Source organism: Euphorbia lathyris, chromosome 8 (assembly GCF_963576675.1).
Source record: "Euphorbia lathyris chromosome 8, ddEupLath1.1, whole genome shotgun sequence".
In the NCBI taxonomy this organism is placed as follows: Eukaryota; Viridiplantae; Streptophyta; class Magnoliopsida; order Malpighiales; family Euphorbiaceae; genus Euphorbia; species Euphorbia lathyris.
In genome coordinates, this window is record NC_088917.1 from 85,202,943 (window position 1) to 85,275,031 (window position 72,089).

Sequence of the window (72,089 nt, forward strand, 5' to 3'; positions counted from 1 at the left end):
GCCTGGGCTGCCGCTGGGCGAGCTGGGCCTGCTGTTGGGCCCTGCGTGCAGCCCAACGGCCAGCAGCAAAAGCCCAGCCGCACCAGCGGATTACCAACGACATTTCCGTCGGTAATCCATCCCAGCATTTGTTTTATATGAAAAATGATCTTATCGATCTCTAATTTTGACGATTCTTGTTCCGTTGGACTCGTTTTGACGAGACGGACATTTTTGTGTCTAATGGGCTAAGGCTAAAAAAGACCCAAACTAAGGTTATTGTCCATTTTACCCCGATTTTCACTTAAAAACTTCAACTAGTCACAGATTCTTCGTTAGACCTCTGAATTGATCCTAGAAAGGTGCGTTATGACACTCTCGGGGGACATGACTAACTAAGATATCCTACAATTCAATTTGGTTCTCTGAAAACTTTGGTTTTGGATGGAAAAGGGTTGACTTTGACTTTCTAACGAGCGATTTTTCCGTGATCCATTTCTGATCATATTTCCAATCATCTTTAAAAGGTTTTCATCATAGGGCTACGACTGCAGTGTCTACAAGTACTAGAAAACTGAAATGTCCGCCACCCGCGAAGCCGAAAAACATGACAACAACATTATACAATGTAGCAACCGCATAAAAGTCATCATAAACGAGCATCCAATGCTCCTCCGAACAACCTCCACCGTCCCAACCTATCCTACTAATCGCGGCATCAACACCATCAATTAACACATTTTCATACAGGAAACAGTTAGCAATTACTTCATTTCTAAGGTTATGCCTAACTGCTTGCCACAAATATTCGGTGCCAAAAATATAGGTAGAAACAACACGGAAGCCATAATTTCCATCACCGATGATGTCGTAATATGATTCGATGTAGGGCTTAATGATCCTGACTATTTTGTCAAAATGTGTGAAATCACAAACGTCAAACATATTTCCATCTGCATTGAGTGAAATAAGATATTGTAACCCTCGCAGAACTTATGTTAAGTGTAAATGAGTTAGATATTGCAAATTTGTATTACAAAAACAAGTTGTGTTGATCAAATACACATTACCTGATGATGCAACATTATGGACAGATGATGATGAGCTTCTTCTACCACTTCTACCACGACTCATAGACGAACTACTAGAACGAGCACGTCCACTACGAGTATCATTGTATTCCCAAGCACTCGGTGTACGTTTTGTGGATTTACTCGCCTTAGGTCGTCCTGGAACATAAATTTTTACATCGGGTTCGTTTTAATGTGCTTCATCAGGGTGCAGTTGATTATGGATAAGTATTGGAATGTTCCGCAGTAAGGCTGGGTCACCTTTAGAGACCTGGTCGACTAAGGATTGAAAATATCTCTAATCCTCCGTCTGATCATTACACCCTGCATTTTCATCAGCTTGACGATAATTAATTAAAAGTGTTCTCCAGGACACATGAACCCTCTCAATACTGATCATACGGTTAAGAGCATAAGCTTGTTTGAGCTCGCATGTACATGGTATCTGATGAGAGGTTCTCAATACACAACCACAAAGCACGTTCACTTCATGGCTCAAACTTCTCATGCGCTCTAACTCTTCACTAAGCAACTACATGCAGTGGTGGGAGACATTGCATACAAAAAGTTAAGTGGGAATCCGGAGTACATGAGTCCTTTACGAAGCCTGGACTGCTCAAGTATGTACCTGATAAGAAGATAAACATACTATCAGTTGCATGAGATTACAAAAACCTGATAAGAAGATAAACATACCGCATTAGAACATATTGCAAATACCTGGTATTAGTTGCTTGAGATTCTATCTGCTTGTGGACCTTATGCCATACAGTATCGAGGGAGCCAGTGGCTGTATTGAGACATTGCTTTAGACTCGCATGTTCGCTATCCACACAACAAGAAGTTGTGTTGCTAAAATGTAGGAAATCTTTTGTCCAAGCAACAACAAACTTCTCCTTATGCACAAACCACGTCTCCTCAACGTACGAGATAAGAGTTTTGTACATATTCATCGAATCCTTGATCTTGCTCGGATTTTGCTCATAATCCGCAATGATTAAGGATTGTATTATTGTTCTCCATTTTCTATTCTTGAATTTAGCGGCAAATGATTTATCTCCTATAATTCTATACACCCGATCTTCTACATCCTTATTTATATGCCAGGTGCATAGCAAATGTGCTGAATGTGGGAAAACCTCTAGGATCGGCTTCAACAAGCCTAACTCCCTATCACTAACGATAATAGTCGGGTTGAGATCAAACCCCATCAAAACCCTCAGCCGCTGCAGGACCCAACGATAGCTCCCTTCAGTCTCATCTTTAATGATGGCATACGCGATCTTAAAGTTGTTATTGCATGGCGTCATCCCAACAATTTCAACAAATGGCATTTTATACTTGTTGGTTTTGTACGTTGAATCAATGCTGATGTACCAGTAATAGGTCTTGAATAAATCTACTGATTCTGGATATGCCATAAACACATGTGTTATCATGTCAGAATGAGGACCAGCTTGCGTATAATGAACATACTTGTTCTCGAGAGCAATATGATAGAACTGACTAACCAAGTCTCTACCTTCGAACCCATCCTTCCTCACCTTATCCCTATAATTGTAGACGTGTTTAATTGTTGGGTTGTCTTCGGGATGCTTTTCTTTAACGGCTGCTAAAATAGCACAGGGCTTTGCTTGAGCCAAACTCATATCACACACAATTATTTTAGATACGGTACTAAGTCCGCTTATCTGCCGACTTCCTTCTAGATACACACGTAACGTATGATTGTGCTGACCAGTTAATCCAGCCTTAGTCTGTATCCCCCAACTAGAAAGGTTTGAATGTTGATAGGCTTTAATCTGAAATTTACATCTGCACGCTTTAGTTTTACTTTTTCTTATTAACCCTGCGTCATCCGTTCTCCCTCTATAGCATTCACCCCATGAACATCTCAACAAATTCCGCTTTCCCCCATGTTTATGTGAAGATATTATAATCTCAAACCCATTTTGAATAGCTATCTGTTTTGCCCAATCAACAACATCTTCACACGAAGGGAAAACGGTGTCCGTTACGAAACGGGAACTATAATCAATGCTGTCAGGTTGCCAATCTTCTAACAGTACCTGAATATACAAACAATGCATAATATGTATTAACAATACGTGCAAAAATTAAAATCCGGGGCTTGTTCGGGTAACCTGTCCATTAAAAATTAAAATTCGGTGATTGTTCAGCCCTTTTTTAGGCTAAGCAGGCAGCCTGCCCGTTAAAAATTAAAAATCGGGCATTTTTTTAGCCTAAACGGGCAGCCTGGTCATTCCACCATAGGTAGGAACGGGCAGCTCACACTGTCCGTCCTACGGCTAGAATGGGCACCGCGCGCTGCATGTTCCGTAGGAGGAACGAGCAGCGCATCCTTCCCATTTCGCAGGTGGAACGGGCGGCGCATGCTGCTCGTTCCGTAGGCTGAACGGATGGTTCATCCGTTCTGCCTACGGAACAGGCAGTATGCACCACCCGTTCAGGCCATATTTAAAAAAAAAAATTCAAAACCGTAAATTTAAATTAAATTTGGATCGTAATAATGCCTCGTGTTTGAAATCATGGTCTTCGGGAATGCTCGGGTCTATTTTCGTCAAAGTCGGGTTTTTTTTTGGCTTGGGAGAGAGAGAGAGAGAAATGATTTTGAGTTTTAGTAGGAAAAAAATGAGAAGGGCGAAAGGGTAAAAGAGGGACGGTGAAAAGTAAATTAGGGGCGGTATTTAATAATATCATTTATTTACCATTCCCTACCATTCATCCAATCAAGCCCTAAAGTTCACAAGTTGGATCAATTGCAGACATTATTATAAAACACATATATTTTATTCGTTATTCTGCACCAATAGTATATCAGTTGGTTCTGAAAAAATATTTCATGTTTTCTGTGATTTAATAATAGAATTGGAGATCAATATTTATAAATTTGGCGAAATATTTGAATTTTTTTATCTAACCCGTACAAAAAAACAGTATATTTTTTATTTTTTAAATAATAATTCACGTCTAATCATATGTTTGTGATCTGTTATTAATGATTGATAAAATGACACACATGTGAAGCGGAGATGACAAGATTCATGACCGAGAAGACAATTTGATGAATAATTTCTCAAATTGACCCAACTTGTCAATGTTAGGGGTAAAATTGCTATTAGCTGCCAATGTTAGGGATAAAATTGCATCATTTTAGACGTTAGAGATAAAATTACTCCTGACTGTAAACATTAGGGGTATTTTTACACCTTATGTTTTTTTAACTATACGAGTGTTATTTATAATTTACCCTAAAAAATTTTGAGTTACCCTAAAAATCATTGTTATTTGTAATTTAACTATATAACATAATTTTTTTTGTTCGAAACAATTATATTGTTAGCTTTTTTTTGAATCAAAAAATTAAAATTTATTACTGTAAATCAAATAAAAGAATGTTGGTTAGGAAAGGTGGTGGACAATCCCACTCACCCGAAAAGACACGGAACTGATCGCCTTTGCAATAACATCAGCTGCCGAATTCACTAAACGATTTATGAACGAGAGTGAGCATAGCTCAACATCTCTTAATAAAAGAATGCAATCTAAAATAATATCTACTAAATAAGATGGTCCTGATAGACCGTTCCGGATGGCAATAACTGCAGTTAAACAGTTTGATTGGATTTGAATCTTTGTTTTGGGCTTGTGTGCTTTGATCCAGCTTAGTGATTCCTTTATAGCCAGAACTTCCGCCATTTCTGGATTATGAATACCAGGAATTGCACCCATTTTGGCTGAGATACACCGACCCGAGGAATCCCGGAACAGGAACCCAAAAGAGCTGTACTCGGCAGATGGGAAATTTTCGGCATCAACGTTGCAGAAAAGGGTTCCCTCCGAGGGGCTTGTCCACTTCGAATTTTGCGGGTTTGGGGAAGGATGCGTCCCGAATTTCTGTTTCCTGGCTTCTCTTAATGCAATTACTTCAGACAGGGCGTTAATCAAGATAGATCGGGGATGAGCGAGAGAATTGTCCCATACCTTGCCATTTCTGTGTCTCCATATACCCAAAAGGATATAAGAAATTTCACTTGTTAAGTCTTTGTTTTCAGCCGTGGCCGCCGTCTGAAACCACTGCTCGAAGTTACTGATATTCTGCATTCTGTCATCCCTGAAGAAGAGCTTCCATACCTGCAAGGCTCTCGTGCATTGAATAAGAGCATGAAGTATGTCTTCATTATATACCTGACAAATAGGACAAATGTTAGGAAGAGAGCTGTGTCTGCTGACTAAATTTGATAAAGTTGGTAAACACTGGGTTGCTATCCTCCATAGGAAGTTTTTAATCTTCGGTGCAACAGGAAGATTCCATATGTGTAACCATTGAGGGTCAGTCTGAGCCACCGCAAAGGAATTTGAAGCTTGGTGGTAGCCGCTTTTTACAGAGTAGGAGCCCGATCTCTCCGAAGACCAGTAGTACGAATCCTCAGTTGTCATATTATGTCGAGGAATATAGTAGATAAGAGCCCGATCACGGCGTTGAAGATTGGATAGATCAGCTCCTTTATCTAGCGACCGTCAGTATCAAGAAGGTTGCAAACCAAGTTGTTAGTACATATTTGGAGGGGGGGGGGCTGCTTGGAGTTGGGGATGAGATGTCTGGCAACCACGAGCAACTCCAAATGTGTGTTGAACAGCCGTTTCCGATCTTCCTAATTAAACCTTTCTTTAATACTTCTCTGCCCGCCAAAATGCTGCGCCAGGTGAAATAGGGGTTATGCCCAGCGGTATCTTGAAGGAACTGACCGTTGGGGAAGTAACGAGCCTTTACTACTTGTGACGCTAGTGACTCTAGATTTGTTAGAATTCTCCAACTCTGTTTAGCCAGAAGTGCTAGGTTGAAGAGACGGAGATTCCTGAAGCCAAGTCCACCTTTAGATTTTGGTAGGCATAAATCCTCCCATCTCCTCTAGTGAATACATGAATCAGAACCGGATATTGATGTTGACCACCAAAATCTGTTGAGTGATTTATGCAATTCATCACATAGAGAAATTGGTATCTCAAAGATACCCATGACAAATGTAGGAATTTCTTGAAGAATGGCTTTTATCAGAACTTCTTTGCCGGCCCGAGAGAGGAACCTTTCCTTCCAGTTATTTATCCGAGACCAAATGCGGTCTTTGATAAAGTTGAATGTGCGCATCTTGCTCCTTCCTATGGAAAATGGGGCTCCGAGGTAGCTTCCAAGATCCTCAACTTCCCCGATTTGGAGGGTCTGACATATTTCCGATTTGTTGTCATCAAGGGTATTCTTACTAAATAGGATTGCTGATTTCTGAACATTGATGCGCTGTCCCGAGGCTTTTTCATAGCTGTCTAAACAGTTTTGGATCACCCTTGCCTCTTGTAGGGTAGCTCGGAAGAAGAGTAGAGAGTCATCGGTGAAGAAGAGATGAGAAATAGTAGGTGCATTACTGGCTAAACTTATCTCATGGATATGAACCGACCATTCCTGTGTGGAGATTACTGAAGACAATCCTTCAGCACAAATCAGGAAAAGGAATGGTGATAGAGGGTCGCCTTGTTTGAGCCCCCTGGATGGGATGATAGGACCTAGTTCCTTACCATCATGTGAGATATCATAAGAGACTGTTGTTACGCACATCAATATCCATTTTACCCATGTCGGATGTAAGTTGAGAACAATTAACATATTCTTGAGAAAGCCCCATTCCACTAGGTCGTAGGCTTTACTCATATCTAATTTTAGTGCCCCAACTCCATGTGAACCTTGTCTCATGCCTCGGAGCTTATGTATCGCCTCATATGCCACAATAATATTGTTAGTAATAAGCCGATCGGGTAAGAATGCACTCTGACAATTTGAGATAACAGACGAAAGTGCCTGCTTGAGTCTGTTTGCTAGCATTTTTGATATTATTTTGAACAGAATGTTGCAGAGTGCAATAGGACGGAGATCGATTACCAATTCAACATTTGCTTTCTTCGGAATCAACACTATTATTGTTTCATTCAACCGTGGGGGTAACGAACCTGATTCAAGGATGCTGAGGCAAGAAGCGCTGATGTCAGACCCAATGATAGCCCAAAACCGCTAATAGAAGGTCGGCTTTAGTCCGTCAGGTCCCAGACTCTTATCCGGATGCATAGAGAAACAAGCGGCTTTGACATCGTCTTCTGTAAAGGGTTGTATGAGGAACTCATTTTGATCTAGTTGGAATCTGCCTCTGACAGTTGACATGATATCACTATCATCATTACCTTGGCTAGTAAAAATATCAGAGAAGTAGTTCACTAGGATCTCGTCAAGGCCTGAATCCCAATCGCACCAGTTTCCTTGTGTATTCTTGAGTTCCCTGAAACTGTTGAATTTTTTCTTGCTAAAGCGTGTTCGTGAAAGTACTTGGTGTTGCTGTCCCCGTCTTGTAACCAAAAGAGTTTAGCGCGCTGGCGCCAGAATGCCGCATGTTGCTAAAGAAGTTTGACATAGTGTTCAGAGGCTTTCTAGAATTGGTTCGAACCAAATATATCGGTGATGTTCCTATAAAATTTCATATGTCTTCTTGCTTCTGTGATGGATCTTTTGAAATTACTATCCAGTTGGGAACTCCATTGCTGGACTGCACTAGTATAGTTTTGTAATTTTTCACTCACCATTGGAGCGAATGGCTGATTCCATGCATTCTGTATTACCGCTGAGCATTCAGATTCCCGGAGCCATGAGTTTTAAAAGTGAAATCTCTTAATGCATGGTGCTTGTTGCCAGATCTTGAGTTCCAGTAGCAATGCTGTCTGATCAGATGTTGCTGTGATAATGTTTCGCAGAATTGAACTGTTGAAAGATGACCTCCAGAGGTTGTTAACTAAGGCGTGATCAAGCCTTTCCTGAATCCACCTGCTCGAACCTCTACTGACCTCCCATGTGAAGGAAAAACCCTGCATAGCTAACAAAGACAGATTACAGTCGGAGGCCACTTTCTCTGAACCCGTTGATCAACCAATTTGGGTGCGACCGCCCGCCTCTTTTCTCATCATGGTTCAAGAGGTCATTGAAGTCCCCGATGCAACACCAAGTAGAATTAATACCTATTGAAAGTGACCGGAGATAATCCCAGGACTCCCTTCTTCGATGCCTTTCCGGACACCCATAAAATCCAGTAAGTTGCCATGCTGGAAGCTCGGGCATAGAAACTAGACCATTGATAAACTGATAAGAGGATGAAATAATATTGATGATGATAGGGGGGTTTCCAAAACAGGTCTAGTCCTCCCCCATGACCTTGCCCTTCTACTACAAAGCATGCAGATAAACCAAGACGTTTGTTAACTTCAGTGACTTTATTCTTGTTGATCATTACTTCCATCAGAAATATGATCAGGGGCCTGTGGACCTAGATGAGGTCCTTTAACACACTAAATGTCCGCTGGTTGCCCGCAATTCCAGCTTAGGAGACTCATTGTAGCCCGCGGGTCTGGATCCCAGAGCCCGCTTCAGATCCGTTTAAAGACTGGTTGGTCATATCGCTGAACATATTGGTACTCTCCTCAAGCCTAGGTCGTTTTGGGTCGATGGTGAATCCAGAATTGTCATTCTTCCCTCTTCCCTTTCCATCCTGATCTCTGAATGAACCGCTGCTACCTACTTGACTTTGCTGTCTTGTTTTCTTAACCACTCTGCTCTCAGGCTGATGTTTTGGGTGTGAGCTCGGCTGATATGGATTAGAGAATGATTCCGGCTGGTCTTGATGGTTTCTTGTCGTGTCTTCCTCATGATTGCGTAACCATTGTAACCGATATTCTGTCCTGGACGACGTATTGAGGCTCGCAGAAAGCTTCCATATTGCCTTTCCGTGGGATTGTTGGGGTTGTCGAATAGAGAGATACATAACTTGTCAGCATGTCCAATGATACCATAATAGAAACAAAAGCTGGGAAGTCGTTCCTATTTGAAGTTAATCCATAGCCAATCTCTGTCGCTGCGTCTGATCTTCTTACCTCTGATTAATGGGAGACGAATATCTATACTCACCTTGAGCCTCAGGTAATTCCTTCTCATCCCTGTGAAGTTTTTAGGATCAGAACATATGAAGGTGCCGATGAAATCACCTAGTATCTTGCACACTGATTCAGTTTGGAAGCCCACTGGAAGATCAGATCAATTGATGGAGCTCGCAAGTAGCCGCCTGTTCTTGAAATCCCAATCTTTTCACAATTAGCACATTTTGATTGAAGGTCCATGAACCATCATTTAGAACTCTAAGAACATCTAATTCATGGTAAAATTGAAACAGGAATCGACCCTCAACGCCTGATTCTATAGATGTCACCCCTTTAACAGGTTTCCAAATAGATGCAAGGGTGTTACACATACTGTCAAAGTGTATTACCTTATTAGTCTGAAACTTCCCGATAATAAACAGAGAAGGTTGTGCAGTTGCCGGATGGAAATCTTCCTCACCAAGAGTAATTCCAATGATACTGTCGTCGTTGATACAAAGCTTAGCATAATCCTCTATTATGCTTTTACCTTTATCCATGTTGATCGAAGCCGGTTTGATTGAAGGGACTCTGCTGCGTGTCCGGTGAATTTCTGAGAGAGGGTTTTCCGAATTGCGTTTGGGTAGGGGATGGTTGCAGAACAACTAGGTTTTATCTGAGAAGGGGAAGCGAGAATGAGGGTTGTGGGGGAGGCAGCGAGGTATGGCGGCAGCACTATAAGGAACCCTAGAATGGGTTTGCTGTGGCGGCGGTGTTAACTTCAGGAGAAGAGACAATATTAACTTCAGGAGAACAAAAATTTTTAAATATTTTTTACATTTAATTAAGAGAGTAACATTAACAAAACCAACCAATTTTAGATATCATTATTATATTGTTAGCTTAATACATCATTCCCTCCCGAATGTTCAAAAAAACTTGATTCGCTGCTTGAACTTTCAAAATATCTTGATAATCCTTTAAATTTGTATAAAATGTTCAGTTAACTTTTTAAATTTGCGTAAAATATAATCAATTAATCACTGAGTTGTAAAAAAGTAAGTTAAATGTGGTAGATGTGTTGTACATGTCTTAGAATATTACTACATAATTCACAAAATTAATTAAAACATATTAAAAAAAAAAGAAGTTTTTACTTGTTCAAACAGTGAACTTTTTTCTTCTCTAATATTAGAATCAAATACTCAGACCTTTAGTCGTTTTAAAAGATGCCTTGAACATAACTCCTAACTTGTAAAAATATAGGGTTAAGGTATAAAAATACCCTTAATGTTTTGGGTCAGGAGTAATTATATCCCTAACGTTGGAAGCCAAAAAACAATTTTACAAATAATGTTGATGAATTGGGTCAATTTGAGAAATACTAATCAAATTGTATTCTTGATCATGAATTTTGTCATCTACACTTCACACGTGAATTATTTTATTAGTAGCAAATCATAACCATATGCTGGGATGTGAAAAAAAAATATACTGTCTTTTTTACGAATTAGACAAAAAAATTCAAAAAATTTACCGAATTTATAATTATTAATCTCCAATCCTATTATTAAATTATAAAAAACATGAAATCATTTTTTTAGAATGAATTATTACGCAATTGGTGCAGAATACGGAACAAAAAATATTTGTGATTGATAATAGTGTCTGAAATTGACCCCATTTATCAACGTTATGAGTAAAATTGTTCTTGGCTTACAACGTTAGGAGGTAAAATTGTACAATTTTAAACATTAGGGTAAAATTACTTTTAACCCAAAACGTTAGGGATATTTTTGCACATTAACCCCAAAAATACAAACTGGCCTTCCTATTAAGCCAGTTTTGTAAATATCGCTTTTATTTGTAATTTACCCTTAAAATTTCATTGGTGTTTAAACTTTTTTGGGTAAAAAGTATTATTAGACCCATGATCTTTTATTTTTTTGGTTCATTAAGCCCTTAATCTTGTATTTAGATGCATTGAGCCCTTGATCATTTATTTTTTTTCCTTTTAAGCCCTTGATGACCTAAAAAATATTTTGAACATAAAATTTGGTTAACAGAATGTTATTCATTACACCTGCATTCAAAATTTTTATTTTTTCACTGTTTGAAAGCAGTTTTGGATGTGTAATGTGGCTATTGGAAAACTGTAAAACCGTTAATTCAAACTGTAAAAAACATTTTTTTTAATAATTTCAAATACAGACAAAGTTAATAACGTATTTTTAACTGAATTAGATGTTCAAAACTTACTAATTTGGTCATCAGGGGCTTAATGAGACAAAAAAATAAATGATCAGGATGTAATTTATCCAAATAAAAGATCAAGGGTTTAATGAACCAAAAACTGAAAGATAAGGGCCTAATAATGCTTTTTGCCTTTGTTTTGTTTGAAACAATTATATTTTTATTTTTGTTTAAAACTGATATAAAATTCCCTCCAAAAAAAAAAGAAGGATATGAAATCATCTGCAAATTGCCTGGGATTGTTTTGAATATGAATGCTTAAATAAACTACGATTCCCTTTGCTTTTGATTTCAGTTTGTCAAGCTGAAAGAAAACGAGGCAGTTTATCCAATCGCGGTATCAGATAGATTCAGGTACGCATGTTCATGAATCTAATGGTTGATTTCTTGGATTTTGGATATATTTTTTCTATTATTTTGCTGGTTTTCTTAAAAAGAAAAAACGAAAAGAAATTTTTCTTCGAACATGTGCATATCCATGGATTGGGTAAGGAAATATCTTTCCGAAAGAGAGAGGAGAGTGAAAAGGGGAAGAAGAGAACGCGGGAAGCAAAATTGAGGCAAAGAAGAAGATCGACGCCTTAATTGAGGGGAAGAGTAGAAACTGTTGAATATGAATTTCATCAAAATCAATTCATTATCGCAATAGATTTCAAAAATCAAGATCGACGCCTTACTTCATTACATCACTGTCATTATAATTTAGTGCAATGTTGAAGTTTAAAGTCGTATAGAATTTTTCTTATTGTCTTTCATCTACATTAGATCAATTTGAGATGTGCCTTGCATTGATTGAGGGGAAGATAACTGGATAGAAAACTCAGAAATCTTCCATTATGGCATTCGATTTCATCAAAATCAAGATTGCCTTATTTCATTAGATCATTGTCATGAATTTTGCTTATTGTCTTTTCTTCTACATTAAATCAATTTTTTCTATGCTTTGGTAAAGATAATTTCAGATGTGCCTTGCATTGATTCAGTACAGTTGTTTTGAGTTATTACAATTTCTCTTTAGCAGCTTTAAGTCTTACTTTGTGGGATTCTGATGGATACCAATAATTGGAGAACTACTGCTGCCCAAAGTGTCGATCCTTCTGCGGAGACTGGAGATGATTGGAGAACTCATTTGCCACCTCATTTACGCCCAAAACTTATCATTTACTTGTTAGTATTTCATTTCTTTTAACATAAATAAACTGTCAATTCTTGTTTTTTACTAATTTATTTTTCTAATTTACCTGAATGTCAGATTTTGGAAATGGTTATGTAGTTTGTTTGTATTAGAAATGAGTTTAAGTTTCTGTTGTTGGAATGTTTAATTAAGTTTCTTAAGCATTAGTTTCCAATGATGTATAATATAGTCATGCAGAAATTTTGTAACTTATAGAGAAAAGGAAAACTACAAAGTTCATAAATTACCATAGTTAATGACACGCGGCACAAGGTTCCTTGCTTAGCACCTCAATTACAGGCACAGTCACCCTGGCCCTCGCCAGGCGCGCCTCTATGACACATGTACGGTTTTAGGCCTTCCTAAAGTACTTAATGTAGGTTTAACATTAACCCTTGGATTAGACACATCTTAGGGTCCAAAATAAGCAAAATTAAAAAGGAAGATACACTTTTGAATTAGAAGAGGAAGAGACAAAGTCGCTAAGTTACTGAACGAGAAAGAAGCAGAGAAAAATAGAAGAGAAAGAAACAAAACATACGTGAAAATTACATTTGCAATTCAAAACGGATTTGAGTTTTTCAATTTCTAATTATAATTTATGTTTGCTTGGTACCATTTTTGCCTAACATGAGGATGAGTAGAGGTTTGGCTTGATGAAAAGTAGCTTATGGGTTTTGCTTCAATTTGTATGAGATTGCTGCATTATAAATTTCTAATGATTATCAAGTCTTCAATGTTGTATGTTAGTGTTAAAGGTGATTTCATTTACAGAGTCACATTCTGATATGTTAGTCATACCAGAATGTGACACGGTAAATCCATTCCTATGCTATTGGCATGTTATCAATTGAGGATTTCTACAGTTGCAGGCTACTAATTTTCTATGCTTGTAACCTAATTGTTAATCGTTTTGCACGCATAGAATGCGGAGTCTGCGCAGAATTTTTCCATTTTTTGTCCAAGAGGGTCAAGAAGAGCTGAATAAAATTGCTATGCTATTTGAGGAAAAGATTTGTATTGCTGCCATGAGCCGGGTATGTTCTAGTATTTTTGTTATTCTCTGATACTCAGAGGGATAGGAGATGTTCCATGAACTGCGAGTAAGTTCACAAATAAAAAACTAAAACAAGAGAAGAAAGTTCTATATGACTTTAGGAGAGAAATGCAGGAAAAAGCTGTGCAGATTTAGAAATACATTACTGTTATGTCTAACTTTTTATTTTTACTTTTTTCATCTGCTTTCAGTCTGATTATCTGGAGAAAGTATTGTTGATGAGGGTTATCTTGGACGTTACGCCTGAAAATACATTTCCCGATTCTGGCAACAACAATTGGCTCCCTGATACTGGAGGTAATTCCTGGATAAGAATTATAGGAAATGATATTCAAACTTTTAACTTCTTCATTCTTTCCTTCTTTTCCCTGCATCAGTATACTCTCTGTTAGGGAGATAAATTTATGTATTGTTGGTACAGCGTTTTGAATTCAGGTTGATGGTCACAATCCACCGCAAAACATTAAAACAATTGTTGTCTGTAACTTTTATGTTACTGGAGAATCTAAAGTCACTACATATCTCCTATCTTGCTATCTCTTGCTGATGAAATTTGAAAGATTAAATCTTGAGCAGAAAGGTACAATATAAGTCGAAGACAGAGATACTTAGTTCTTTTCCTCTAGTGGGATCTATAGTTTCTGATTTTTGAATTCATTGTCTGTCTATTATAATTTTCTTACATAGTTTCTGTTTTTGTCTATCGTGAACAGAATCTCATAATATGCAGCCTCAAGTTCACAATCAAGGGCAGCGTCGTCCTATGCCAATGTCAGCTAATCAGTCTCAAGCACATGAGCAAATTTTATCACAGAATATCCGGAGTAATATGGGTTCCTCAGGGGTTCAAAGTTTTGCCAGTTTGACATCTGCACTGCCTCCTGTTTCTGGTCTATCGCGAACTTTTATCCTTGATTTTGTTGCACGGAATCCTACTATGCAGAATATTTCTGAAGCTCTACAGAGCTCAGAAGTGAATTCAATGGGACAGGGGGTGCATTCCAATATAAACAGTCGTCAAAGACAAATGGCAGGAAGGTCACAGGTTGCTCTACAACATCTGAAACAAGTTCGTAATTTTCTGCAATATCTGTATCAACAACTTTCAAACCACAAGTATTTTCATCAAGAGGCCATTCATCAACAGAAAGTAATAATGATGCAGCAGCTAATGGCCCAAGAACCAAATGCTACAAATATGATGAATTCCCTTCCGATGTTGCAACAACAGCAGTTCAACCGGCAAGCAAAGCAGCAGTTACCTGCACAGATGCAGGCACATCAAATGCCACAGGTGGATCAGAGGGATGATGTCGATGAGCCAGATGTCTTTCAGCAACATATCTCAAGAGGTCAGCACGCTCTTAACACCCATCAACAGATGAAATCAGGAGCATCCTTTCCTATATGTTCACCTCAATCATCTCAATCGCTTCAGGCTGCCTCTCCACATTTGGCTGAACACTCTTCTCCAAATATTGATCAACAAAATCTACTAACGTTTTTCAGCAAAGACGAAACTCCATTGCAGTCTGGAACTGCAAACTCTCCTTTCATTTTCTCATCTCCTTCATCTGAACACTCTTCTCGAACTGCAAACTCTCCTTTCATTTTCTCATCTCCTTCGTCTGAACACTCTTCTCGAACTGCAAACTCTCCTTTCATTTTCTCATCTCCTTCAACTCCGTTAGCTCCATCCCCCGTGCCAGGAGATTCTGAGATAGTTCCATACGAGCTTTTCCCAAATACTCAACAGCTCAATCAGCCTGAGATGCAGCAAAAGTTAATGAAGCAGAAGATGTTGCAACAGCAGCAAGAGAAGATGGTGCATTCTCCTTTCCACGCCTCATCTCCTTCAACTCCGTTAGCTCCATCCCCCGTGCCAGGAGATTTTGAGATAGTTCCATACGAGCTTTTCCCAAATTCTCTACAGCTCAATCCGCCTGAGATGCAGCAAAAGTTAATGAAGCAGAAGATGTTGCAACAGCAGCAAGAGCAGATGGTGCATTCTCCTTTCCACGCCTCATCTCCTTCAACTCCGTTAGCTCCATCCCCCGTGCCAGGAGATTTTGAGATAGTTCCATACGAGCTTTTCCCAAATTCTCTACAGCTCAATCCGCCTGAGATGCAGCAAAAGTTAATGAAGCAGAAGATGTTGCAACAGCAGCAAGAGCAGATGGTGCATTCTCCTTTCCACGTCTCATCTCCTTCAGCTCCGCTAGCTCCATCCCCCGTGCCAGGAGATTCTGAGATAGTTCCATACGAGCTTTTCCCAAATATTCTACAGCTCAATCCGCTTGAGATGCAGCAAAAGTTATTGAAGCAGAAGATGTTGCAACAACAGCAAGAGCAGATGGTGCATTCTCCTTTCCACGTCTCATCTCCTTCAACTCCGCTAGCTCCATCCCCCATGCCAGGAGATTCTGAGATAGTTCCATACGAGCTTTTCCCAAATACTCAACAGCTCAATCAGCCTGAGATGCAGAAAAAGTTAATGAAGCAGAAGATGTTGCAAAAACAGCAAGAGGAGATGGTGCATTCTCCTTTCCACGTCTCATCTCCTTCAACTCCGTTAGCTCCATCCCCCGTGCCAGGAGATTCTGAGATAGTTCCATACGAGCTTTTCCCAAATACTCAACAGCTCAATCAGCCTGAGATGCAGCAAAAGTTAATGAAGCAGAAGATGTTGCAACAGCAGCAAGAGCAGATGGTGCATTCTCCTTTCCACGCCTCATCTCCTTCAACTCCGTTAGCTCCATCCTCTGTGCCAGGAGATTCTGAGATAGCTCTATACGAGCTTTTCCCAAATTCTCAACAGCTTAATCAGCCTGAGATGCAGAAAAAGTTAATGAAGCAGAAGATGTTGCAACCACAGCAAGAGGAGATGGTGCATTCTCCTTTCCACTTCTCATCTCCTTCAACTCCGTTAGCTCCATCCCCCGTGCCAGGAGATTCCGAGATAGCTCTATATGAGCTTTTACCAAATTCTCAACAGCTCAATCCACCCCAGATGCAGCAAAAGTTAACGAAGCAGAAGATGTTGCAACAACAGCAAGAGGAGATGGTGCATTCTCCTTTCCATGTCTCATCTCCTTCAACTCCGTTAGCTCCATCCCGCGTGCCAGGAGATTCTGAGATAGCTCTATATGAGCTTTTCCCAAATTCTCTACAGCTCAATCAGCCTGAGATGCCGCAAAAGTTAATGAAGCAGAAGATGTTGCAACAAGAGCAAGAGCAGATGGTGCATTCTCCTTTCCAAGTCTCATCTCCTTCAACTCCGTTAGCTCCAGCACCCGTGCCAGGAGATTCCGAGACAGCATTATATGAGCTTTTCCCACTTTCTAATGCTAAACCAGATTAAAACACAGTACACACCAGATATAGTTTTAATTTTTTTTTCAGGTGTATACACATAGGTTCGATACTAATGAGTGCTAATAGGGCGTATAAATGGAGTAGAGATAAAGAGATCAAGAATATGTAGAATATAATTGTAGTTGAGTGTAAAATTAGTTCAACGTGTAAATGTTAGGGGGTATAATTGTACCATTACGACACTTCAATTGTGTAGACATGACACATCAAACTTTTCTTGAATGCTTTGTCCATATAATGTGAAGGAAAAGGACGTTGTGGATTTTTGACACTATGTAACTACTGTTGAACTCGAATATGCACTTTTTTTCTCAACCAAAAGAATAGATAGGATTTTTTATTTTTATTTATGTATATAGACCAATAAATGAGAGAACATGTTTGATTTTTATTAGGTGCAACTTGTGTGTGTGGTGTCTGTGAATTATTATATCAGTGTGACTCAGTTTGTCTATTTCAGGCAATACCTAATAACTGTCAGTTTGTTTATTGCAGACAATAGCTAACAACTGATATACTTCTTATTGAAACACACAGTTTGTTTATTGCTAATAACTGATATACTTCTTACTGAAACACAGTTTATCCATTTTAGTCAATTGCTAATAACTGGTATGCTTCAATAGCTAATAACGGGTATACTTATTACTGAAACACATAGTTTATCTATTTCAGTGTCCCTTTCTAGCTTCAACTCCTTGAAAGGCGGGTACCAAGAGGATAGGATCCAATCGACAGGAACATAGACTTTCCTGCTTTCTGAATAGACAGGAATTAAAGAGTCAACAATCAACTCTGCTAGTCAGTCCTTGGTAAGCAAGTAGAGATATCTTAAGGAATAGGATAAAGAAAGTAAGCCAAATAACTAATAACTGGTAGTGTTTCTTATTGAAACACGGAGACAAGAAATCTCTGAAAACACTATTAAACTTCTTACTGAAATAAAGAGATCAACACAAAGGTAAAGAATCTATGAAACATAGTTAAACTTGGGGCAGTATTTCTTACTGAAACACAGAGACAATGAATCTTTGAAAATAGAGTTGAACTTCTTACTGAAACACAAAGACAATGAATCTCTGAAAATAGAGTTAAACTTCTCACTGAAATACAAAGATAAGAAATTTCTAAAAACATAGTTAAGTATTGTTTGATAAGAAAATTTAGCCTTTAAAATTGACAAACAAGTTTAGTTTAACCTAAGTCGAAGGTATTATCAATTCAACTCTCACGTTGACAATATTTGACAAATAAACTTGGACTTGATAATTTTTTAAATATTAAAATTGATTATATTTGAACTAAGTCGTCAAATGTCAATTTGACAGCCCTTAATTGTTTTTGAAAGTAACTTTTTGAGAATAGCTTAATCAGATTTTTTTTTTTTGAAGTAAATCAAATTAATTTCGGATTTTTGTTGTTGTGAGTTTCACTCACAAAAATGAAACTTGATATTTTGATGCGATTCGTTTTTCAATATTCACTTGATAACTTTATAAAAAAAAAATTGGGTAAATGATTATAAGATTTTATGCTTTTACTTAACACACTAGCAAGTCCATCATATTATTATAAGGTTCTTAAGTTTTATCTTTATCAATTCTTTATTCCATTTGTTTCTGTAAATGAAAGTCCAAAATTATCCCTAGTTATATACATAAAAAATTTATCTTTTAATTTCAAATTTAATTTAATTAATTTTAATGAAGTTTTTGAACTACATATACACCGAAATTAATATACTTGAAAAAATATATTATTAATTTTCTTAAAACTGTAATGATTTTTTTAATATAATATCTTTAAACTAACATTAAATATTATTATAATTTTTTTATAATTTTTTAAAAATCATATATTTTTTTCTTCATTCATAAAATTTATTAGAATTGTAAAAACTTTTTACAATGATAGTCTTACTCCTATTTTAATAATTTTTAAAATATTTTTTATTCATTTTTTAGGCAATAAATTTTACGCTATTAAATTAAAGTTCTATAATTATATAAAATTAATAAATCAATTACTTCATATTGGAGAGATTGTGATTATGTAGGAAAAAGGAAAAAAAATATAAAATAGGAAAAATAGATGTTTTATTATTAAAATATAAAGTAAAGGGTAATTTTGGTATTTTAAATTTTATTTAGTATAGTTTGACCATCGACCCAAACATAAAGACTAAGGAGTTAACAAAAACAAAAACTGGAGAACTATATAATTATTTCTAAAAACACAAGGACTAAATAATGTATTAGGTAAAAATATAGGGACCTCATAATTATTTACCCAAAAAAAAAAACGTTAGGGTAGATTTCAAGTGACTGTCGAACTGAATGTCCATATTATGTAATGATGTAATACAGTCCTTGTTTTGCAACGAAAAATCATCTGAGATAGCAATTCGAGAATTTTTTTAACTACATGGGTGTTATTTGTAATTTACTGTAAAAATTTCATTTTCATTTTATGTAATTTACCCTAAAAAGTTATTGTTATTTGTAATTTACCTATATGAATGTAATTTTTTTTGTTCCAAACAATTATATTGCTAGCTTAATAGGAGTACATCATTTTCTCCTCCAAAAAGCTTGATTGACTCCTGAACTTTCAAAGTATTTTAATAACCCCTTGAACTTGTATAAAATATTCAGTTAGCTTCTTAAACTTGTGTAAAATGTAATCAATTAATCACGTAATTGTAAAAAAATAAATTAAATACGGAAGATGTGTTGCACATGCCTTATAATGTTCACTGGGTGAGACCTCCTGTGGGGTGACTTAAACTTAATATCGAGGGCTCGAGGATGAGTGACGGATCCATTTCGGCTGGCGGAGTCATTCGTGACAGTCATGGGGATTGGGTGGCTAGATTCGGTTATAATATTGGTAAAGGGTCCTCCTATGATACGGAGCTTTGGAGGCTCTTCTCTGGTATCGCTCTTGCTTCAAATAAAGGCTACCGTTTGATTGAGATTGAGTCGGATAATTCCGAGATTGTGGAAACTCTTAATGGAGATGGTGTTGCTGGTTTTATTGGTCAGAATCTATTTAAAGGTATTAAGCATTTTATCAGGAACTTGAGTGTGTTTACGTTCGTCATCTTTTCCGGAAGTAGAATCGGGTTGCTGATAGTTTGGCTGGTATGACTCATGATTTTGACTTCGGAGTCTCTGTTCTTTCTTTCCTGCCACAGGAGGTTCGAAAACTGCTGTTTGATGACCTTTTGGGTGTTAGCTTTCCGATGATGATTCTGCCTTATTCTTTTTATGTTTTTCCTTTTTCATGTTTACAAAAAAAAAAAAAAAAAATTAAAACATATTAAAAAAAATTCTTACTTACTCCACTATAAACTTTTTTCTTCTCTAATATTAAAATTACATACTCCGACCTTACTGGTTTTAAAACATGCCTGAAATATAACTATTATCTCGTAAAAATATAAACTGGCATTCCTATTAAGTCAGTTTTATAAATATCCCTTTTATTTGTAATTTACCCTTAAAATTTCGTTGGTATTTGATTTTTAAATCCGACATCGACGAAATTAATAGCAGGCAAAACTGAATTTGGACATAACATTTTTACATAAAAGCCCAAACGAGCCTGGTCCAACCCGACCTATAGACACAGATGTACGTATACATGGGCCTTCCTATTAAGACAGTTTTGTAAATATCCCTTTTATTTGTAATTTACCCTCAAAATTTCATTGGTGTTTAATTTTTGTTTGTTTGAAACAATTATATTTTTATTTTTGTTTAAAGGATAAATAATTTATTAGTTCCCAACATTTTACTTAATACACTGTTTAGTCCTTTATTTTGAAAAACACATTATAAGTTCCATAATTTTTTTTATCAATATTAACCTTTTGATCATGTTGTCTATTTTTTTCGACTTTTAACCGTTATATTTAGCATAAAAAGACAGACGTAACATAATAGAGTAACATGAACATTTTGTATTGTACTATGGTTGTACTAAAGATTAAGATATATTCGGTTAAAAATCTAAAAAAAAAAGACAAAAGGATCAAATGATTAATATTAGCAAAAGATAGAGACCTTATAATATATTTTTTAAAATAGGGGCTAAACAATATGTTAAGTAAAAAGTAAGGGACTAATGAATTATTTACCGTTCTTTAAAAATCATATAAAATTCCCTCCAAAAAAACGAAGGATATGAAATCTGGGATTGTTTTGAATATGAATGCTTAAATCTGGGATTCACTTTGTAAGACATTTGGGCAATTCAATCTGCTTTTGATTTCAGTTTGTCAAGCGGAAAGAAAACGAGCTAGATTATCCAATCGCGGTAGCAGATAGATGCAGGTATGAACGATTTTTTTTGTGCATACCTAACATGAATCTAATGGTTGATTTCTTGGATTTTGGATTTATTTCTTCTATTCTTTTGCTGTTTTTCATAAAAAGAAAGAACGAAAAAGATATTTTTCTTTGAATATGTGCATATCCATGGATTGGGTGAGGAAATATCTTTCCGAAAGAGAGAGAGCGGAGAGTGAAAGGGGAAGAAGAGAATGCGGGAAGCAAAAGAGAGGCAAAGAAGAAGAAGTCTCAGATAATTAATTGAGGGGAAGAGTATAAAACTGAATAGAGAGAAAACTCAGAAATCAGCCATTATCGCAATCGATTTCATCAAAAATCAAGATCGACGCCTTATTTTTCATTATACTTTAGTGCAATGTAGAAGTTTGAAGTCGTATATAGTTTTAATTACTGTCTTTATTCTACATTAAATCAATTTGAGATGTGCCTTTCATTGATTGAGGGAAAGAAAACAGAATAGAGAGAAAACTCAGAAATCTGCCATTATCGCAATGGTTTTCATAAAAAATCAAGATCATTCTCATGAATTTTGCTTATTGTCTTTTCTTCTAGAAACTGTTGAATATGAATTTCATCAAAATCAATTCATTATCGCAATCGATTTTATCAAAATCAAGATCGACGCCTTATTTCATTACATCATTACAATTTAGTGCAATGTTGAAGTTTAAAGTCGTATAGGATTTTGCTTATTGTCTTTCTTCTACATTAAATCAATTTGAGATGTGCCTTGCATTGATTGAGGGGAAGATAACTGGATAGAAAACTCAGAAATCTTCCATTAGATAATTCTCATGAATTTTCCTTATTGTCTTTCTTCTACATTAAATCAATTTTTTCTATGCTTTGGTAAAGATAATTTGAGCTGTGCCTTGCATTGATTCTGTACAGTTGTTTTGAGTTATTACAATTTCTCTTTAGCAGCTTTAAGTCTGTGGGATTCTGATGGATACCAATAATCCGAGACCTTCTGCGGAGACAGGAGATGATTGGAGAGCTCAGTTACCACCTCATTCACGACCAGAAATTGTCATTTACTTGTTAGTATTTTATTTCCTTTAATATAAATAAACTGTCAATTATTGTTTTATTGCATCAAAAACTTTCATTAGTAGTAAATCTGTTGAACTTTACTAATTTTTTTTTTCTAATTTACCTGAATGTCAGACTTTGGAAATGTTTATGCAGTTTGTTTGTGTTTGAAATGAGTTTAAGTTTCTGTTATTGGAATCTTTAATTGAGTTTCCTAAGCATTAGTTTCTAATGATGAATTTATGACGATGTATAATATAATTGCAGGAATATCGTGCTGAAATTTTTAACGTATAGAGATAGGAAAACTACAAAGTTCATAAATTACTATAGTTGTTAATGACACGCTTAAGGTGCCTGGCACACAAGGCTATATACTTAGCGCCCTCAATTGCAGGCGCACTCACCTTGGCGCTCGCCAGGCACGCCATTGTGCGCCAAGAAACAGTGTTCATGGCGCGCCTCTGTGACATATATACAGTTTTAGGCCTTTTTAAAGTATTCAATGTAGGTTTAATATTCACCCTTGGATTAGACACATCTAAGGGTCCAAAATAAGCAAAAAAGGAAGATACACGTTTGAATTAGAAGAGGTTTGTCTTGATTAAAAGTAGCTTATAGTTTTTGCTTCAATTTGTATGAGATGGCTGCATTATAAAGTTCTAATTGGAAGACAATTTTTTTTGTTATGTTTACATTACAGAATAGTTCTCAACTCAAGTCTCTTATGTACGACTTAATTCATAATATTATATTTAATCAAATATCTTCATTGTTGCAATTAAGGCTGCAGGAATTTTGTTATGTTAGTGTTAAAAGTGATTTCATTTTTGTTAAAGGTGATTTCATTTATAGAGTCACATTCTGATATGTTAGAGTCATATCAGAATGTGACTCTGTAAATCCATTTCTATGCTTGTAACCTGATTGTTAATCGTTTTGCATGCATAGAATGAAGCATCTGAACAGACTTTTTCCATTTTCTGGCCAAGAGGGTCAAGAAGAGCTGAAGGAAATCGCTATGCAATTTGAGGAAAAGCTTTGTACTGCTGCCATGAACTCGGTATGTGCGCAATATTTTTGTTAATTCTCTGGTACTCAGAGGGATAGGCGATGTTCCCTGAACTGCGGGTAAGTTCACAAATAATAATAAACACAAGAGAAAAATGTTCTATTGGAATTTAGGAGAGAGACACAGGAAAAAGTTCTGAAGATTTAGAAGTAGATCACTGTGATGTCTAACTTTTTTTTTTTTTTTTCATCTGCTTTCAGTCTGAGTATCGGGATAAATTAGCGTTGATGATGATTATCTTGGACTTTATGACTGGAGTTACAACCATAGGCCCCCTTAGCAACAACCATAGGCCCCCTTATTCTGGAGGTAATTCCTGGATTGAGCATGAAAATTATATGAAATGCTATTCAAACTTTTAACTTCTTCATCTGTTAGGGAGATAAATTTATGTATTGGTTTGGTACAGCTTTTTGAATTCAGGTTGATGGTCAAAATCCACTGCAAAACATTAAAACAATTGTAGTCTGTAACTTTTATGTTACTGGAGAATCTAAATTGACTACATATGTCCTATCTTGCTATCTCTCGCTGATGAAATTTGACAGATTAAATCTTGGAGCAGAAAGGTATAATAGAACTAGATGACTGATACACTTACTTCTTTTCCTCTAGAGGGATCAATAGTTTCTGATTTTTGAATTCATTTTCTGTCTGTAATATCCGGAGTAATATGGGTTCTACAGGGGTTCGAAGTTCTGCCAGTTTGACATCTGCACTGCCTCCTGTTTCTGGTCCATCAAGAACTTCTATCCTTAGTGTTGTTGCGCAGAATCCTACTTCGCAGCATATTTCTGAAGTTCGACAGAGCTCAGAAGGGCATTCATCTGCAGTTCTACAGAGCTCAGAAGGGAATTCAATGGGACGGGGGGTGCCTTCCAATATAAACAATCCTCAAAGACAAATGCCAGGAAGGCAACCGGTTACTCTACAACAGCTAAAACAACAAGCACAGAATTTTCTGCAATATCTGTATCAAGAACTTTCAGACCAGAACTTTGTTCGTCAACAGCTGCAACTGGCTGCTAGCATTCATCAACACAAAGTACTAATAGTGCAGCACTGGCGTTTTCCTACTCAGCAGCAGCAGCTAATGGCCCAACAACCAAATGCTACAAATATGCAGCAAAATCATTTATCTCGACAAAAGAACAATGTCAGAGAAATGCAACAACAACATCAAAGGTCGGTGAGACAGAAAAATAACCTTCAAAATTTGCAGCAACAACGGGATCAGAAGAATTTAATAGCTCAGAACAATATGCAGCATTTTTATCTGTCTTCTTTTTCTGGTTTTTCGACATCACACCTGAACATTTTGAAGTCAATTCGGCCAGCTTCCAGTTTAGATTCAGGCCAAGGAAATGCAGTGGATTCATTGCAGCAAACATCAGTAGAACCTCCTCAACAGAATACTGTTAGTGCTCCTCTACAAGTCGACCAAACCAATTTCTTCTCGCAGAGTTGGCTGAATATGCATCAAACAAATATTCCTCTTCAGTCAAATCCTAATATGCATCTGAAACAACAGCAAGAACAGATGCAGCAGCAGGTGTTGCTACAACATCATTTCAACTGGCAAGCAAAGCAGCCGTTACCTGCACAGATGGTGCATTCTCAACAGCTCAATCAGCCCGAGATGCAGCAAAAGTTAACGAAGCAGCAGATGTTGCAACTACAGCAAGACCATATGGTGCATTCTCAACAGCTCAACGAGCACCAGATGCAGCAACCGTTAATGAAGCAGCAGATGTTTCAACAACAGCAGTTCAACCCGCAAGTAAAGCAGCCGTTACCTACACAGATGGTGCATTCTCAACAGCTCAGTCAGCCCGAGATGCAGCAACAGCAAATGAAGCAGCAGATGTTGCAACAACAGCAGTTCAACCGGCAAGCAAAGCAGCAGTTACCTGCTCAGATGGTGAGAAATCAGGAGCATCCTTTCCTAAATCAAATGGCACAGGTTGATCAGAGGGATGATGTGGACGAGCTTAAGATCGGACAAGGGACGGGGGTTGATCCAAACATCTTTCAGCAACATAGCTCAGGAGGTCAAAACACTCTTTACACCCATCAACTGATGGAATCAGGACCATCCTTTCCTATATCTTCACCTCAATCGCTTCAGGCTGCCTCTCCGCATTTGTCTCAACCCTCTTCTCCTGAGGTTGATCAACAAAATCTACTATCGTCAACAACCATAGCCGAAACTCAATTGCAGTCTGCAAACCCTCCTTTAACTCCGCTAGATCTATTCCCCGTGGCAGGAGATTCTGAGAAACCTGAATACGAGTTTTTCCCACTTTCTAATGCTAAACCAGATTAAAAACACAGTACACACGAGATATAGTCTTAATTTTTGGTCACGTGTATACACATATCTTTGATTAGTTACTGATTAGTGCTAATGTGTAGTGATAACAAATTCAAAAATGTGTAGAATATAATTGTAGTTGAGGGTAAATGTTAGAGGTATAATTGCACAATTATGATACTAAAATTGATCTTGATTGTTGATAATATTTTTACACTTTTTTTTGAGAATTAAGGGTCAATTTTGATATTGAAATAGATTGTATTTAGCTATTTTGTTAAATATTACTAAGTTGAGACTGAGTTGAAATCTAATTTTCCATTGGAGTTAAACAGGAATTTTGAAGGCCAAATTGATTCTTAATTGTTTTTTAAAAGCAACTTCTATAAGATCATAATCTGATTTTTTTTTATCAAATTAATTTCAAAATAAGGTCTTTGTTTTGCAACGAGAAACCATAGATACAAAATAAGGTCTTATTTTTATTTTATTTTTTTGGCTGAAAAATGGTTTCACAATTCGTCAGATATTTATATTTACCTATTTGTGAAGTTCTTTGTTGAAAAATTGGCTCCGCAGATAGGTAAATGTCTTCTCATTTACTTATTTGTGAAGTTTTAGATGAGAGTTTAGGATTTGTTGCTTTGCAATTTGATAATTGCGAAACAAGCTCATAAAATAAGATTTCGACTTCTAAACCAATATATCAATCAAATACATTGCAAAGGAGTTCGAAAATCATATTTATATCATTAATACCAACCCTAACCAAACATAACACATTAAATTAATGCTCAATCTTAACAAAATCAAAATCTTAAAACCTACCCGACATATCTAATAAAAAACCAAAATAGATGGAGGAAACTTACATTTGATTTGGTGTTATCAGACTTTTGTCAATTTTTTTCAGATTTCATGATTCCTAATCGTTCGCAAATTGACAAGGGTTTTGAAAGTATTGTGCCCGCGCGTTGCGCGAGTGGATAAATTGTTTGTATAAAAATTTAACATTTTATTATTTTTAAAATTTTATATCATTTACCTATACTGATATTAATATTTTATTTTAAAATAATTTAAATTTAAAAATTATTAATAAATTAACAAATATACCTTTATAATTGTTTGATAATAGTCTTTGGAAGTTATTGAAGTCATAATATATTATCTCTGTTGACATGTTTGCAAGGGTCCTTTACTTTGTGTTCTTGTATAATATTTTTTGTGAACTGCTATATACCGCAACTATTATACTTTCCACCGCACCCTTTTGACATTTATGCTCTCCTCACAATTTCAAACCAAAAACCAAAAACTCTCAAATCCTCTCTAGCTTTTTTAGCTTTTCAAAAAACCCGACCTAAAACTACATGCTACCAAAGGAAGGAAAGGGAAAAGGTTTCATGAAGGTTTCGGTAAGTTTTAATTTTAAAAAATTGACCGAAATCACGGGTTCCGCCTCCGAAATCGGAGGCAGAACCCCTTTTTTTTGTACTAAACGGGCCGCCGATGCCGTTGCCACCACGGGCGGAACGGACTAACTGTCCGTTTCCCGTGGTGGCAACGACATCGGCCTTGCTTTCCACTGTAAGGTGGAAAGTATGGCGCACTCGTTCCACCATTAGGTGGAACGAGTGGCGCACCAGTTCCACCGTAAGGTGGAACTTGGTGCCGCATTCGTTCCACCTAATGGTGGAACGAACGGCGCTTCCGTTTGGCCCTACGACCAAACGGAACGCGATGTCTGTTTGGCCGCTGGGCCAAACGATTGCGGCGCACAGGTCGGCCCTAGGGGCGACCCGCGCGCCGCAACCGTTCGGCCCAGCGGCCAAACAGACAGTTCGTTTTGTTTAGGCCAAACAGGGCCCGAAATAATTTTTTTTCAAAAATAAATTAATTCGGACCGCCCGTTGGCAGGCCCGAATTATTAAAAAAATTGAAAAAAATGAGAAATTGAGTATATTAAAAAAATACGTTATTTGCCTATATATTTAATTTTTTTTTGTTTTACAGGCTGATATTGGTGAGGTCCGTTCTGGACACAGGCATACAAGGTCACGTGTTGTGACTGCCTCTGCCCGGAGGCAACGGACGGAGCAGATGATGATGGGGGACGCCCAGAGGGCACAAATATGAGCACAACGAGCGTGTTAGACGTGAGGAGATGGCGGATGCTGTTGAGATGGACGGAGATGAGTCTATGCCTCCTCAGAGTACTTCTTCTGTGTGAGTACCTCCTCAGACAGTGACGAGGGGTCGAGATGGATGTTTTGCTTCTACAGCAGGGTCGTCTTCGGGTGAGAATTTTAAATTTAGTTATTATTATGTGATTTATTCATGATTAGTAGAAAATATACGAATATTCTGAAATGAGTTTACTGTAATTTCAGGTAGCAGCAAGCGCTCGAGGAGTGCTGGAGAGGATGACTGGATCGTGAAGACCCCGGTTCCTGGGGGTTCATCTGATGGTCTTGTGATCCCGAGCTTTCAAGGACATATTGCCCATGCTATCTGGAGCGGGCAGGATATGGGCCTCCTCAGGTGTCAGACACGCTCAGTCTATTGTGGGAAGCTGTGCTATGGTACGGCGGTGCTTCTAGGGAGATCCAGTCGCGTATAGCGTCATCTGGGTTGTCCCATTTACTAGGTATCATGTATGCCCACATTGATGCGCCCCTGATTGCGGCTTTTGTGGAGTGGTGGCAGCCAGACACGTCATCATTCCACATGCCGTTTGGTGAGATGAGCATTATGTTGCATGATGTGTGGCAGATTTTACGCATCCCCATCGATGGGGCTGTGGTGACTGCTTAGGCGAGTATTGAGGAGCTTCAGTCTTGTGTGATGGAGTTGTTTGGTATGACTCGGACTGAGTTGCTGAACGGTCACTACTTTAAAGGCGGTATACGATCGGCTTTTGTCCTGGAGTATTGTCAAGGAGATCGGATTCCTGATGCACAGGCTACAGCTTGGATGTTTCTTATGCTCGGTTGCACATTGTTCGTGGATAAGAGTGGTAACCACATTCGACCTTCCTGTCTGTTGGAGGTACATGACTCGGTAGCTGGAGCCATTGGACTCTCGTGGGGCTCAACTGCACTAGCATATCTATACCGTCATCTAGGTATTGCTAGCAGAGGAGACTGCGGGCAGATCACGGGTTGTCTGACACTGGTCAAGTAAGGATTTATGAGTACTTCCTATGCTTTAGGCTTCAGCAGGAGGGAGTTACATTGGATCCGGAGCTTTTGAGGGCTTGCATGTGGCCATCTATAGCGTTGGAGAAGAGTGATGATCAGTTGAGATCATATCGCGCCCGGCTTGATAGATTGACTGCTGATGAGGTACAATTTCCATTTCATTAAATAAACCAAATTCATTACTTGTATTAGTTGTATGTTAATGTTGTTGTATACGTCTGTAGGTGATGTGGGTGCCATATAGTCCTGATGCCATTACGGGTACCCGTAGGACGACATACGCCGGATGGATACGTTATCGAGATGTGATCGAGCCGTACATGCCGGGGAGATGCCTTTGCCAGCTAGGTTACGTGCAGACCATACCCAGACCGATCTTGAGGCTATTGAAGTCCGTACGTCCCTAGTCCATCTTAAAGTATCGGGTAGAAGTGCCCGGCGATATGGCGGAGGATATTTGGACCTCGTTTCCCGAGGCGCCCGTGCTTGTATTGTCTCGATTCACTCTAGCAGGGACTCCTTCGGACTGTGAGGAGAAGTACATGCCATGGTACTACCTGCATTCACACCCTCAGCTACTGCGGGAGATGCCTGCACCCGGACCGACTATTCATACTCGCTCGAACAGCGAAGTGGTAAGTGATTTAAATTTTAATCAACTGATTTACAAATATCAAATTATATTTAATGAAATGATATTTATTCATTTTGGGGTTTTTCTTTTTCTAGTGGGTTACCCGTTTCGCTAACTGGGGAGAAGGTGCATTGGAGGCGATGAACCTTCTTGATGAGGATGTTGCGACTGAGTGGAGACAGTCGTACGGCCAGATTTTGGATGCTTGGCATTCGGCCAAGTGATTTGTGATTGTGTTTTAGTACTTTTTATTATAGTTGTACGGATTATATTTGTATTATGTACTTGATATTTTAGTACTTTAATTATATAAGTACGTTGTTTATAAAACTGTAACTGAAAACATCCAGAACAGTACAGAATTCCTACAGAATCAACCTATAACATATATACAACTAACACAAACATAACTGAAACCATCCAGAACTATTTAGAAACCATTCAAAATCAACCTGTAACTCGACTGAACAAAACTGTATCAAAATTGTAACTAAAAACATCCAGAACAGTACAGAATCAACCTGTAACATATACACAACTAACTGAAACATAACTGAAACCATCTAGAACTATTCAGAAACCATTCTGAATCAACATGTAACTCGACTGAATAAAACTGTATCAAAACTGTAACTTAAAACATCCAGAACAGTACAGAATTCCTACAGAATCAACATGTAACATATATACAACTAACTGAAACATAACTGCAACCATCTAGAACTATTAAGAAACCATCCAGAATCAACCTGTAACTCGACTGAATAAAACTGTATCAAACCTGTAACTGAAAACATCCATAACAGTATAAAATTCCTACAGAATCAACCTGTAACATATATACAACTAACTGAAACATAACTGAAACCATCCAGAACTATTCAGAAACCATTCAGAATCAACCTATAACTCGACTGAACAAAACTGTTTCAAAACTGTAGCTAAAAACATCCAGAACAGTAAAAAATTCCTACAGAATCAACCTGTAACATATATACAACTAACACAAACATAACTGAAACCATCCAGAACTATTCAGAAACCATTTAGAATCAACCTGTAACTCGACTGAACAAAAATATATCAAAATTATAACTGAAAACATCTAGAACAGTACAGAATTCCTACAGAATCAACATGTAACATATATACAATTAACATAAACATAACTGAAACCATCTAGAACTATTCAGAAACCATTCTGAATCAACATGTAACTCGACTGAATAAAACTGTATCAAAACTGTAGCTTAAAACATCCAAAACAGTACAGAATTCCTACAGAATCAACATGTAACATATATACAACTAACTGAAACATAACTGAAACCATCTAGGACTATTAAGAAACCATCCAGAATCAACCTGTAACTCGACTGAATAAAACTGTATCAAACCTGTAACTGAAAACATCCATAACAGTATAAAATTCCTACAGAATCAACCTGTAACATATATACAACTAACTGAAACATAACTGAAACCATCCAGAACTATTCAGAAACCATTCAGAATCAACCTATAACTCGACTGAACAAAACTGTTTCAAAACTGTAACTGAAAACATCCAGAACAGTAAAAAATTCCTACAGAATCAACCTGTAACATATATACAACTAACACAAACATAACTGAAACCATCCAGAACTATTTAGAAACCATTCAAAATCAACCTCTAACTGAAACATAACTGAAACCATAACATATAATACTCAAAGTTTGAAATATACACAATAACAGCTAATTGCATCTAAGGTTAACCAATCTTGTCCATTGTGCTCTCCTATCAGCATAAAAGTGATCCCACCCTTCAACGCTACGATCATGGTGTTGAGACCACCATGTCAGTATAGGGGGACTGGAAAATTATGAGATAAATTTAAATGAATATAGTGGCAGTATTGATTACCCAAATGAGCTATGCATATCTCTCGTTCTGTTCTTGTAGCAGTGGATGCAGGATAAAATGGTAACACAGTACCATAAAACTGTGATGTAAGTCACCCATGAAACCGAAAAACATGACAACAACGTTATACAATGTAGCAATCGGAAACAAGTCATCATAAACGAGCATCCAATGCTCCTGAGAACAACCTCCACCGTCCCAACTTATCCTATTAATTACTGCATCAACACCGTCAAGTAACACATTTTCATACAGAAAACGGTTAACAATTACTTCATTTCTAAGGTTATGCCTAAATAATTGCCACGAATCTTCGGTGCCAAAAATGTAGGTAGAAACAACATGTAAGCCACAATTTCCATCACCGATTACGTCGTAATATGTTTCGACGTAGGGCTTAATGATCCCGATTATTTTGTTAGAATGTACGAAATCATTAACTTCAAATGTATTTCCATCTATATTGAGAGAAATAAGATATTGTAACCCGCACATAACTTATGTTAAGTGTAAATGAATTAGATATTGCAAATTTGTATTACAAAAACAAGTTGTGTTGGTCAAATAAACATTACCTGAGGATGAAAAATTATGGACAGATGATGAAGAGCTTCTCCTACCACTTCTACCACGGCTCATAGATGAACTACTAGAACGAGCATGTCCACGCTGAGTTTCATTGTACTCCCAGGCACTCGGCGTACGATTTGTGGATTTACTCGCCTTAGGTCGTCCTCGAACGTTAATTTTTACATCAGGTTCGGTGTAATGTGCTTCATCAGGGTGTAGTTGATCATGTATAAGTATTGAAATGTTCCGCAGCAAGGCTGGGTCACCTTTAGAGACCTGGTCGACTAAGGATTTAAAATATCTCTGATCCTCCGTCTGATCATTACACCCTTTAGTTTCATGAGTCTGACCAAAATTTATCAAAAATGTTCTCCAGAACTCATGAACCCTCTCAATACTGATCATCTTGTTAAGATCATAAGCTTGTTTGAGCTCGCATGCACATGGTATCTGATGAGAGGTTCTCAATACACAACCACAAAATTCATTCACTTAATGGCTCAAACTTCTCATGCGATCTAACTCAACATTGAGCAGTTACATGCAGTGGTGGGAGACTTTGCATACCAGGTAGTTAAGGGGGAATTCGGAGTAAAAGACTCCTTTACGAAGCCTGGGCTGCTCAAGCATGTACCTGATAAGAAGATAAACATACTACCAGTTGACTCAGATTACAAATACCTGATAAGAAGATAAACATCTTCCAGTAGAACGTATTGAAAATACCTGATTATTAGTTGCCTGGGATTCTATCTTCTTGTGAACCTTCTGCCATACCTTATCCAGGGATCATGTGGCTGTATTGAGCCATTGCTTTAGACTCGTATGTTCACTCTCCACACGAGAAGAAGTTGTGTTGCCAAAATGTAGGAAATCTTTCGTCTAAGTAACAATAAACTTCTCGTTATGCACCAACCACGTCTCCTCAACGTACGAGATAAAAGTTTGGCACCTACTCATCGAATCCTTCATCTTGCTCAGATTTTGCTCGTACTCCGTAATGGATAAGGATTGAATTATTATTCTCCATTTTCCATTCTTGAATTTAGCGGCAAATGATTTTTGTCCCGTAATTCTGTACACCCGATCTTCTACATCCTTGTTTATATGCCAGGTGCATAGCAAGTGTGCTGTACGTGTGAAAATCTCTAGGATTGACTTCAACAACCCCAACTCCCTATCACTAATGATAACAGTCGGGTTGAGATCAAACCCAATCAAAACCCTCAGTCGTTGCAGGACCCAACGATAGCTCCCTTCAGTCTCATCTTTAATGATGGCACACGCAATCTTAAAGTTGTTATTGCAAGGTGTCATCCCAACAATTTCAACAAATGGTATTTTGTACTTGTTAGTTCTGTACGTTGAATCAATACTGATGTACCAGTAATAGGTCCTGAATAAATCTACTGATTCTGGATGTGCCATAAACATATGTGTAATCACGCTAGAATGAGGATCAACTTGAGTATAATGAGCATACTTGTTCTCGAGAGAAATATGATAGAACTGACTAGCCAGGTCTCTACCTTCGAACCCATCCTTCCTCATCTTATCCCTATAATTGTAGACGTGTTTAATTGTTGGGTTGTCTTTGGGATGCTTTTCTTTAACGGCTGCTAAAATAGCACAAGGTTTTGCTTGAGCCGAACTCATATCATGGACAATTAATTTAGATGCGGTACTGAGTCCTCTCATCTGCCGACTTCCCTCTAGATACACACGTAACGTATGATTATGCTAACCAGTTAATCCAGCCTTAGCCTTTATCCCCCAACCAGAAAGGTCTAGCCATTGATAGGCTTTAATCTCAAATTTACACCTGCACGCTTTAGTTTTAGTTTTTCTTATTAACCCTGCATCATCCGTTCTCCCTCTGTAGCGTTCACCCCGTGAACATCTCAATTGCTTTTTCTTTCCCCCATGTTTATGCGAAGATATTATAATCTCAAACCCAATTCGAATAGCTACATGTTTTGCCCAATCAACAGCATCTTCACACGAAGGGAAAACGGTGTCTGTTATAAAATGGGAACTCTAATCAATGCCATCAGGTTGCCAATCTTCTAACGGTACCTGAATATATAAAAAATGCATAATAGGTATTGATTCAGAATATCACTTAGGCCCAAGAAGCCCAATGATGCCCGACCAGCGAAAGGGCCAGGGTAACAGAAGGCCCACAGGCCCAAGACAATTTCACTATAAATATACCAATGAAGGAAGGAAAGGGGATCGGGTAACTATATTTCCTACCTCACTCTCATTTGATTAGAATACACTGTCGAACTACTAATTGTCTTGATCGTCGGAGTTTCTGTAGGGACCGTTCCTCGCGCAGAGACGACCCCCGAAGAAGCCAGACCTTCCCGACGAAGACCCAGATCACTATTCCACATTCCCTGATTATTTGGTGCGGTGAAGGTGGAGTACAAGTGACCTCGGCGCTTCAAGCAAAATGCAAACTCCAATTGAGTCTGTTCCGACGCTAGCGCTGGAAGTCGGAGCAACCAGATCCATGACTAATATCGAGCGTTCCGTTCCGACCATTCCAATTTCCCCTAGAAACCTGGGACCACTGATGGAGGAGGTGAGCCCTAAAGAAGAAGAAGAGACTTACAATACCACACATCTCCTCAGTGAGATACAAGGTTTCCAGACTGCCCAGGCTATTCATACGGCAGCCCAGATGAAGATCATAGATCAACAGAGAAGCTTGCAAGAGGAGAACGCCAAAATCTGGAAATACCTTAAAGAAGCAGCGGAAATGCAAAGAGAGGGAGCGCTGCTAGGGGAGCCCACGGGACCCGGGGTCCTCGTAGGAAGGGGCACCGCAGCTGCCACGGCCGGAGAGGGCGGTGCGTGGCGCGAAGAGACAGCGGCCGTGAGTAATGAAGACATGCTGGAACTGAAGATCCAATGTTTTCTGGACTAAAGGGCCATCGGGGGCGTCATGGGAGGAAGCATCACCTCCAGTAAAACACCACTAGTACAAAGGATCATCGAGACGAGGTTCCCACGAGACTAGAAGGCTCCACGGCTATCGTAGTATTCGGGAACCGAGGACCCAACCGACCACGTGGCATCTTTCATGAGTACCATCAACTTGTACTTAAAAGACGAAGACATCATGTGCAAAGTTTTTCCGACCACACTCTCTTCGAATGCGCAAGAGTGGTATCGAGGACTCGCTCCGGAATCAATTGACTCATTCGATCTCTTAAAGGACCTTTTCTGCTCCCGTTTTGCTGCGGCAGCGAAGGTAAGGAAGATCAGCTCGGACCTCAACGGGCTAAAACAGCGAGCAACTGAGCCACTGCGCAACTTTCTTTCCAGGTTTCATCATATGGCCTCTCAAGTCAAGGGTCTGAACCTCGAGGTGGCTCATGATGCTTTAGCAAAGGGTACCTCATGCGAGCCCCTAAAGCAGAAGTGCTTCAGAAAGATGCCACGATCCTTCGAAGAACTCATGACCATGGCCCAAACCTTCGTCCAGTATGACGACTGCGATCGGCCCGCCGGGTATGAAGAATCAGAAGAGACAAGGCCAGAGGCGACACGCATAAGCAAGAAAAAGGCAGGCCAACCGCAGAGGCGCGTGACGAAGGCAAGGCGCGCAAGGAGGCCCCGATGCCTTTCCCAGCTTGAGTCGAGCGAACTAACATTGAGCGCAGAGGGGACCAATCCTGCGGGAAGGAGGTGCATTATGCTCATAGCCAGCCTCACCGATTTGCACACCCGACCCCGCCGGTCGATAAAGGCAAAGCCCGTGTAGAAAAAGAGTACTGTAAGTATCACAAGTCCTCCGGGCACTCCATGGAGAACTGCTACCAGCTCTAGAAAGAGATTGAGCGGATAACTGAGCAAGGTAGGCCACCAAAATCAGTTAGGCAGAAGGAGCAGAGCCCGAAGCAGCGGGACACTAGCCGAGCAGATGAGCCAAAGTGACCTAGGTACCACGGGGAGATCCACGTCATAAGGGAGGGAGCTCCAGCACTCTGCACGCCTCCGGAGGGCTCCCGAAAGAGAAAAGCAGTTGACCAGACTTTGACGTTGCAGCCACCTCTCCGGACCAGCCATTCAGAGGCACTTGTGGTCACCATCAACATCGCCGGTTTTAAAACGCATCGGGTGCTGGTGGATACGGGCAGCTCGGTAAACTTGCTCACCTGGAAGGCACTCCGCGCAATGAGAAATGCTCATACAGCCCTCCGAGCAGGGAATTCCCCCTAGTTGGCCTGTCGGAAATCGAAGTCCCAGTAAAGGGAGTCATCTCCCTGTCAATAATCTTTACCGAAAGTGAGAAGGAAGTAGAGGAGACTGCAGAATGGGTGGTGGTCGATATCCCCTTGGCCTACAATGCCATCATCGGAAGACCTCTACTAGCTAACCTGAAGGCCACGGTTGATATCTTCGAGTTATGCTTGACTTTGCCGGTCCAGCATGGCAGAATCACCATCCAAGGGGATCGCATCTTGGCCAAGAGACTGCAGTGGGAGGCTACTCAACCTCGAAAAGCGCTGTACCTAGAAGATGGTCTGATGGACATGAGGGGATACAATCCCATACCTATTGAACTGGTCAGCGACTGTTCCATCGCGGACACCAAGACAGTGAAAATTGGGACCAGACTCACGCCCCATTTAGCCGACGAGATCAAGGCCGTTCTGTCAGAGCATGCAGACGTGTTTGCTTGGTGCACCGAGGATATCACGGGAGTCTCACCCAAGCAAGAAATGCACAGACTAAGCATCGACCCCTCCGTGGAGCCCCTAAAGCAGAAGTTGAGAGTGCAAGCGAAGGACAAACAAGTTGCAGTCAAGGAAGAGATCGAGAACCTTCTAGCTGTAAAATTTATTCGCGAGGTTCACTATCCGGACTGGCTTTCTAACGTCGTACTTGTAAAGAAAGCTAGCGGAAAGTACCGCATGTGTGTAGATTTTAGGAATGTTAATAAAGCATGCCCAAAGGATTCTTACCCGCTGCCTAACATAGATCAGCTTCTCGACCAGACAGCTGGTCGAAAAATCTTATCTCAGTTTGACGCCATCGCTGGTTTTCAGCAGATCAATATGGACCCGGCTGATGCCGAGAAAACTTCCTTCATTATGCATGAAGGCACTTATTGCTACAACGTCATGCCTTTTGGGTTGAAGAACACGGGGGCTACTTACCAGCGACTGATAGATAAGATGTTCACTCACCTCATCGGCAATACTGTACAAGTATACATCGATGACATGGTTGTCTGATGCGCCTCACGGCAGTCGCACCGCGAGACTCACTAAGGGATAAGTGTACCCCATCGTTATCAAGTAATAAAATTCTGGAAAGTCCAGGTATCATCCACAGGATTTATTTCTGCAAGTATCGAGTTACTTGGTTTCAGGTGTTATCTAGGCTTAGGGGGTTTTGAGTTGGTTTTTCTTAAGTTAATCTACTCCTAGGTTGAATTATACTACTCCTAGCTAAGTTATCTGTGGGTTTTGTGAATAATCGTATGTTTATTCATCAAAAGAATAACCTATTTATAGGCAGATTACAAATGTACAGATAACCTAGGTTAACTAATCTCCTAAAAATCAGGAACTAATTTCCTAACAATCAGCAATATACAAAATAAGATAATCTCTAATTAGTTAGTATCCTTAAGGGATAAATACCAAATAACTAAAAGATATTTACATAAATCTACACTCCCCCTCAAGCTGGGTTATGTATATCATACATTCCCAGCTTGCACACTAGTTCATCAAAAATAGTCCTAGGAAGAGCTTTGGTAAGAATGTCGGCAGTTTGCAGTTTTGATGGAGTATAGATAGTCTAAATTGTGGAATTTTCAATCTTCTCAGTGATGAAGTGTCGATCTATCTCAATGTGTTTTGTTGTGTCGTGTTGAACTGGATTTTTAGCGATACTGATGGCAGCTTGATTATCACAAAGCATTTTTTATAGGTTCTCCTGCAAAGAGATTCAGTTCACTCAATAATCTTTTTAGCCAAATCCCTTCACAAATACCAAGAGCTAGAGCTCTAAATTCTGCTTCAACTGAACTTCTAGAAACTACTGATTGTTTCTTACTTCTCCATGTCACTAGATTACCCCAAACGTAAGAGCAATATCCTGTAGTACTCCTCCTAACTTTCTTATCTCCTGCCCAGTCTGCATCAGTGTAGACTTTGACATCTCTGCAATCATTTTTCTTGAATAGAAGTCCTTTGCCAGGATTCATCTTGAGGTACCTTAAGATTCTAGTAACTGCTTCCATGTGTTCTTCGGTAGGATTGTTCATGTATTGACTGACGACACTAACCGAGAAACCAATATCAGGTCTGGTATAAGATAGATAGATCAAGCGACCAACTAATCTTTGATATCTTCCTTTGTCCACCGGTGTTGTATTTATTTCTAACCCAATTTTCTTATTGGAGTCCATTGGAGTTGAGACTGGTTTGCATCCAAGCATTCCTGTTTCCTTTAGTAAGTCTAGGACATACTTGCGTTGAGAAACAAAGATGCCATGCTTTGATCGAGCAAATTCCATGCCAAGAAAGTATCTAAGACTTCCAAGATCTTTAATCTCGAATTCCTTAGATAGGAAGTCTTTCAATCTTTCAATCTCTTCCTTGTAATCACCTGTCATTATTATGTCATCTACATAAACAATTAGGATAGCTATCCTTTTATCAGATGAAAATTTCACAAACAAAGTGTGATCTGCTTGACGTTGAGTGTACCCATTTTGAGTGATTGATTTAGTGAATCTACTAAACCATGCCCGTGGAGATTGTTTAAGGCCATACAAAGATTTCTTGAGTTTGCAAACTTTTCCCTGGTTTGAAGAGTTCTCGAAACCTGGCGGAATGTCCATATAAACTTTTTCTTCAAGGTCACCGTTCAGGAAGGCATTCTTCACATCAAATTGGTGTAGGGGCCAGTCTTTATTTGCAGCAAGAGATAGTAATACACGAATAGTGTTGAGCTTTGCAACAGGAGCAAATGTTTCTTGATAATCAATTCTGTAGGACTGAGTGAATCCTTTAGCAACAAGGCGAGCTTTAAACCTCTCAATACTACCATCTGCTTTGTATTTGACTGTAAAGACCCACTTGCAACCCACTAATCTTTTTCCAGGTGGTAGATTTGTGATTGTCCATATGTTGTTTTTTAGCAAAGCATCAATCTCATTTTGAACCGCTTCTTTCCAGTGTGAATCACTTAGTGCCTCTTGAATAGTGTGAGGAATCTGTATATTATCAATGGTGGAGACAAAAGCATGATAGGATGGTGATAATATTTTATAGGAAACAAAATTGCCAATAGGATGTTCCGTACATTTACGAACTCCCTTTCTCAATGCAATAGGCAGATCTGAATCATCATTTATTTGAGCAATATTATCAAGGTCAGAATTACTTAAACCTGAATGAGCCTCTGAAAGAGAATTCGGTTCCGATTCATGACGGTCCTCTGGATGTGTTATGTGCTCTATATCGTTACCAGATTTTTTCTTTCTTATATAGACAAGAGTTTCTCTGTTTTCTGGTTCTTGATGAGGGGCAAGGATCATAGATGGACTTGTCAAAGATGGACCAAAGGATTAGGAACCTAAGGGATTAGACTGAGGACTAGATAAACCTTGATTTTCTGTGACTTGAGAGGTGGAGGGACCCTCATGATAAATGCCAATAAATGGAGTGTTGATACTTGGAGCAATATCCCAAATATGAGATTCATTAGTATTCTCCCCCTGAATCTCATTTTTATAGTAAGCCTGATTCTCAAAAAATGTGACATCCATAGAATTATATATTTTCCGAGTGATAGGAGAATAACATTTATAACCTTTTTGATGAGAGGAATAGCCAATAAAAATGCACTTGATAGATTTGGGATCTAACTTACTACGATTTTGAGAAGGAAGATGAACGAAGGCTGTACAACCAAAGACCTTAGGATCAAGAAGAGTTATGAACCTCGTGTGAGGGAATGATTTCATGACAGTGTGACACGGAGTTTGAAAATTGAGTACACGAGAAGGCATACGGTTAATAAGATAGGTAGCTGTCAGGACAGCTTCTCCCCAGAGATATTTGGGAACTTGAGTAGAAAACATGAGAGAACGAGCAACTTCTAAGAGATGTCTATTTTTCCGTTCGGCAATCCCATTTTGCTGTGGAGTATTGACACAAGAGCTCAAGTGTATAATACCCTCTTGGGTGAGATAGGAACCAAGAATGGAATTGAAGAAATGTTTAGCATTGTCGGTCTTGAGGATTTGTATTTTAGTGTGAAACTGAGTTTGAATCATAGAATGAAAATTCCTAAAAATTTCACTAACTTCTGATTTTGTTTTCATGAGGAATACCCAAGTTAATCTAGAATGATCATCTATAAAAGATACAAACCATTTATGTCCCGCAATAGCATTTACACGGGAAGGGCCCCACACGTCACTATGAATCAATGAAAATGGTTTGGATGATTTATATGGTAGTCTAGGATAGGTATTTCGAGTATGTTTTGCAAGTTGACAGATTTCACAGCAAAAGGAGTTTGGATTTTTATTAATAAATAAGGAAGGAAACATCTTTGACAAATACAAGAAATTTGGATGACCAAGACGATAATGCCATAACATAATATCACTATCTTTATTTGAAATAGACTCATTATTTAAAGAGAACAAACTGAACTTTACGAGTAAATTTACTGATAGATAGTAAATTACAGTCTAGTTTCGGCACATAAAGAACAGATGTGAGAGTTAGATTCTGATTTATTTTTACTGAACCCAAGCCCTCAACCTTAGATGATGTACCGTCGGCAATTTTCACTGTATGATGTTCTGAGCTCGGGTGAAACTCAAAAAAAATATTTGCATCACCTGTCATATGATCTGATGCTCTAGAATCAAGGATCCAAGGATTAGTAGGTCTTTTATTGACAACAAGAGCTACTGAATGATTACCTTTCATGGCTAACAGCCCTGTACCAGGTGTAGTTATGTTGGACTGACTCGAGAGTTTCTGAAGTGCCTCTAACTGTGCTTTAGTAAACGGTGATGAATCAGATCCACTTTCTGTTCCTTCAGCAATGATACTTGAAGTGGCAGTAGTATGTCCATGAATTTCCTTGTCTTTCCATGACCTGGGCTTCCAATCTGCTGGCTTTCCAGGAATTTTCCAGCATGTTTCCTTGAAATGTCCAAGCTTACGACAATGATCACACCATGGACATCCCTTCTGTTGTCGATTAAATTGGTTGGTACCTTGGAATTGTCCTCGGGCAGCAAGGGCAGAGGAGTCCTGAGCAGCTGGAAGGATAGAAGAGCCCATCATGACTTTCTTCCTGCTTTCTTCATGTCGAACCTCTGAGAATGCTTCTTTGACTTGAGGAAGTGGCTTGGTACTCATGATTCTACTCCTGACTGCATCAAGATCCTTATTGAGGCCATGGAGAAACTTGAACATTCTCTTTTTCTCCACAATGCTCCTGTATAGAGTAGTATCTATAGGGCACTTCCAAGAGTAGGATTCGAACAGACCCAGTTGTTGCCAATAGCGTGTAAGAGTGTTGAAGTATTGAGTGACTGAGGTATCTTCTTGGCGGAAATCATAGAGAGCAGCCTCAATTTCGAATAATTCTGATGTATTTTCAGAACTTGAATAAGAATCTTTTACAGCATCCCATAGTTCTTTAGCTGTAGCGTACAAGAGAAAATTTTCTCCAATCTCATTACTCATGGAACTAATCAGCCATGACTTAATCATGTGATTATCAGCTTTCCAAGTTTTGTACTTTGGATCATCAGTTTTTGGAGCAACTACCTCTTTAGTGAGGTATTCCTCTTTCCCTTTTCCACCGATATACATCATCACAGATTGTGACCATTGGAGATAGTTGTGGCCATTGAATTTGTGGCTGGTAACCAGAGAAGCAGCCTCGGTACCGTGAGATGAAGAGCCAACTATGAGAGGTGGGTTCGAGATTAAGGAGGGATGGGAGGCTGTGTCTTTTTCTGTTGCCATGGTGTTTTAGGTTAAGAGCGGCTTGAGAAAGAGGAGAAGAACGGCTGCTTTAGGTTAACACCAGGAAGGACGGCTGCTTTAGGTTAAAAAAAACGCTGGAGAAAGATACGATTAGAGTAAAGAGGCTCTGATACTATGTGGGTTTTGTGAATAATCGTATGTTTATTCATCAAAAGAATAACCTATTTATAGGCAGATTACAAATGTACAGATAACCTAGGTTAACTAATCTCCTAAAAATCAGGAACTAATTTCCTAACAATCAGCAATATACAAAATAAGATAATCTCTAATTAGTTAGTATCCTTAAGGGATAAATACCAAATAACTAAAAGATATTTACATAAATCTACATTATCTGATTCTAACTAAGTTATTCTACGCCTAATTAAGTTACTCTACCCCTAATTAAGTTAAACTACTCCTAAATGATCTTTTACCAATGCAATTATCCGAAGGAACATGAAGGGATACGATGATAATGAAAATAGATTGTTTAAGCAATTGAATTAAAACCTAAGTCACTTGTATCCGAGGCGATTAACCCGACCTATCCTCCTAAAGTCCCTAGTTCGTGATTCCCTTGTAAGGCCAAAACTAGCTCTAAGGCTCAGCAATTTGGGCTTAATCTTCTATAGGGTCGTCAATCCTATAAGCACTGACTAGGTCAGATTCAGCTCGCAATATGTGCCAACTTAATTTTGGGATTATCGAATGAGTTAAACCAATCAGACAAAGCGTAAGACAAAGATTAAAGCATTAAAACAATTGAATGAACAAAAACTATAATATATATCAAAGATGAAACTATTGTCACGAAGATACAATGAGCCTAGGATTCATAACATGGATCAGAGGCTAGACATAATATAAAAGAAGAAAAATCCCTTTCAGGGAACCTGTCTACCAATGCAGGCGTCTTCCTAGGACTTAAGGATGGAGCTTGAGCAATCCTCGGTGAGCAGAGCTTCGGAGGTGTCTTCAATGGAGGTTTGAAGGATATGGAGGAGGTGGAGAGGATTTCTCAAGATGAAAAGCTAAGAAAATTACAAAAGATAAAAGATATCTAATTACATTGGAAAAATCCTATTTATAGGCGTGGCTCGGGCCCTTTTCTTGACCTATTTCGTGTCCTTATGCAGGTAGGAAGTCGTGGGGTCCATCGTGGCGTCGTGGGGCGGAATTGGTCTTTTTGACCAATTCCCGCAGGTCTGCTCGGCGAGCAGGCACAGCCTGCTCGGCGAGCAGGCCTCCAGGGGGCCTGCTTGGTGAGCAGGCACAGCCTGCTCGGCAACCTGGCCTACGAAGGCCTTCTCGGCGAGCCGGCATAGCCAGCTCGGCGAGCTGGCCTAAAATAGGCCAGTTCGTCGAGCAGTCTTGCCCGATACGCCCCCGCGCGGTTGCCGAATGCCAACAATGTGTTTTTCGCCCGAACTTATCCCTGCGCATGCACAAAAACTCCAGATAACATTAGTCCAAAGGCTAAATTGACCCGCCAATCGCTTATTTGAGCAAACGCTTCGTTTGGTGCGACTTTTGATGGATCAATTAGCTTCAAAAGATAACGGAATCATAATATGCATGCCATTTTGGCCGTATTTGCCTAAATTGATCATAAAACGAGCCTAAACAACGAAAAGTAAATAAAACATTTCCAATTTCTAACTAACTCACACAAAAGCATTTAAATGCGAGAATTGCTCGCTTATTAACTAAATAACGCTAAAACCCGTCCTAAAACCGTACCCAAAGATAGGGGTTTTTGACCCCTATCAAACCTCCTCGCACTTAATGTTAGGGATTATAGCCAGTTAATCAACTGTAGCGCAGCAGAATTGCGGTTTAAAATTTATTTCTAATCCCTTATAGCTGGATCTTTGTCCGTTAACCATTGATTGAATAAAACCTTTTGATCCGTTTAAGGATATAAACATACCCGGACTGTCTCTTCTAGAGACGGCTGAAGAATCCACAAGGTAGTAAGATCTCCGTAGTCAGGTGCACGAACAGCTATTGAGCCAGAACCGGTGCTAGCCGAAGAACGGAGGAAGAACTGGAGAGATTGAGTAATTTTACCAAAACAAAACCCACTATCTCAAAATGGTGGCTGTGTCGAAATTCAATGGTGAATTTCTTCTATGCCGCCGAATATGAATTGTGGTTAATTAGGTTATTTTAGGTTTTAGGCTTTTAATTATATATAGTGTAGTTATTCTTAAACCTAATTGGTTTAGGGTTAATTGGTTAATTACAAAACTAATCTAATCCTAACATAATCACTTAAATAAATACCAATAGTATTTATTCTATGCAATTAGTTACAATTAGATTAAATTTAATTACCTCAATTAAATAAACAACACTAATTAATAAATTGACGTATTAGTTTGATTAATTATTCACGAATGTAATTTTATTAATTCACAAATTAATTAATTACATCCCGTAAACTAATTAACCAATTAAATACTCAACGCCTAAATCTATTAATCAATTATATTGATACAAAGTATCAATTAATCAATTAATTAACCATCAATTAATTACCTTGACATTTCACTGTCAACCAATTAATTAATCTCATCCCTCCAGTGTACCGTTCTATAAGTTCTAACTCAGATGTTCAATGTGCACGATCCTATGGGACTGTCCTTAGCTAGCAGTGGGCTCACGGCCCACAGACAGTAAGTGGGTTCTAGCAAACCATTACTACCCCTAACCAATACAGCTATTTCAGCAGTCTAAAGATGCAGAGACCCTGTAGTTATCTCTTAACGTCTTTTACCATTTGATATCGATATTATAAACTAGAGGCATGGCGGCTGTCATCCTCTCTGATGTTTATGATATTTCTTGATCTTAAGTAGATTAATGAATCAGATAAGTAAACTACTTATCAGGGTATGGCCACACACTTATCAATCTAACTTATCAAGTGGCCTGTGATATCATCTCACTGTTATGTGAGTGGTAATTCCATCACTTCACTATCAATACTAATGTGTTCACCTGTTCACCCAATCATACCCGTATTTGGCATCCTGTTACAGACCTGTTAGGCGTATGTCAAAGTGAACCGGCTCCCACATTGATATTATAATGAAATCTAGTCTGAAGACAGTTAGAGACCTACTTAAGAAAACTAATGACACAACCACCATGTAGTTTTCTCGGGCGGATCGATCCAGTCACATGTATACAACATGTACCCATATTCACAACTGACTTATCAAGTGCTATGGCTAGTATCAATTGCTACCATACAGTCGTCGAATATACAAGTCTGTGGTCCTAATCATTCCCATGATAGAATAGACTTGGGATATGGTTTTATGATTATCAATCAATGGATTCTCTATTCATATTATAGCACAAGATATAAATGAACTAGATTAATGCCTTTATTAATGTAACACAAATACATTTTATAAGAACCAATGCCTATGAACTAGGGCACACCAACAGTCTCCCACTTGAACTAGTTCCAAGCGGGTATTGCCCTAAACACTATAGATCTAGTACTACCAATTGCCTTGGTAAACTGACCAGCGACATTGTTCTCAGTGTCAACCCTCTACAATGTAATGTCACCGGGTAAGGTGTTACTATCTAAGTACGCGTTTGGATCTCTTGTGTGACATGGGATCCAGTGCTTGTGCTATGACCCCTGTATTGTCATAGAAAACATCAACTGCTCTTAAGAGAGTTTGACCTACTCCTAAATCGGTTATGAACTTCTTAATCCAAACTACTTCCTCTGCATTATCGCATGCAAAGATTTACTTAGCTTCTGTCATAAAATCGGCAATGGTTGGCTACTTTAAGGATCTCCAACTAATGGTATCGCCATTCAGGAGAAATCCATAACCAGTATGTGACTGGTTATCATCCTCAAAGTCTCGATCAGTGTAACCTGATATTTCCATTCCTTCTACCAATCAAATACTAAGAAAAACATCCTTGGTACGGTTAAGGTACTTTAGGATTGCCTTGACTGTCTTCCAGTGTTCCTTATCGGGGTTTAACTGGCACCGACTAGTCATGTTTGGTGCAACACACAACATCTGGCCTTGTACATAACATAGAGTACATGATGGATTCTTGTCTATGTACGATGCCTGACTCAAGCCTAGAAGTCGGTTGGATCTAACCTTGTAGATCTTGATCGGCTTCTCCTAAGTCTTTCATTGTGAAGCATTTACTCAACCACTGCTTGATCTTGCAGTGTGAACATATTGCCTCCAATGAGTAGTATGTCATCGACATACATTATTAGGAAAATGGATATGCTCCCACTGAATTTCATATACACACAGGGTTCATCAGAATTCTGTACGAATCTACTTGAAACACCACCTGTATTACCGGTTTAGCCTCCTCAATGTTTTGAGGATCTATATCGGTTCCCAAAGCATCCTCAGCATGAGCTGCATGAGTTTGTGAGTCTTGAATCTCAACGAGATCAATATCACTCCCACTGTCTACTTTGGAAAGGAATTCCTTTTCCAAAAAGTTTGAAAAACTTAGCCATGAATGTTTTATTCTTGGCTGGGTTGTAGAAGTAATAACCCTTAGTTTACTCAGGGTAACCCACAAAGTGGCATTTCACAGATCTGGACTCAAGTTTGCCACTCATCAATTTCTTGATGTGTGCATTATAGCCCAAATCTTCATGAACGAAACATTGGGCTTTTGGCCCATCCATAATTCATATGGTGTTCCTTCAAATGCCTTGCTTGGTGTATAATTATGTGAGCAATGGTTTCCAAAGCAAATCCCCAAAAGGAGATAGGGAGAGAAGCTTGACTTATCATTGAGCGGACCATGTCGAGCAGGGTCTTATTCCTCCTTTTCGACACTCCATTCCATTGGGGTGTACTAGGAGGAGTGAGTTGGGAAACAATCCCACACTCTCTCAAGAATGAGACAAACTCTTGGCTCAAGTATTCGCCCCTTCTATCAGACCGGAGCACTTTTACTTTCTTGCCAAGTTGATTTTCTACTTCATTTTTAAAATCTTTGAATCTCATAAGAGTTTCAGATTTATGTTTCATTAGATACACATACCCATACCGGCTATAGTCATCTGTGAAGGTAACAAAGTACAGAGAACCAGATCTAGCACTGGTGCTCATTGGACCGCATACATCTGAGTGTATCAGCTCCAACGGCTCCGTGGCCCTTACACCAGTTTTGGTGAAAGGCGCCTTTGTCATCTTCCCTCTTAAACAAGATTCACACATGTAATAAGACTGCATGTCAAATGACCCTAGCGCTCCACTAGAGTGAAGCCTAGTTATGCATTTCTCATTTATGTGGCTAAGATGACAGTGCCAGATATATGTAGGATTCAGTTCGTTAGTCTTAATCCTTTTAGCTTTTATGTTATAGATTGATTCACTACATTTTGGATCAAGGATATACAAACCATTTTCTAGAAATGCGGTTCTATAAACAATATTGCCACGATGTATAGAAATCATACCACGTCCAATATTAAAAATTAAAACCATAAATATCCAACATAGAAACTGAAATAATATTCCTGCGCATTGCAGGTACAAGATAGCAATTTCTAATTTCTAAAACTAATCCACTAGGTATCTCTAAGAATAATCTTCGATCTTTAAGGCCTCTACATGAGCACCATTTTCGACTCGAAGATCCACTTCACCAGATCCCAGCAATCTCCTATTTCTTTGTCCCTGCACATTTGAACAAATGTGAGTACCGCATCTAGTGTTTACAACCCAAGATGTAGAAATAGCCAGATTAAATTCAACAGCATAAATACCTGAACCAGAAGCTTCGTCATTCTGTTTCTGCCTTAGCTTTGGACACGCATTTTTCCAGTGTCCCTTCTCATTACACTCATGGCAGATATCATCTGCTGAGGCCAACCTACCTTTAGAAGCTACCGCCTTCCTAGCCTTGGGCTTGGCCTTTTGGGCCTTCACTTTGGACTTGGACTTGGCCTTTCCCTTAGGCACGTTCCCTTTGTTAACCAGCAACACTTCTGGAGTCCTCTTGCAGGATTGCTCAGCAAGTTTCAACATGCCATGCAATTCTACTACAGACTTATCAACGCCCTGCATGTGGTAGTGCATGATAAACTGATTGTAGGATACCGGAAGTGATCCAAGAATGATGTCGACTGCTAGTTGTGCAGGCACTGGTGAGCCAAGCCTTGACAATGTGTCAATAAAACCCTTCAACTTTAGCATATGTGTGCTAACAGAAGTCCCGACTTACATTGTAGTGCTGCATAGCGCCTTTGTTGTCAAGTATATTTCCTGACGAGCTTGATCTTGGAACATCCTTTTGAGTTGATCCATGATCTCAAAGGCGTGCTGCTCCATGAACTGTTTCTGAAGATCAGGAACCATGGTACCCAGTATAATGCATGACACATCTCTATCATCCTTAACATGTTGGTCGTACTTCGCCATTTTATCAGCGGTTACACCCCGACCTGTAGGACGAGCTGCTGGTAAGGCAGCAGTCAGCACATATTCCTTCGACTCGTGTCTAAGAACTATTTGCAAGTTCTTGGACCAGTCAAGGAAATTAGTCCCTGAAAGCTTTTCCTTTTCCAGGAGTGGTCTGAGTGAGTTGTTGCTTGTTGCAGCCATTTAATTTTCTTTTCGTGTAATTTTGATGTGGAGTTTAATCTACGTGGAAAAATTACATTAGAGTTAGAATAAAGGGCTTAAGCCAAAGATCAAATTAATAATCCATTTTAATTCATTATTGGTGATATTTATTTGGCTGTCTTGACCAAGATCCACAATCCATCAATAATCTACTGAGCTAGGGCTCCGCCGTCGACCATTGATGATTTGGTAGGATAAACTATCCAATCCTCCGCAAGGACTCTTAGTTTGATGGGCTTTATGACACTTAGCCTATCTGTGCTTAGGGCCCGCTCTGAGCTAATGCTACCCACGTTGAGTCCAACCACCATACACGCGTTAGCCATACCGAAGTATCCTAACCCTCGACGGCCCACTAATTACTACAGCATACCTGCTAGGGCACGTCATACACTGTAGCACTACCTGGGAGGAAGAGATGTGAATCTGGAAAGCACTTTTAAACGACTCAATATTTCATTATCCGGATTAATTAAGTGATACGGCTTTAACATATAATTATCACGGGTGATGATCTGGTGATCGTTGCTACTTATATTTCATGTTATACTAAGCAATTGTATCATCAAAATAAACGTAGAGACTCTATGGGCCTTATAATACATCCTAGTGAAACTAGATATACTATCTAATCTCCACGGGCTTGCTTCAAGTCTCATTGGGCTCCCACCATGGGCTTGGACCATCTGGGCTTCTTCACGACCAATTACAATTTTATGAATAGAACCTATTCTAAAATTACATTAATGAAAGAATGGCACGCAGGCCATATTTCCCAAAATAAATTAAATTACAAACCGACTTTAATTTAGGGCCCATAGCACTCTATAACAGATTGCTGCACGGTAAGACATATAAATATAATGCATGATCATGGCATTCCAAAATCATCTAATAAAGTTAAGCCGAGTTACTTAGGGTGAAATCGCCAATTTTACCATATGTGACTAAGGCCCATAAAGGCCCAAATGGTTAACATCCATTTGTATGCAAAATTACAATTTCGCTCCCACTGAATTCTAGGGTCGTCACATATCTAAAATTTAGCCCTCCCAATTTAAACCGGTGTCACGGTCTATTGGGCCAATTTCACAAATTAACCATATTCAATTTTACACAAATTATCAATTCGATTAAAAATTAAATATGCATGCCAAACAAAAACATTTTAATACCAATTAATTTTTTTTATTCAAAACACGTTTAATAAATTAAACGGTATTAGGGCCCTGATTTTATTAAAATACCCATGAAAAATTTTAAAAATTTAAATCAGTCCCTATAATCTAAATTTAGACTAAATTTAGACCCAAAACGGATCCAAGACAGCAACGGGATTGCTGTCCATGGACAGCAGCAGTCCCCTGACTGCTGTTCGGTGTCCGAAACTATTTTTTTTTTCTGTTTAATAAAAAAAATGCTGCTGTATTTTTTTTTATTTAAATTATTTAAAATAATTTCAGAACCAAACAAAATAAAATGCAGATAAAAATAAAATATGAAAACTTCCTAGATCAATTTCTACACGAGGAATTTAATAGGAAATTTCAAAATTTGATTTGGAAAAATAATAAAACCAAATCATATTAATTTTTCAATCAATCAAAACGGACTAAACCATGGCTCTGATACCACTGTTAGGGATTATAGCCAGTTAATCAATTGTAGCGCAGCGGAATTGCGGTTTAAAATTTATTTCTAATCCCTTATAGCTGGTTCTTTGTCCGTTAACCATTGATTGAATAAAACCTTTTGATCTGTTTAAGGATATAAACATACCCGGACTGTCTCTTCTAGAGACGGTTGAAGAATCCACAAGGTAGTAAGATCTCCGTAGTCAGGTGCACGAACAGCTATTGAGCCAGAACCGGTGCTAGCCGAAGAACGGAGGAAGAACCGGAGAGATTGAGTAATTTTACCAAAACAAAACCCACTATCTCAAAATGGTGGCTGTGTCGAAATTCAATGGTGAATTTCTTCGATGCCGCCGAATATGAATTGTGGTTAATTAGGTTATTTTAGGTTTTAGGCTTTTAATTATATATAGTGTAGTTATTCCTAAACCTAATTGGTTTAGGGTTAATTGGTTAATTACAAAACTAATCTAATCCTAACATAATCACTTAAATAAATACCAATAGTATTTATTCTATGCAATTAGTTACAATTAGATTAAATTTAATTACCTCAATTAAATAAACAACACTAATTAATAAATTGACGTATTAGTTTGATTAATTATTCACGAATGTAATTTTATTAATTCACAAATTAATTAATTACATCCCGTAAACTAATTAACCAATTAAATACTCAACGCCTAAATCTATTAATCAATTACATTGATACAAAGTATCAATTAATCAATTAATTAACCACCAATTAATTACCTTGACATTTCACTGTCAACCAATTAATTAATCTCATCCCTCCAGTGTACCGTTCTATAAGTTCTAACTCAGATGTTCAATGTGCACGATCCTATGGGACTGTCCTTAGCTAGCAGTGGGCTCACGGCCCACAGACAGTAAGTGGGTTCTAGCAAACCATTACTGCCCCTAACCAATACAGCTATTTCAGCAGTCTAAAGATGCAGAGACCCTGTAGTTATCTCTTAACGTCTTTTACCATTTGATATCGATATTATAAACTAGAGGCATGGCGGCTGTCATCCTCTCTGATGTTTATGATATTTCTTGATCTTAAGTAGATTAATGAATCAGATAAGTAAACTACTTATCAGGGTATGGCCACACACTTATCAATCTAACTTATCAAGTGGCCTGTGATATCATCTCACTGTTATGTGAGTGGTAATTCCATCACTTCACTATCAATACTAATGTGTTCACCTGTTCACCCAATCATACTCGTATTTGGCATCCTGTTACAGACCTGTTAGGCGTATGTCAAAGTGAACCGGCTCCCACATTGATATTATAATGAAATCTAGTCTGAAGACAGTTAGAGACCTACTTAAGAAAACTAATGACACAACCACCATGTAGTTTTCTCGGGCGGATCGATCCAGTCACATGTATACAACATGTACCCATATTCACAACTGACTTATCAAGTGCTATGGCTAGTATCAATTGCTACCATACAGTCGTCGAATATACAAGTCTGTGGTCCTAATCATTCCCATGATAGAATAGACTTGAGATATGGTTTTATGATTATCAATCAATGGATTCTCTATTCATATTATAGCACAAGATATAAATGAACTAGATTAATGCCTTTATTAATGTAACACAAATACATTTTATAAGAACCAATGCCTATGAAGTAGGGCACACCAACACTTAAAACTTTACTTGTCCCCAAGTAAACTAAAAAAACTAAACCCGCAATTACAAGCAAGCTAGAAAACCTCCTGGTTTGACTAGGTGCTTGACACAATTTCGAGCATCTGTAATTACATGCATTCGGAAATACAAAGTAGAGACACGATATCCAAAAGCCGCTTTTCAATTATCATAGGTCATATGTTTTAAGAAAAAGGACACATGTTCAATTAAACGAGCTTGAGGGGATCGCTAAGTAAAACACCTCCCCATAGGTAGTTCACTCATTTCACACAATTTTGGTGGCTAAAGTGTTTACTCTCGGCTTATGTTCTTGCTTAGGATTACGTTGATTTTGCACGTTCATCCGAGTTCCTCTACTATGCTATATGACTCCGATGATATCAAAAACAGCCTCGAATTGGGGTTGTAATGTGGTTAGAGGGTTAAAGGTACAACAAGGGTTAATAGTTCTAGCGCTAGAAAAACAAGGTTCAAATGGCTTTAGCAAATATGAAGTGACTGAGCTTTTTATTCATTCATTATTCTCTTTTTTTTGGACGTTTTCTTGAGACGTTTTTTATTTTAAGAACTGGGGAATGAAGTTCTCCCCTTTTTGTTCGTCTCTTTTCTTTTCTTTTCTTTTCTTTTTCTGTTTTTCTCTTTTTCTTTTTCTTTTTCCCCCCTTTGTTTTTCTTTTTGGGATAGCGATGCTCATTCACTTTTTAGCCTTTTGGCTTGCTACTATGATGCCATAAACAAAGATAAAGCGCTAGAAACGACAAATGCTCGATATGAGCTTTGCAAAAACTTAGGGTTAAGTAGCAAACCAAATGATGGTTTGCAAAAATTGGGTTAGAACGAAATAAAAATCTATAAACTACAAAAATATAGGCTCAAAGGGGCTTCCTAGAGTGGATGAAAAAGAGAAAATAAGGTAAAGAAAAGGGTTAATTCTAATGAGGTTGATTCATCGTTTATCATCTCAAATCATTGCATGTAGGTTCAACACAGTATTAGGTGCAAAATCTGTAATCTTTCCACAAGTCAAAGCATTCACACAAAAATGTCAAGAAAAAGAGCTTTTTGATGTTCGCTCTTGGGCTCAAATTCAACTCACAATTCTTTGGGTTTCAATTTTGTGTTTACTAGTTTTCCCCAAACTCAAGTTTAACATCACATGCCTTCAATTCTTAAGTTATATACCGAAGTAATGATTTTAGCATTTCTTCAAAAGTAGGGTCTAAGTGCAAACTTTAGCTCATGCTTTTACAGATACAAGGATTGTGTCCTACACCTAAACTAGTTGTCATGCAATCTTAGATTCGGTTCCCAGCCCTCAAGGATAAATAACGAAGTTTAGATTCGAAGGAGGTTCACGATTTTAGGTCCTAAACATGCAAAACATAAATAAAACCCGAAAAACGCAAAACTAAACTAGACACGACGCAACAAAACTTTAAAAATTATACAATTTTTGTAAGTTTGTCTACCCCTCCTCCTCACACTAAAAATATGCAATAAGTTCCAACATTGCATACAAATCATAAAGAACAAGTGTAAAAAGTTAGGGTGGAGAAGACAACTTACTGATCGGCCGGGGGAGGTGGCCACTGCATGTTGTAGCGCTCACAGTAGTCAGCCGCTATGTATTCAAGGCCCGTGAGCCTTTGGTCCATGTTCTGTTCAAAGGTAGTGAACCGTTGGTCCATTTGTTGAACAGTATTGAAGGTCCGAAGGTTAAGGTCTCTCATTTCTGCCATCATGGTGTTAATGGCGTGGAATTGGGCATCCGTCCCCGGCCATTGGTGTTCCGTTTGGTCATCTGCTGCTGCAGCTTCTTCTTCCTCAGGTTCGTCGTGCTCTCCATCTCTTAGTCGTGGTAGGTTTCTTACCTGTTTTCTTGCTCTCCCACTTGAGCTTGCCCTTCCAGATGAGTTCCTGTTCAAAACTGAATGGAAAGTAGATTTTCCCAGAAATGCGGAGTTAAGCAAGGTGGGGTGGAAACCATCTTCCTGAATGTCCAAATCTTTGAATTGGTTATCAAGGAAGTTGGTAACCAAATGTCCAAGGCCAATGGACCCGCGTTTTCTACTTGTTTGGCTTGAAAAGCCTTCAAAGATGGCTTTGATACTATTAACGGGTTTATGGTTGGCCACACACCACAATATGAGCAATTCTGTCTTTGAGATCTTATTGCTCTCAGTTTTGCCTAACAAGTTGTGAGCCACAAACTTGTGTACAAGGTTTAGCACTGGGTCTAAAAGGTGGATTGGGCTAGCAGTGCGGGAGTCAAATTCTAATAAGCCTGTTAATTGTTCCCAAGCTTTATCTACTGTCATGGGTTCCTCAAAACCCGAGACTGCCTCTGGATGGTTATAGACTCCCATCAAGGCTGCTAATGTAGTGTCACTGAGACGATAGGGTACACCGTTCAGTCTGAAAGAATGCTTACCACACCCCACAGGCAATTCCTTTTTCAAGGTGGTCAGAAATTCTACAGTGAAATTGTAATACACTAGGGTCCTTTTTGTGGCTAGTCTATGCCAACCGTGGAATTTCAGGACTTCATTGAAATCCTTTTCCAGACCTATAGATGCAAGATATTTCTGGTCAACAATGATTAGAGTGGCAAGTTCTTGCCTAGAAAACCAATGATACAATAGCCCCTCTCTCTCATCGACTAGCCCAAAAGGTGGGTTATACTTAGCTTGCAGAGCGTCACTGAATTCGATGTCAGAGTCGGCTTCATTGTCAACTGTGATCTTGGCCTTGCCTTTCCTTCCCATAGTGCCTGAGAGATAGACCAAACGGACTAGTTAGAATTTCTTCACAAACATAAACATAAACCTCAATCTAGACACCGAGTCGGAGGACCTGTGACGAAAACCTAAAACAAGACGGTCGAAGCGATTGATTCCGGAAGTTTTGAAAAATATATAAAGAATAATAAGCTAAGGAAAATTAACGGCACGGCACGGGCACGCAACGGCATCCCGCACGCGGACGACGATGGTCGAACGCCCGTTTGACGGCTCGAGACGTGTGCGCGGCGTCCGTCGAACGCACCGCGAGTGGCACGCTCTCGACGCCCGGGGCAATGCCTGGGACCGCTGGCGGTGCCCGCCCTCGTGGGCCGTTGAGCACACGTGCCTGGCGGCGCGAGGCGCGCGTTCGGCGGCCGCGACGCGCGAGCGTCTAGCTGCGCGGAACGCGCGCTCGGCGGTCACGGAGTGCACGCGTCCGACGGCACGGGGCACGCCCCGGGGGTCGCCGGGCGGGCACCCAACCACGTCGGGCGAACGCCCAATGCGTCGGGCGGACGCCCGACGAGGGTTGGGCGCGGGCGCCCAACCTCGCGTTGGGCGCTCGCCCAACGCCGTTGGGCGGCCGCCCAACCACAATGGGCGACGCCCAATTTTTTTTGGGCGTCGCCCATTGTTCCGGGATCCGTTTCCCTATATAAGGGCACGGATCCCAAGGTGAAGAATGAGGCTTTTTTTTGGGGAAAACTTTCTCACTCTAAACATTTTTAGAGAGAGAGAGTGGATTTTTTTTGAGAAAAATATTTTTTTTTCTCAAAAATTCCAAATTTCCTAAGTTCAATTTTTACTAAATTTTTATTAATATCGGGAGCTCGCGGTTCGTGGAATCAATCGGCTTCGACTGTCAGATACCGAACCAAAGGTATTATCCGAGGACTAGACTCTTTATTTTATTTAATTTATTCTCTCCTTCTATTTATTTTTTTATGCTATAGTTTTTATTCCTTTAGTTATTTATTTATTTTGTCACGTTTTATTTAATTAACGTATTTATTTAATTTTCGTTTCGTGTTAAATAAAACTCGGGTTTTGTTTTAAAATAAAAAACCTCGTTTTGGATATCCCAATACGAACCGTGATCCGATAAAAAGGTAGTTCGGGTATCGAAAATGTTGTAATTATAAGTTTTTAATTTAAAAGAGGTTTTCAAATAACGTTTTAAAATAAAAACATCGTTTTAGGAACTTCCGTTTTCGACTATGATCCATCTTTGGTAGTTCGGAAGTCCAACACGATTGAATTAGATTTAATTTAAAGCTTTTGAATAAATCTGGAAAATATTGGAGTGCTGCTGTAATTTGCCAATTCTGTCACTAAATGCTGTTTACCGACGGATTTTCCGTCGGTAAATCTGTCAAAATGTAAAAAATACCATTTCGGTCCCTTTTTCTTAACTTTTAGACTTTTAATCCTTAGTATATAAATATATAATAATGTAATATATTCTTTTCAAATTGTTTTAAAACTTCAACGTATATAATTATTTTAGGAGATTGGTATTCCATTTTTTATTCTAATTTTTTGTATATGTACATATTACTTTCTTTTTATTATTATTCATTTAAATTACATTAAATTCTATTTTAAATGTTATTTACTTGGGCATTTTGGGAGATAATTAGTAGATATTGGGGGATGAACATATAGTCTTTTTGACATTAGGATTATATTAGTTATGTATATATATATAGTTTTGGGGTATATTTGGGTTATCTTAATTATTGTTAAATAAAATTATTTTGAGTGATAAAGGCTATTTTCCTATTTATGAATTTCATTCACTATTTTCTTATGTTTAAAGTATAAATATATTATTTTCATTATTCTTTCATATATACGTATTAGATAATATATTTTCTTTTACTCTTATTTTATGTCTTTTGGGCTAAAACATGTAAATATATATCTATATTATTTTCTTTATTTCTTTTGGTCATTTATAAGTCCATGTTTCAAATGGGCTTCACTTGGAAAAATTAAATTTTGGGCCTAAATGTGTTTATTGATGTAATTATAATAGTTAGAGAGTCCATTAAATAAGTGGGGAAAATAAGTCACAAAAAGAGAGTTTTCAATTAAATTATTTAAGCTAATGAGCTTTCTTAAATCTCTAATGTAGATAAATAGAGTCATTTTGGTTGATATTTCAAATCGTTTTCTAAACACCACGTTTTAAAACCTTAGTCCGTTCCAACGACGGATTAAGCGAATGTTGTAATCAAAATCGTTTTCTTTGTTAATAATGGAGATTTTGAATCGCTTTCTTAATGAATTTGTACAAAATAAAATTGACTTGTATGTTTAACCACGTTTTCTTATTAAAAGGCTTTTACTTTAACGTTTTCAATTACTCGAGTCGTTCCAACGGCGACTCGGGTAAGCTTCATCAAACGGGGTTTTAAAACGTACCTAAATCGTTCCAACGGCGATTAAGGTGCGAACCATGTAATAAACATCGTTTTGGGGAAATAAGTTAATGTAGAATAGACACACAACATAACATTTAAATACGGTTGTAAATAAATCACTTCTTTCTTCCCCTTCTCTGTGTATGTATAAAAATAAATGGGTGATTCTTTACTGATGTGGCTTTTCAATATCATATGCTCAAAATGGTTTCCAAAAAGAGAAAGAAAAGGGTTTCAAACGAATTTTAAACTTAAAGAAGTATACGATTAGTCCGTTATCGCCTAACATGCTGAGTAGGAGGTCGGTGGTTCATAACCGGGCGATGTCGGGGTGCCTAGTAGCCTTTCTCCAGAAAGGAGCTAGCCTTCTCGGCTCGTACCTAAGTTTCCCGAACCCACACCGGTCTCCCGCAAGGGATCGGTGTTCATTTTCCCATTCGTGGGTGGCGACTCTTCCATATCTCCGAGCTCCGGTCCTGCCGAGCAGCTTGATTCCGCGATTGGTTGCTTTCGGCGCCAATCACCGCTTATGTCGCCATGAGGTTGTCCACCCCCCGATCCGCCCGAGAGATTAGGCCGCGACACCTCGTCTAACAAGTGGCGACTCTGCTGGGGACGCGAGAAATTTGATTCCGGAAGGCATGCACTAAGCCCTTAACGGGGATGGATCGTTTTACTTCTTTTCGTATGCATTCACGAGCATTATTGCAAACCCTTTGGGTAATTTCCGCGAAACCTCTAGCGAGAGTCCATTCGTCGCTCGAAAGAGGATAGCGTAAGTTCCCCCTTACAGTAAGGCGCCAGAGGGTCCCCATCCATTCGTTATGGGCGAATCTGTGCGGTCCTGTGAGGTCCCGCGGTCAGCTGTGTCAGCATATAGTAGCCTTAGAAGTTTCCATAGGATTACCCATTACTATTTTTGATGTGATAAATGAATCAGTTCGTGTTTTCAAACCGCCATGATACGTGTCTAATCCTAAACTATGTAAAGAAAATGAGACGATGCGTTAATATATACTCATGAATCGACATACTGGTTACCCTAAAACATCGAAACGATTTGAACTAAAGACGACTTAGTCATCTCATATGAATGAACATGTGCGACCCGCCTTGTCCCTTTCGGTGTCCCGACGAAGGCACGTGTTCAGGAAATACGTTATGACGTAAGCACGTATTAGTATGAATCGGTTCGGTGTTAAGGATAGTTACATTTCGATACAAGAGACTATATTAACGGTAGCCGTTATTCACATTCTTTAAATAAATTGGGATAAAACGAGATCACGACGAAACGAAAACGAAGAACATTTCTGTTTCGAACGACCTTGTTGTAACGTGAAAAGTTTCGCACAAGTAGCCCGTCCCTTCCGAATAAAAGACGAGCTTTTACGTTATGCCTTGCGTCATTCTTAAGAGAAATGGACGTGTCCGCAAAAGGTGACTAAGAAAAGAAAAATGAACTAAAAGACCAAAATCATTCCGAATCTGCGATATATGTCAATCCCGAGAGTAGTTAAAGAAAATAAACCAATACCGTTGAATACGTGCCTCGAACGAGTGTATACCCCGTTTAAAATCTCGAAGCCGAATCAAGCCAAACCATATAATTGCGCCATATGGACGAGACTGTGGGTTTTGACTAACGACTCGATCATTTAGACCGTTACCAAAACTGCAAGAAATATGGCCCGATGTACGTGTTTGCTTAAATCGTGCCTAAAGGAAGGAAAACGGTGATATCCTCGCTTCGAATAAACACGTGATTCAACGAAACGTTTATTTTCTATAACCACACTGAGATGATATATCCCGTGGAGTGGGAGGAACAAAGAGTTGTAATTAGCCGAAAGATTATCGTGCGCTCAAAATAAGACTCGCCGTCTTTTCACGTAGCAAAATGAGCAAACGGATCCTCGACGCTAAGAACAAACGCGTTACGCGATGAGTCCGTTCCCTAAAATAAAATCCAAAAGTGATTCCATCACTAAATAAACACGTGGTTACGTCTCTCGATAGATCCAAAAGGTCCCGTTGTAATCCAAAAATCGAGACACGAACCCACGCAAACAAAAGGGAACGAGTCATTGACAATAACGAACGATTGGACTAGAAGAATAACTCGAACCACGTCTAAAAACTGAGATGCGCTCAAAGGGAGTCAAAACCCGAATTAATGCGTCTCACGAAAGGACGACAGGCGAGTTATTCTGAAAGAACAATCCAACTTGGTCGATTTCTTAGTCACTGAACGTTGATACGTCAAAACAAACTGTATTGTCTGATGAATGATTTATTTTCCCACAATAATCGACGGCATCACGCGTCCCCTGGACCGCAATGTGAGCCAAAAAACCAAAATCCTAGGAAAGAGACCTGGACCAACGAGTGTGTGGAGGAATAAGGGTGGAAGAGAGATGTCGTGATACATGTAAATAGAACTAACGTTTGTTCTTCTTATCTTATAATCGTAAATAAATAAACGCACACACCACGAATCATGCATATGAAATCATGCATACATACTAATGGATACCGTTCGCACAGACGTCATCATTAAGCGGTTGTGGTTTCGCGAGAGTAATCGGCTTGTCAGACGGTGTGATCAGCTACAGATTGACGGTTCCGAATCGAGAGTAGTGGCTTCTGAATCATCTTCGTTCAAGGCAGCTTAATATTCAGTCAATATGTCTACACCGGATGAGAGAATATCAAGGTTAGAAAGAGTGGTAAACAACCTCAATGATCAGTTAACCGCAATTTTAGTCCAGCTGGACGAGCTTGCAATTAAGAGTAACAAGAGTAGCAGTAAACCAGCTGAGAACATTATGAGCACGGGTCCCCGTTTTGGAGATAACTATCACGATTGCGTAACAAGCAGTTTGGGGAAGAGAAAGCAAAGGGAAGAGGAATGGAAGCAGCACATCACTCAGGAAGTGCACGATCTACGTGGGGTAAGCTCTGGAGGTCAAGACTTTTATAATCTGAAAAACTATTCGTCGGCAACGGCTTTGCCTTTGAAGTTCCGGCTTCCTGACATGAAGAAGTTTGATGGAACTGGGGATCCTACCGCCCATGTGAACCAATATGTGGCAGCGATGGAGCACACAATTCTGACTGAGGAACAGATCTTGGGGCTGTTCAGTGCTTATCTGGAGGGGGGTGCCCTCGTGTGGTTTCATGCGTTGCCGCTGGTGACAAAGAGGGATTGGAAGGAGTTAGTGAAGTCATTCATCGCCCAATATAGCTTCAACACTATGTTTGAGGTCACTTTGAGGGAGCTAGAGAGCACCAAGCAGCAGGCTGGGGAGTCTTTGTCCGACTTTATGAGTAGGTGGAGAGCTAAGGCAGCAGTTATAAAACAAAAGCCGTCGGAGCAGGATCAGATCCGGGTGGTAATCAGCAACACTTTGCCGCACGTTAAGAATGAGTTGCGGTGCATGCCTTTCACCGATTTCAATCAGATATATAGCTACGCTTTGACAGTTGAAAGGGATGGAGAGCCGCAAAGAGCCTATGCTAAACGGACGAAGTCGGGGTATAGTGCCGGAGGGCCAAGTTCTAATGTAGAACCTGCCGCAGTAAAGGCGATTGAACTCAACGCTATCGGGAAAAGGCAGTTCGCCCAATTTGATCTGACATACGCAAAAGTTTTCGAACGACTGCAGAAAAAGGGGTTGTTGAAAGCCCTCACTCATTATAACAAGGCACCACCCGCTCTGCAGATTCAGGCTAGAGGGTATTGTGAATTCCACAGCAGTTATGGACATACGATTGAGAATTGTGAGAGGCTGAAACACGAAATCCAAGATTTGATTGAGGAGAAGAAGATAGCCGATCCTTCGTCAGCAAACCCTTCCATTAGGCGCAATCCATTGCCTAATCATAGGGTGAGCATGATCGGAGTTGGTTTGACGGAAACTGTAGTGATGGAATCTTTTGAGGAAGATGTAGAGGAGTTGTTGGACTCCGTCGAAAGAAGCAATGTGGGAAATGGTTTGTATGTGTCCTTCTTGGGTGAGGAACAAGAGGAAGAACCAATGGAGGAGGGATCAGATGGTGGAGCACCATATGACGAGGATAGTGCCGAAGAGACCGGTGAAGGGGCGTCTCGGACTATCGTGCCAAATTTGGGTTTGTTCAGTGGAGGAAGGGATCCCGAAGTGCACTTGCGTGAGTATATGCACAACATGTTTATTGAATCCTTCGGGGTAGATGAAATTGCTGAGTGGTTCCACCATTCGCTGGTAGGTGAGCCTTTGCAATGGTTCCATTCCTTACCCGACTCTTGTAAGCACGATTGGGATCAGTTGTCAGATCTATTTCTAGAAAAGTATCAAAGAGCTGAGGATAGAACTGCGGAGCGCTTTGCAATGCAGATTGGACCCATCAAACGTCCATTGCCAAGGGGGAGTAAGTATAACGGCAATAAGGACCCTATGGAGCACCTTCACTTCTATTTGTCGGCTATGACAGCCTTGGGTTTCAAAGAGGAAGAGATCACTAGCTTGTTTTGTAATTCATTGATGGGTGAACCGTTGATGTGGTACATGTCACTGCCGATGTATGTTAAGACCGATTGGGCAGCTATGACAAAGAGATTTATCAAGGAATATACGGTATGGATGCTAGCAGAGCAAACTCCTGATTCCCTGTCTTACCAAACACCTGATGCGGTGTTAGCAATGCCTAGGTATGGTGGATACCGGGATCCTGTAGAGCATGCGAGGATATTCCGCGATCATATGTATAACGCTGGATTCCCACAGTGTGAGTTGCATGAACATTTTCCGGAAACCTTGATGGGAGAAGCCTTATTGTGGCATCAGGGTCTGTCGGAGGAAGAGATGTGTCATTGGGTACCACTCAGAAATGCCTTTGTGGCGAGATACGAAATGTACATTCCGTGGACGGGATCCCTGGATGATTTGGACAGGATTAGGCAATTCCCCGAGGAACATTTTGTGGATTATGCTAGGAGGTGAAGGCACCGTTATGAGCAGTGTAATGAGACAATGAGCGATAAGGTGCAGCTTATGTGCATACGAGGCGCTATTCCGTTGGCCGCAAGGAGGATGAGCCGGGTGTCCCTCCGTGACTATGACGAGTTGATAGGTTGGGCCTTGTATGGATCAGCGGATCCCTTTTTCCTGAATCCGAGTGTTCCTCACGTCATGGATTTGATGGTCGTAGACATTTGGTCGAGTTCCTCGGACGAGGAGGATGCCAATCGGAAGATCCCTATCAACATTTGGGACGAGTCGGATGATGAGCCGGAAATTGCGGTAATGACGAGATCAGGTGATGTGGCCGAAGGAAAGGCACCAATGGCAGAGACTGAGATTGGAGAAGGGTCGGCTCCTAAGCCCGATGACCAAGTTCTTGAACAGTTGAAGAAGACGCAAGCTAAGTCTACGGTCTGGGAAGTTTTATGCCATTCTAGGTACCATCGTGAAAATCTGATGAAAGAGTTGCAGAATTTGGTTATTTCCACCGATACCGAGCCGACAGCGCTAGTAGGGGCAATTATGGCCCGAAAGAGGACTGAGATCACATTTACCGACGAGGATCTCCCAGAAGAGGGGAAGGCTCACAATAAGCCATTGTATATCTGAGCGGAAATCAACGGGAAGAAGACTAGCTGTGTTATGGTCGATGATGGATCGGCCATTAATGTTTGTCCTTTGAAGCTCTTGTCCAAGTGGGGAGTGGAGAGAGGAGATTTGACAGCTTCTGAAACAGTGATCAGAGCATACGATGACAGCCGTAGGCATATTGAAGGAGTTTTCAAGGCCAAATTTAAGGTAGGGCCGCATGAGGAAGAGACTGAGTTCACAATATTGGACATCCCGGTAACTTTTGATGTGTTGTTGGGACGCCCTTGGTTCCACAAGCTGGGAGGTGTACCCTCCACGCTCCACCAAATGATTAAGTTCCCCTTCGGGGAGGAGATAGTTACAATTAGAGCTGAGAAACTGAGCTCGGTGGCAGCATTGGGAATTGAGCCTCAACTTTTCTGCGGATTCCAAGTCTCTGGGATTTACGAGTCGAGCATGACCACCGATGTGGTGAAGATGATGAAGGGAGGTTTCATCTCGGGAATGGGATTAGGAGCACACCATCAAGGGTTGTCGGAGTTTCCGGATTTTAAAAGTCAGAAAACCCGGAGGGGTTTGGGATATGAGCAGGGGAGTCCATCCAACATGAGTGCAGAAAGAAAAATAGGCTTGAGGAAGCATTTTGTAAGCGAGGGGCATGGAAAGCCATATTCGGGAACCTCCGAGTCGTGGACTAGCACGGAAGGAAAGATTCTGCCAGGGTTTGAAATCTTCAATGATGTCGCCGACTGGGGCAAAGGAAAGGCAAGCTGCTTTGTCGAGGAGATCATGATGCTGGATTCAAATGCCGAGGAGCAGGTCATTACCATTGAAGCAACTGCAGGAGTGAGAGATGAGCCTAGTACCTCCAAAGTTCATGAGAAGCCCAAAGATATTGAGGATGAAAATTGTATTACTGCTTTGTTTGAGTCCGATGATGTAATCACCCACGCTATCAATGAAATGAATTCTAATTTTGCTTACTTGCTTGATGTTGATCATGATCATTCCATGCATTCTCATTCATATAACATGCCTACATTTGAAATCAATACAATAGAAATGTCAACTTTCAATCTTGGTACGGATGAAAATCCTAAACTTATACAAATTGCTCAAAAATTAACTATTGAAGAGAGAAAAGAATTTGAGAGAATAATTAAAAAATACGAAATTGTATTCGCTTGGACATACGAAGACATGCCTGGAATCGATCAATCAATCGTAACTCACCGTATTCCAACATATCCCGAGGCGAGGCCCGTAAAGCAGAAGCTCCGACGTATGAGACCCAAATGGGCAGATAAGATCAAAGAGGAAGTGAAGAAGCAGTTAGAAGCAGGATTCATCGAAGTGATCGACTACCCCCCTTGGGTCGCAAATGTAGTGCCCATTGCGAAAAAGGATGGCAAAGTGAGGATGTGCGTGGATTACAGAGATCTTAACAAGGCATGCCCCAAGGATGAGTTCGCCTTGCCTCATATCGATGTATTGATCGACAGTGCAGCATCAAGCGTCTTACACACAAATGTGGATGGTTTCATGGGCTACATGCAAGTTCAGATGGCCGAAAAGCACAAAGCGAAAACCTCGTTCACAACTGAATGGGGAACATACTGTTACAGAGTGATGCCGTTTGGTTTGAAAACGCCGGGGCAACCTATCAGAGAATGGCCACGGCACTGTTCCATGACATGATACACAAGGAGGTAGAAGTCTACGTGGATGACATGATGGTCAAATCAGAGACAAGAGAAGGGCATTTTACCGCACTCGAGAAGTTTTTGGCCCGAATTGCAGAATTCAAGCTAAGGTTAAACCCGAAGAAGTGCTTTTTCGGCGTTTCGTCGGGGAAAATCTTAGGCTATTTAATCGGAAATAAGGGAATCGAGGTGGATCCCGATAAAGTGAAGGCTATAAAGGAAATGCCAGCGCCGAGAAGTGAGAAGGAAGTGAGGGGGTTTCTGGGGCAGGTTCAGTATATCAGCCGGTTCATAGCAAGACTCACCGCAATCTGCGAGCCAATCTTTAAGTTGCTAAGGAAAGACCAACCCGTCGTTTGGAATGATAAGTGTCAACAAGCGTTGGAGAGTGTCCGAAGTTACTTGTCTAATCCGCCAGTGTTGAGACCGCCTAAACTGGGAAAGCCACTTCTCCTCTATGTAGCAATTGAGGAGCGATCTATCGGAGCAATGTTGGCTCAAGAGGGAGACACCGGTGTGGAGCACGTGGTGTATTATTTGAGTAAGAAGTTCCTGGAGTATGAGCTCAAATACAACATGATCGAAAAGACATGTGTGGCAGTGGTGTGGTTGACGAAGAAACTGCGGCACTATTTCCAATCGTATAAAGTGATCATTATTTCTCGGATGGACCCCGTGAAGTATCTGTACCGAACTCCATCCTTGACTGGGAAGTTAGCCCGATGGTTGTTGCTTTTGTCCGAGTTTGACATTGAATATGTGACGAAGAAGGTTATCAAAGGAAGGGCCGCGGCAGAGTTTCTGGCTAACCAACCCCTGAATGCAGAAGAGGAAGAAGTAAGCTATGATTTCCTCGATGAACAATTGAACGCAATCGAAGTCATACCATGGAAAATGTTCTTCGACGGAGCAGTTAATTCGAGTGGAGCCGGAGTAGGAGTACTACTTATCTCACCGGAAGGAGAAAGAATCCCGATGGCGAAGAAGTTATCCTTCCCTCTTACTAATAATATGGCCGAATATGAAGCGTGCATTTATGGTTTAGAGTCATTAGCAGCACTGGGAGCGTCATATGTCGAAATTTGGGGTGACTCCAAGTTGATCATCGAACAGGCATAAGGAAACTGGGAAGTGAGAGAAGAAAGGCTACGTCCATATCTAGATCGGCTAGAAGGGTTGGCACGAAGATTCAAGGAATGTCGTTTCTATCATATTCCTCGAGCACAGAACCAGGCGGCGGATGCCTTGGCTACTTTGGTGTCAGTTTGGGACAACCCCCGGAACCTTGCTTCGAAACCATTGGTATTGAGAAGATCTCACAAACCGTGCTACGAAGACGTAATGCTGTTAGGGGTAGATGAAAAACCATGGTATTTCGATATCGTGAACTTCATGAAAGATGGAACATATCCGGCAGAGTCGGAACCTAGGGATCAAGCTGTGATTAGAAGGCTAGCCCGTCAGTTCGTCATCCACAATGACTTGCTTTACAAAAGGCACGTTGATGGATTACAACTAAGATGCTTGGATGCGGGGGAAGCTCGCGAGGTGATGGAATCAGTACATTCGGGAATTTGTGGAGCCCATATGGGAGGAGCAGTACTAGCTAAGAAAATTATTAGGCAAGGCTTTTATTGGCTCACCATGGAAAGAGATTGTAACGAGTATGAGAAGAAATGTCACGATTGTCAAATCCACGGCGATTGCAGTCATCTTCCGGCCATGGAACTATATGTGCTAGCACCTATTTGGCCATTCGCTGCCTGGGGCATTGACATCATCGGTGAAGTAAGGCTAATGCTTCAAATGGACATAAGTTTATTGCAGTCGCCATCGATTATTTCACCAAGTGGGTAGAAGCAGAGTCGTTTAGCAAACTGGGATCCAAGCAGATGAGAAAGTTCATTGAAAAACACTTGATCACCAGGTTCGGAGTGCCTCATCACATGATCACGGATAACGGGCTCCAGTTTCAATGAGAAGTAAGGAATCTTTTTCGAGAATATGGCATTGAACATCACAGGTCTTCTCCGTACCGTCCACAGGCTAATGGGGCAGTAGAAGCAGCTAATAAGAACCTTAAAAGGATCCTCGTAAAGACGGTGGAATCACATCGGAATTGGCATGAGCACCTCCCACTCGCGTTGTGGGCTTATCGCATGACAGTCAGAACCTCGACTGGGGCAACACCATTCTCCTTGGTATACGGAACAGAAGCAGTCCTGCCGATTGAGATCGAAAAGCGATCGTTGAAAATCGCAGTGGAAACAGAAATTCCCGAGGCGGAATGGGTAAAGAGGCGATGCGAGCAGTTGGCTTTAGTTGATGAGAAAAGGATGGAAGCCCTTTACCATGTACAGTTGTATCAAAGAAGGATGGCTCGGGCTTTCAATAAAAAAGTCAAGACCAGCCCTATCAAAGAAGGAGATCTGGTGCTGAAACAGATCCGTGTGACGCACACCGACCCGAGGGGGAAGTTCAGGCCTAACTGGGAAGGACCATTCGTCGTGAAGAAGATACTAAGCAAAGGAGCGGTGAAGTTAACCACAATGGACGGCATGGAATTCTCCGAACCTACCAATCTGGATAGGCTTAAGAAATACTTTTCGTAAAAAAAACAAAAAAAAAAGAAAAATAAAGAAAAATTCCCGATAGGTCGAAAACCCGCAAAGGGCGACCTATGCAACAATAAGGGAAATCCCAATGGGTGAAAACCCGAAAGGGCGCTCATTTAAAAATTCCGGGATAGTAAAAGGAGAGGAGGAAAATCGCCGGGATCCGAAAATCGAAAGGCGGGTCCTGGTAACAATAATTATAACTTGAGCAATTACAAAAACAATGTATAAGAGACTAAGTATTTCTGTTGTTTATAAATAAATAAAGGCATGAATATATTTGACGAGAATGATTGGAATCATCATAATCTACTGAATGCATGGTAATATGAATCACGAGTTATACATTTCCTATCCTACTTTTCACAAAAAGCCTACCTACTATCCACCCCACTCCCAATACATCAGCTATACATCGGAGAAACCCTAATAAAAGCTACAAAGCAACAATGAAAGCTACGAGCCTAATACGGAGGGAAGTCCCAATAGTTCTCAAAATCTCTCAGGTGAGATGCCCGCTCCGCAGATAGTGTCTCCTCGGAAGCACGCGCTCTCTCATCAGAAGCTCGCGCTCTCTCATCAGAAACCCATGCTCTCTCATCAGCAGCTCGTGCTCTCTCCTCTGCAGCAAGGCATCTGATCGACTCATCACGCGCCCTCTCCTCGACGGCAAGTCGACCCTCAGTCTCCCGTCGCATCACTCCCGACCAGTGGTCGTTCCTCTCTTGATACACATGACCAACTCGGGCATCAGCTTCCCGCACTAGCTCACTCTGTCTCCGCTCATGGGCATGAAGATCACTCTACAAAAAAAAAAACAAACAAAAAACAAATAAGAGGCAGCATAGGCAAAAAAATAAATCATACATACATGCATACATTTCACTACACTAAAGTACAATAATGATACATACCAGGTGGTCGGTGCAGCGCAAGCTGAGGCAATCTCGTAGGAAGCCGGATAGATCCACGTAGTCTGTACAGGTCTCCTTAGTGGTCAGTGAAGCGTCCGAGGGATCAAACGGGACCCTCGAGGAGAAGATAGGAGGGGCCGCCTCAAATCCCGCATAAGGTGTCCCAGACTCGTCATAGCGGATCGTAGCATAATCCCTCCCGTAGCCTGGTATAGGCACGCCTATGGACGATCTCTCAGGTCGGGCTGCGCTGGAGGACTCGCCGACGAAGTAGGGCTGCTCACGCGCTGGTGTCTGAGTCTGAGTGCCATCAAAAAAATCAGATAAGTGGGCACTCCTCCAAGATCCCTCCTGCAAAAAAAAAAAAAAAAAAAAAACACACAATAAAACCTCCAAGCATATCATGAATAAAATGAAAAGAGGGCGGAATCACTTACCGGAACCTCCGCCTGACCAAAGACGGCCTCGACCGCCTCTCTCGAAAACACGTCCGCCACTGGATCTACCTCCATCGCTGCCGCCAGGGCATCCCTCGCGCTCAGTAAAGTAGACAAATAAGGCTCGCGGCCCCCGGCATGAATCCAGACCACTCTACCGACAAAACGGCGGGTCAAATCTCGACGAATGGTCGATAAGGGCAGAGTCCGTATCGCGAACATAGAGATGGGGATCTCACCCGGCGTCCAATGAGCGTCTCTAACCCCGGTAATGCCTCGATCCCCTAGATACCACGCCCGCACACAGGGGCCGGTGAGCACACACTGCTGCTCCTGGATCATCGACACGTATGCATACTCAGGGCCGAAGTCGAGGTCATCCCACCTGAACTGAATCTAAAGCAAAATACACAAAGAGAAAGTCCGAAAGGCTCAAACCAAAATCTGGCACGATGGGGCAAAATCTACCTGACTCAGGGTCAGCGAGTCGATCCGATCCAGAAGCCGCGACACTGTCCGACTCCTCTCGGCACTCTCGGTCGAGGTCGAGACCGGCTAGGAAGGATGTGTCTCTCGTATGCCCACACCTGCGGTAAAAACAAGGACTAGGAGTGTGAAAAACGCGAAAAAGATAAGACGGATAAGTCAAGAAGGCGTCACGTACCAGCAGGGCAAAGGTATAACCGCCGAAGTCCTTGCGCTTCCGGCAAGTCAGATCCAAGAACTTGTAAAGAAAGGCTAAGCCTGCCCCTGCCCAATCATAAGAAGCCGCTGCATCCGGATCGCTAAGTGCCTGAATGAGACCTGCGTGTACCTTCCCGCCCTTCGTGCGGAAAATCGTCTCACTCAGAGCATATACTAAGAAACTATGAACCACCAGGTCGGTAGCGTCAGTCTCGCAGAAATCACGTCTACTCAAGAGGCTCGCGGTAGAGACAAACTTCGCCGGAGTAGACTTGGCGCATAGACGAACTCCCGGTCCAATCAAGGTAGCAAGCCTAGTGGGGTCGACCCGTGGTCGCATCATACCAAAGTGGAAAGGGACGGGAGTGTTGCTCCCTCGCAATCCTGTCAACAGCGAAAAATCTCGAGGCGAGATGGTCATCTCCCCAAAGGAAAGGTGGAAGGTGTGGGTCGAGTCAACCCACCGCTCGCATAAGGTCCATAGGCCAAAAGGATCGCATACCCCGTTGGTGCGGGGCAGCGCTGCAATAAAGGGCTCGAAGCCCAACTCCTGCACACGGGCTCTCGCCGCGGCACCTAGCCTATCATACCATGAGAGAACCTCGGCGGTGGTCCCCGAAATCTCAATGAACTAAAAAAGAACAAGATAAGAAAATTTAAATACAGCTCCTAAAGCAGGCAATTGAAAAGAACGTGTTAAGACTAGGTATTCTTCCATTTTCTAACCTAGAGACATCCGGTCAGTTAGGACCAATTTTCTGCAAAAATCTCTCATGTAGGGTCCTTCACGTAAGGTTGAGTCAATTCTTTGATCCACTCTCGTCTGCGGCGACGAGGAGCATAGATTAAGTTCTACTATTCACGTGCATTAGCTAAGTTTTTACTATTCACGTTTTTACTATTCACGTGCACTATTCACGTTTTAACTATTCACGTGCATTAGCTAAGTTTTTACTATTCACGTTCTACTATTCACATGCGGTAGCTAAGTTTTACTATTCACGTTGTCACTATTCACTATTCACGTGTGCTATTCACGTTTTTACTATTCATGTGAATTAGCTAAGTTTTTACTATTCATGTTGTCACTATTCACGTGCACTATTCACATGCGTTAGCTAAGTTTTTACTATTCACGTTCTACTATTCACGTGCGTTAGCTAAGTTTTTACTATTCACGTTGTCACTATTCACGTTTTTACTATTCGCGTGCATTAGCTAAGTTTTTTCACGTTGTCACTATTCACGTTTTTACTATTCCGTGCACTATTCACATTTTTACTATTCACATCGTTTTTACTGTTAACATGCATAAATTCGTAGGGTACTATTCACATGCATATAGCGCGCATTCTTACAAAAACAAACAGGTATTACGTGTAAATAAAGGAATTCACGTTTTCTAGCTAAAGTCCTCTAAGGCAGTCTAAGAGTTGGCATGCAAATCATGTTCGTATAGGAATGCTAAAGCCTAGAGTTCAAATCAAATAAAAGTGAGAAACCACTTACCTCGTTGCAGCGTGTCCTGCTCAAGTGTGTTGTAGGGTCGTGGAAGGTATCCACTCTATCTAGGTTTACGTAAACCTCGTCCATGCCTCTGGTGCCATCCCATTCGTCTAAATCCATCCCGAGAATAATCCAAATTGAAGTCTAGTGAGAGAAAGAGGAGAGAGAAGGTGTGGGGTTGAAATGAAACCCCACCACCTTATATAGGAAAAGGGAATGGCATTCCCGTAAATAGTGAAAAAAGTACGATTTGACATAAAGGTAAAAAGTAAATAATTAATTACCAGGTGCGCAGACCTCCGATTTGCAGTCCGTTTCAGCCTGCATTTCTCCCAGACAGTGACTAACATTGTTAAAACATCAATTCCAGACAACAGCTAATTTTTACAGAACAGTGACACCAGTCGAAATACAGACAACAGTCAACAGAAAAACAATCAGTAGTCTATTTCATTTCGGACTCAGACGTGTGCCCATCGAATCGTCGAGATGATAGCTCTAGTGAGAAAGTACAGACAACCGTGTGGTAAGAAAATCCAGAAACAGAACCCGCTTTTTTTTGCCATTTGACTCACGGTCGCAGACCGAAGTCGCTTTTGAGCCATTTGACTCTCGGTCGCAGACCGGAGTTGCTTTTGAGCCATTTGACTCTCGGTCGCAGACCGGAGTTGCTTTTGAGCCATTTGACTCACGGTCGCAGACCGGAGTTGCTTTTGAGCCATCTGACTCACGGTCGCAGACCGGAGTTGCTTTTGAGCCATCTGACTCACGGTCGCAGACCGGAGTTGCTTTTGAGCCATCTGACTCACGGTCGCAGATCGGAGTTGCTTTTGAGCCATCTGACTCACGGTCACAGATCGGAGTTGCTTTTGAGCCATCCGACTCATGGTCGCAGACCGGAGTTTCTTTTGAGCCATATTTACCTAAGATCGTAGACTAGGGTAGCGGTTTAGCCATTATCCCCACAGTCGTAAATCAGGGTAGCTGTTTAGCCATTATCCCCGTAATCTTGAAATAGGGTAGCAGTTTAGCCATTATCCCCGTAATCTTGAAATAGGGTAGCTTTTTAGCCATTATCCCCGTGATCTTGAAATAGGGTAGCTGTTTAGCCATTATCCCCGCGATCTTGAAATAGGGTAGCGGTTTAGCCATTATCCCCACAGTCGTAAATCAGGGTAGCTGTTTAGCCATTATCCCCGTAATCTTGAAATAGGGTAGCCGTCTAGCCATTATCCCCGCGGTCATAAACTAGGGTAGCTATTTAGCCATTATCCCCGCGATCGTGAACTAGGGTGCAGCCCGAAGCAGAGTCTGATGCAGTCAGAGAGCAACGCCAGAGCGCGCAGCGCAAAGGTCAGGTATGTTTCCTCCTACTCGTTACGTGACTTTTACTTTTATATGTTTTACATTGCATGTGTTACGTTAGCAAAAACGTTTTCGAACCACACACATCACTGTCAAAAT

General features: G+C 40.1%; 1 protein-coding gene and 1 long non-coding RNA gene across 4 annotated transcripts; both read left to right on the forward strand.

Moving 5' to 3' along the window:
• The first annotated feature begins 13,728 nt into the window (after positions 1–13,728).
• Positions 13,729–14,341, forward strand: LOC136202001 (uncharacterized). The gene is made up of 3 exons (XR_010674250.1): positions 13,729–13,795; positions 13,920–14,078; positions 14,212–14,341. It is a non-coding gene; the product is annotated as an uncharacterized lncRNA (long non-coding RNA).
• Positions 14,342–21,077: 6,736 nt separating this feature from the next.
• LOC136201999 (mediator of RNA polymerase II transcription subunit 15a-like) lies at positions 21,078–25,875 on the forward strand. 3 transcript variants are annotated; one of them, XM_065992408.1, is made up of 5 exons: positions 21,078–21,210; positions 22,153–22,268; positions 23,212–23,323; positions 23,533–23,641; positions 24,019–25,875. In XM_065992408.1, exons 2-5 carry the CDS (start codon positions 22,174–22,176, stop codon positions 25,656–25,658), a joined length of 1,956 nt encoding a protein of 651 aa, XP_065848480.1. In that variant the 5' UTR covers positions 21,078–21,210; positions 22,153–22,173; the 3' UTR covers positions 25,659–25,875. The 3 variants fall into 3 exon arrangements, with proteins under 3 accessions (XP_065848480.1, XP_065848481.1, XP_065848482.1); XM_065992409.1 differs by lacking the exons at positions 21,078–21,210; positions 22,153–22,268 and having other exon boundaries at positions 23,221–23,391; XM_065992410.1 differs by lacking the exons at positions 21,078–21,210; positions 22,153–22,268 and having other exon boundaries at positions 23,299–23,323; positions 23,742–25,875.
• The last annotated feature ends 46,214 nt before the right edge of the window (positions 25,876–72,089 follow it).

What these genes read in the sequence shown, in the direction of transcription:
- LOC136201999 (XM_065992408.1), top strand. Translation starts at nt 22,174, where the DNA reads ATGGATACCAATAATCCGAGACCTTCTGCGGAGACAGGAGATGATTGG. An exon ending in CCAGAAATTGTCATTTACTT is followed by an intron (nt 22,269 to 23,211) that starts GTTAGTATTTTA and finishes TTGCATGCATAG; the next exon opens with AATGAAGCATCTGAACAGAC. An exon ending in TAGGCCCCCTTATTCTGGAG is followed by an intron (nt 23,642 to 24,018) that starts GTAATTCCTGGA and finishes TGGGTTCTACAG; the next exon opens with GGGTTCGAAGTTCTGCCAGT.